We start from the raw sequence: 63,983 nt of genomic DNA, 5'->3' as shown, positions 1-63,983 counted from the left end.
TGTTTGCTTAAAAATGTATGTTAAATGGATAAACATCCGCTGAAAATAAGGGCGAACAAACAATTAGTGCTGGTTCCAGTTGCAATAATTCCTTATCTGCATGTTTAAATAAAAGGATAGTCCACCTATAACGGAGTCACCTATATGCACAACAACACATTCCACACACTAAAGCAGCGACCTTAACATAAGATGCATTTCCATCTATCCCTATATCCCTATAATCGATTATATTCCTAATCTTTTGGTTGGTCATTCTTGCACACTTCTCCCGGTGCTTTATCTTCAACGCAAAGACTGACCTTCAGGTATTCATTCCAAAACTACATCAACGCATACAACGATACACGAATGGCTAGGAGAAAATGTTACCAAACGCAACACAGTAATGTATTTCGTCATATATTATACAAAGCGCTACGAGAGGGAGGTTGGAGGTTCAAAATCATATCTAAATTATAGAATTTGTGAAAGAACCCTTGGCAGCCAGTTATTGTCGAATGGCCGAACTAAGATTAAAAGAGGAGCACAGTTCAAGAAGACTAGAGTTTAATGAAACGCATGTTCAACTCTAATGTGGAATCTATGTTGTTTTATGCCAGTGAGACTTGGTGTGTACTGTGTATCAGCTGAGATCAGAGTATTAAATAATCTAATGTCCCGGGTTTTTTTTTTGTCACCCAGCACCTATGGCTTTTGATTTTAATTTGGCCCATTTTCAAAAGGATATAAATGATTCTTCGTTAAAATGCCACTTGTTGCAAGCAAATCGGTTCAAGATAAGTTCCTAACATAAGTGAGTTATTTTGCGCACATACATATACACACGCACATACACGCACAGACAGACATCATCTCAATTCGAAGAGCTGAGTCGATTGGGACATCAAGACGTGTTCAGTAGAACAATATTGTCACAAAAAATAGACATTGCTCTAATTTCAACTACGTGAAAATATAGCTTCAAAACTTTCATTTCCTGGGTATTTGAATAAAGTCTGTCGAGGGGTCTGTCATTTCCGAATGAAACCTACATTCTAATCTAATATCAGTCACGAGTCACTCGCGAGTTGAGTTGAGTCTTTCATTAATTTTTTTAAAACATTTTTCAAGAATCAAATGCAATAAATGAATATTCTTTTTATTCCTTTATTTTGAACCTAATTTGAACCAAAGGCTAAAATGCGGAGAAGAATCACGGAGCCGAAATTATTAAATTCAACTTTTGTCTAGTAAACATTACCGCTTCGCAAAGGTTAAACCTACTAATATTTATTAACAGCAACTTCTTCCTGATTAATTTAGCTTCATTTTTTGTTACACTTTTTGGATTCAAATGAAAATTAGCAAAATTTGTAAAAATAATCCAGATATATGAGAATTTACATATTGATCGTTTGAGCTCGAAAAACGACGGGATTCCAACATTCGGAACATAACGATATCTGATAACCTAATTATATTTAACACGTACGTCCCCAACCCCCATTTTACGACAAAACTCAAAATTCAAAACCACGCAGCTCAGCCAATTTCTAACGGATTTTCAAGCAATCTTCTGGAATCGATCACAAAATTCCTATAGTTTTAGTTACGATATCTGATAACCTAATTATATTTAATTACACTTGCAAAGATATTATTATCAAACCATTTTTACCTACCTGTGAGATAAGCATGCCGAGACCATGATGAAGGTGGCTGAGATGTGTTCCTGGTTCGTACTATAGCACATTTTTAGATTTATAAAGATATTTTTGTTTTGTAAGTAAGGAACACGTTTGTTCTATTGAGTTTTGACAAATATTAGCGGAGCTTAATCATTATTAGGGTTTTTTTAAATTACGCTTCTGATAATTGTTCATCTAGATGTTTTCCCCGGGTCTGGGTCATTTGGCATAAAGTCATTTGGCATAACGCCATTTGGCATAAGATCATTTGGCATAAAGACCATTTGGCATAATGGTCATTTGGCATAACGGACATTTGGCATAATTTTGAACTGCAAGGAAAGAGTGGGTCATTTGGCATAACGGACATTTGGCATAATTTCGAACTGTGAAAGCGAAAGGGATATTTCATATATTGTTTAGCGTAGATGAAGTAGGTCGAGGCCGTTTTCTGATAAATTTAGATTGATGGTAGACATTTTCCGGAAGAACGAAATAACAAAACGGCAGAATTACTTCCGATGCAAGGATCCCATCCATTATTGACTTATTCCGGCCACATGCCTACTTTTAACGTAGGGACTACATCCACCATTGCTTCATTCCGGATTGATTAAGACCGGATCAAATCCACCGGCAAGCGCCTAACTTTAAAAATTCAAGCAACACATTTGTCGTAGACGAGTTACTAAAACCAATCAAGTCACATATGAGTTATTGCAACCAAATCAATCTGAATTGTTCTACTAGGGGAAGAGATCACATCTACCATTGATTTATTCCCGGAAAGCGCCTACTTATAACGATGGAGTCACATCCACATTGCCATAATCCAGGCAGGGCCTACTTTTAAATAAGGGATCACATCCACCATTGCCACAACTCTGGGCACACCTAATTTTAAAGAAGGGATTACACCCACCATTGCTTCAATCGGACAAGCGCCTGCTTTTGAAGAACAAATTCTCCATTGTCAGAATCCGTGCAAGCGCCTATTTTTAAAGAAGGGATCACATCCACCATGACCTCAATCCGGGCATGCGCCTACTTTTAAAGGAGGGTTCACATCCACCATTGCCTCAATCAGGGCAAGCGTCTTCTTTTAAAGAAGGAATCTCATCCAACATTGTCATAATCCGGGCAAGCGCCTACTTTTAAAAAAGGGATCGCATGCACCATGACCTTAATCCGGGCATGCGCCTACTTATAAAGAAGGGTTCACATCCTCCATTGTCTCAATCCGAGCAAGCGTCTTCTTCTAAAGAAGGAATCACATCCACCATTAGCATAATCCGGGCAAGCGCCTACTTTTAAAGAAGGGATCACTTCCTCCATTGCCATAATCCATGCAAGCGCCTACTTTTAAAGAAGGGATCACTTCCACCATGACCTTAATCCGGGCAAGCGCCTACTTTTAAAGAAGAGATCATATCCTTCATTGCCATAATCCGGGAAAGCACCTACTTTCAAAGAATGGATCACATTATTCATTGCCACAATACCATGGCCATAATCCGGGCATGCGCCTAAGTAGTACTTTTAAAGAAGGGATCACATCCACCATTGTCTCAATCTGGGCAAGCGCCTTCTTGTAAAAAAAGGAACCGCATCCACCATTGTCATAATCCGGGCAAGCGCCTACTTTTAAAGAAAGGATCACATCCTTCATTGCCATAATCTATGCAAGCGCCTACTTTTAAAGAATAGATCATATCCTTCATTGCCATAATCCGGGAAAGCACCTACTTTAAAAGAGTGGATGACATCCTTCATTGCCATAATACCAGGGCCATAATCCGGGCATGCGCCTACTTTTAAAGAATGGATCACATCCTCCATTGCCATAATCCATGCAAGCGCCGACTTTTAAAGAAGGGATAGCATCCACCATGGCCTTAATCCGGGCATGCGCCTACTTTTAAAGAAGGGATCACATCCACCATTGCCTCAATCCGGGCAAGCGCCTACTTTTAAAGAAGGGATCGCATCCACCATGACCTTAATCCGGGTAAGCGCCTACTTTTAAAGAAGAGATCATATCCTCCATTGCCATAATCTGAGAAAGCACCTACTTTTAATGAATGGATCACATCCTTCATTGCCATAATATAGCCACACGCCTACTTTTAAAGAAGGTATCATATCCTTAATTGCCATAATCCAGCCACACGCCTTCTTCTAAAGAAAGGATTACATCCACCACTGCTCTAATCCGGGCATGCGCCTACTTTTTCATTGCATTACAAATACATTCTTTCCAATGTCTTTTTAATATTGTTATCGACGGGTGTTGTGTTATATTTACTATTCCGGGGTGTTTCCCGTATCACTTAGTCCGGTTAGCGAACGGAAAGAAAAATTATGCCAAATGTCCGTTATGCCAAAAGACCCTCACAATTATGCCAAATGACCGTTATGCCAAATGGCCTTTATGCCAAATGGCCTTATGCCAAATGGCGTTATGCCAAATGACTTTATGCCAAATGGCCCGCTCTCGTTTTCCCCCTAGGTATGTGAATGAAAGTCTGGTGGTTGTAAGAAGAATCATGAAAATGATTGTCTTTTTAGAAAAAAATGTATTGAAATGCATAGGCCAGGAGTCGGAATTTTGTTGATTGGTTAACTATAATGAACTGTTGGACAATTTTGTTTTTAATATATTCATTCCCGTCAGCACCATTTTTTTGACCGATCTCTATTACAAAAAAGCAGTTTTTTTATAGGCATGTCATTGTTGAAATCAGAAAAAGAGATTTTATACCATACTTTGTATTGTATACCAAAAGCTTAGTACGTCTAATTTTTACACTCATCAGTTCACCTTATATCAATTGCCATTTGCCATATTCATTTGAATAAGGTATTATTGGTTTTTGGGATCATGTTGCATAGTTTTCAGTCAAAATTGTAGTCACACAATCATAAATACGACAAAAAAATGTAAAACAGAATTCTATGAACCTCGATTACTTCTCCTTCTTATTCTTAGCATTACATTCGCCAAATGGACATTGTTTACCTCACAGTATAATGTTCAATCAGCACTCCCCAGTTATTAACTGCAAGGTTTTTAAGCCAAGTTATCATTTTTGCATTCTTATATCATAAAGCTAATATTTCAAACCCGGAAATTGTCTAGACAAAACTACACGGAGAATAATCCCTTGAGTTTGAAACAACAAATTTTTTGGTTGTTTCACTGGTTGGTTTGAAACTAACTTGAATTTAAAGTTGAATCTACCATCGACCATTAGTTGTTTTCAACTTTAATTTTGTTTATATTGACCAAGCTTTTTAGTTTGTTTCTATCAAAACTTTGGTCAATTCTTCCATAAACTAGGTTGTCCCTTATTATTGCGAACTCAATGCAACAAACCAAAGTACTAGGTTGATTCAACTGAAAAGATATATTGAATCAAGTAACGTTTTTGTTTGGTGAAATGTCAACGCAAATTTCAAATTAACAAACATCTTTTTTGGTCGTTTTCCAACTTCAAACCCAATTTTAAGATAACTAAAAAAATGCTGTTTTGTTCAAGTAGAAAAATGTAGTGAGTATATTATTAAATTTTCAAAAATTGTGTTCATTGACTCGTTGCTTGTTAAGTATGTATTTTGTTATCTTACAAGATCATTTTATATTACAATAAGATTTTTTATCTTTTTCCAGCATTGAAAAAAAAAATGGATTGTACTCGGTTCGATGTGTTACATATATGTGTTATTAATTATGTGTGCATCTGGATGTGCACGAATCAGGTAAAAAATGGACGGAACAAAGTGTAGTTCAACGACGAATAATTATATCTCTCTTGTCAAAGGTAAACTATCTTCCGAACCTCAGGAAACAGCGGGAACAGATGATTGATTGTTGTGCACATCGGAGGAATCATTTAAATCTATATAATATATTTTGTTTCATTGTATTTACCATCAAATATTTGTTTTAAATATAAATTTCTTTCCTAATAAATAATTTGAATAAGCTTTGTAAATTGTTTTCTTTGTATCCATTACATAATGTGAAAAATAAATAAAAACAAAAAGCTCGCCTACCAACCGGTTGGTTGTTTCAACCATATGCTATTCATTAAATTAAGCTAATATATGGTTGGTTCAACTTTGATTTTCTTGTTTAAACCTACCAATATTTTGGGTTGTTTCGAAAACTGTCAAACGTAACAACCAACATATTGGTTGTTTCAAACCAATGTTTGTTTGTTTCATCCGAAAAGCTGCCAAATCAACAAAATTGAATTTTAGTTTGTTTCAACCAATCAAAGTGATTAAATCAAACTATAATTTTGCTTGTGCATTATTCAACCTAAAATTTTGGTTGAAGTAAACGTGAATATGGTTGATTTTACCAAAGTTTTTTCTCCGTGTGGGAAAGGAACCCAGCCACCTTCAGCATAGTAACCGCCAGGGTTTGCAGAAATCGCTCTCAATAGATAACGAACAACGATAGAAGAGATGCAAAAACTGTTCCGAATCATAATAAGCCATGATAACAAATTTATCAGACTTGTATACAAGTGCGAAAAAACAGAATCGGATAGGTAGCCCCCACAGAAAAACGGTGATTCTCGGTTTGTTTTCGCTCATTTCGTGTTGGTTACTGGACAGCTGTGTAGAACAAATTGAAATGCATCACCAGAGCCAGTGTTCCCCGCATTTGGAGCTTTCTAAAAGGAATTTATCATGGGGTATAACCTCCCGAATCATTTCTCTATCATGACAGCTTGTGAAAAAAAAGTTTCTCGCGGTATGCTACATATCGCATATGTATACAAAGATGATAATTGATAGACTTGTTCATTCTCTTTAGGATTCAATCCCTGGTAACCGCACATTTTACCGCACTGCCAAGAAAGGCTTTTACATGACTTTGGTAAATTATTGTTTAATATGATCAATCGTTCTGATTTATTTTGTGACACTAGTTCTTCATTCACTTAACAAGCTTCAATTTTGGCATATGTTAGGAAAAAATTGGGTGTATATGTGCATACGATGACAATTCAGAGCATAACCCAATCCAAGCCTTTCTCAGATGTTTTCAGGGGATAACATAAATTTATCGAGTTCTGCTTCGTTATGCACTTTAACGATTGAGCTCCAATGAACAAGTTATTTAGAATTAATTGCATATTTTTCGACAACTCGGTCGTACGTTTATTATCTTGTATGTGCATATGTACAGCACATGTTTCGAAATGAACAAATTGATATGAAATTTGCCAAATAAGAATCCACGTGTCCGTGTCATGCAGGGACTCGAACCCTTAACATTTTACTCTCTAGATAGGCGTGATAACCCCTACACAACAAGACCACTTAAAGTTCAAGTTTATGTAAAAGCCATCAGAATCCGAGTACCAACCTCCACCGCGGTTAGCTCTTTTTTTTTGCATTTTGAATATCTTTCGTATGCTTGATTTGCCCAATCGTCACATGTGCGTTATTGTTATATATCCACAGTCAAGCGAGCCCACATTGTTCATTATCGAGAACTTCACACACTATGCCCCAAGTCCCAGCAACGGGCTGGGCTGTTTTTATGTACAAATCCTACCAAAGGAAGTGATTACCCTCCAATACATTTTTTGTCTAAATGGGTGTCGACTCAAATTTGAGAATAAAATTCCCTGACTTTCCCTGACTTTCCAGACCATTCCTCAAAAAATCCAGATATGAAAAATGTTTTTTTTTTAATTCCTAGAAACGTATGAAAATCTCTGCATGTGTCAGGGTTTGCAGAAATCGCTCTCAAAAAATAACGAACAACGATAAAAGAGAGGCAAAAACTGTTCCGAATCATAACAAGCCATGATAACAAATTTATCAAACTTTTATACAAGTGCGAAAAAACAGAATCGGATAGGCAGCCCCCACAGAAAAATGGTGATTCTCGCTTTGTTTTCGCTCCTTTCGTGTTGGTTACTGCACAGCTGTGTAGAACAAGTTGAAATGCATCATCAGAGCCAGTGCTCCCCACATTTGGAGCTTTCTAAAAGAAATTTATCATGGGGTATAACATCCCGAATCAGTTCTCTATCATGACAGCTTGCGAAAAAAGTTTCTCGCTGTATGCTATATATCAGAGGTTCCCAAACATTTGGACATGCGACCCACCTAGCAGAATCCCATATTACTTGCGACCCACCAGTTAACAAATGCATTTATTTTGTGAAATTAGATAAAAATGAGTTCGCGTTAGATTTGACAAATCATAATAAATTGCTTTTTATCCCATCATTGTATTTGTCCAAATTTCGTCAATTGTTTCAATTGGATGTGAATTGGATTTGGATGGGATTTGAATTGAATTTGGTTGGATTGGATTTAAAATTTAATCAGATTGGATTTGAATTGGATTTCGATGTGATTAGAAATAGATTTGGATTGGAGTGGAATTAGATTTGGATTGGGTTTTGTTAATCGTATAGCTCAGGAATTTGAATTTTCTGGTGGAAGTGATTATGTAGCACAATGAAAACGCGTGTATTAGTCTTCAACAAACAAACATTTTATTAACTAACTTAACATTCGAATTTACTTCGCGAGAACCGCACTCTTCAAAGTCTTCTAGTGGACTGTTTCCTGTTGCAAAATGCGTTGCGTTCACATTGCCTATTTTCGGGTACTGTACTTCCCGTTTCCCTCCACTCTATCTAGCGAGCTTTCAACTTGGCGCGCGAATAAAAATCTACCCAAGAAAGCTCATGTCAAAAACTGACACTTGCGGTGCTCTGCAGCATGAATTTATCGCTCAAATAATTTACGGCGCTCCAATTATTAAAACTCAATAAAATTATTGTACATTGTTCATTTTTCCTCTAACATTCTCCCCCCGTTGAGGCCTCTGGCTCAACAGATGGAAGGAATGCAACCTTAGTTATTGCTCTTTTGTACTCTCCAGTCGTAGTTCGAACAGTCACCACTCGTACCGCTCCGTCGTCACCAGGATGAGCTGCAATAACCCGTCCTCGTCTCCATTGCTGTGGGGGCAGATTTTCGTCCAGTAGCAGTACTAATGCGCCAATATGGACCTGCTTCACACCGCTGTTCCACTTGTGTCGGGTTTGCAATTGATGCAGATATTCCTTGGACCATCGGGACCAAAAATGCTGTTGCATCAATTGAATATGTTGCCATCTACTCAGTCGACCCACCTTCTCGTCGTGTAATGCCGGTTCCGGAACTGTCAATCCCAAACGCCCAATCAGAAAATGGAATGGGGTTAGAACCGACATGTCGTTGGGATCATCGGATACTGGTATCAATGGTCGCGAATTCAGTATCGCCTCCGTTTGCGCCAAGAATGTTGTCAACTCTTCAAATGTCAATTTCACTTCACCGACAACTCGTTTGAGGTGGTATTTCATAGATTTAACACCAGCCTCCCAAATACCTCCGAAATGAGGACTTCTCGGTGGAATGAAGTGCCAGCAAATGCCTTTTACTGCACAAAATTCCTCGACCTTCTTCTGATGCTGCTGATCTTCAAACAATTGCCTTAGTGCCACCAGTTCGTGTTTGGTACCTACGAATGCTGTTCCGTCGTCCGAAAATATATCACTCCGCACTCCACAGACCTTGTCTGCCAACGAACAAATGCAATGCAGCGATCAAATTATCCTTAGAGGGATTCAAGACAACTTCGAAACACAAAAACTACCACATACGCCTTGTAGAGCTTTGGACTTCTTCCTCCTAGCTTCAACATAAAGGGTCCAGCGTAATCAATCCCAACCTTTGAAAACACTGGCGCTGGTTTAACACGAGATTCCGGAATATCTCCCATGAACTGACTTCCTATGGCTGGATTGCATCTTCCACAAATTTGACACATTGATATCACTTTCTTGATGATCGTTTTCACCTTCACTGGCCAGTAACGCTCTCGTACGATGGCCAGCATTCCTCCTTGACCGACGTGATGATTCTCTTCGTGTAGCTTCCTTATTAATATTACTGTCACGTGGTGCTTCTCCGGAATTAGCACCTGATGTTTACCATCATATGGTATCGCCGAATATTTCAGGCGACCTCCAACTCGTATGAGGCCATCTTCTCCGATGAACGGAGCCAGGTTGGACAGACCATGTCGCTTGACTGACTTCGATCGTAACAACTTCAACAGTTCAAAAACACTTCTTGCTGAACCAATGTTAATATAACTGTTTCCGCCATAGCCATGTTTTCTGCATTTATACTAACGTTCATCTTTTCTTTCTTTAGGTGAATGAATCGCAGCACATACACCCACGCTCTTTGTAGCTTTCTATAATCGCTTATGCGATCAAACGAAATTGACGGAACTTTGCTGATAACTGCTAAACTCTTCACTATTTTCAGTTCCGGCAACTGTTTTTCTTCAAATGCTTCCAGTTCTTGCACATCGTATGCTTGTTGCCACAGAAATTCTGGACCGTTCCACCACATTTCATTCTGCAACAAATCATTCGGCATTGCACCTCTCGAAATGACATCAGCTGGGTTCTCTTCGGATCGAACATAGTTCCAACTGCAGCCTGGCGTGAGCTCCAATATAGCTGCTACTCGATTGGCCACAAATTGGTTCAACGCCAACGGAGATTTCTTCAACCAACATAATACGATCTGCGAATCACACCACAAATTAACTTCATTGAAATGGAGCGCCATCGACGTTGTAACTTTCTGCACCAACTCTGCCAACAACTTGGCGCCGCACAACTCAAGACGTGGAATTGTTAACGGCTTCAATGGTGCTACTCTGGATTTGCTAGCAACCAGATTTACTTCCACTGTGTCATCTGCTGCTATGCTCCGAATGTAGACTACTGCTCCGTACGCCCGCTTGGAGGCATCACTAAAGCCGTGTAGTTCGATCCAAGTAGCCTTGCTTTGAACAACACAACGTCGTTTCTGCTTGATGTTAATTGCTGGTAATTCTTCACGGAAATTTTGCCAATGATGCATCAACTCATCCGGAAGTGTTTCATCCCAGTCCAGTCTGAGACGCCAAATGTCTTGCATGATCATCTTGGCCAATGCAATTATCGGTCCCAGTAATCCCAACGGATCGAAAAGCCGACCAATATCCGATAATACTGCACGTTTTGTGGACGACACACGTTCTTTGGTTACCGGTTGGACGTGGAAAGCGAAATAATCTTGATAAGGATTCCAAATCAAACCAAGAGTCTTGATTGTATTATTAATCCCAGATTCCTCAAAACAGACTTGTTGCTCTTGAAGCTCTTCTGGAATCGCTGCAAGTACTTCATGGCTGTTCGAGCAGAATTTATGAACACCAAATCCTCCTCGGCTCAATAGCATAGAAAGCTCATTGTACATGGCTTTTACTTTCATCACTGTTTCGCCACCGGTCAGAAAATCGTCAACATAGCTGTCCTTCTGGATTACCGAAGAAGCGAAAAGAAACTGCTCGCCTTCATCTGCAACCAACTGCATCAGCGCCTTCGTTGCGTGATACGGTGAACTTGCTACGCCATACGTAACTGTCTGCAGCTCAAATATCTTCATCTCGTTCTGTTCGTTGCACCACAAAATCCGATGATACTTGCAGTCTTCCGGATGCATACCGACCTGTCGGTACATTTTCGGAACATCAGCTGTCAGTACCACTTGATGACCACAGAATCGCAATATTACTTCAATCAAGTCACTTTGGACGGTGGGTCCAACCATTATAGTGTCATTCAGCGATACTCCCGAAGTCGTTTTTGCTTGAACATCGAAAACAACTCTCGTCTTCGTAGTCGAACTAGATGCCTTATACACCGCGTGGTGTGGTATATAATACCCGTCTTCGCTGGGATCATCAACTTGCTTCATATGACCAAGAGCGAGGTACTCTGCCATACACTCGGAATACTGCATTCGCCTTTCAGGATTTTTCGATAAGGAGATCATCAGCCGCTCGTAACGCTTCTTCGCCCCAACGAAAGAATCACCAAGTTGACACTTTTTGTTGTTGAAAGGAAGTCGCACCACGTAACGACCGCACTCATTCCTGGCATGAGTCTGCTTGAAATGTTCTTCGACGACTGCCTCTTCCTCTGATAAGTTAGAACCAAGACGAACATCCTCGATTTCCCAAAATCTTGACATAGTTTCACACAACGCTTGTTCTTGGTGACCAAACTGGCATATGCGTGCACGCGGTACACTCTTCCTCATTTCCACTGATCCTGCAACGATCCAACCAAACTCCGTTTCTGCTAATGTAATCGCACTGTTCTCTATTTTCAGGCGCCCTTTCTTCACCAAGTCGAAAAATATCTCGTTGTCGAAGGTGAAGTCAATTTATCCTGGCGACCTTCCTGGTCTCCAGGACTTTGTGTTGATTTCTGGAATACTCGATGTTATGCTCGGCACAATCAAGAAATCCAACTCATTTGTTGCGTACGAGCTGATTCGAGAAAGGAATTTCGTTGATATAATGTTTCATTTTCGTTTGCATGTCGTTAAGACCGCTAATTGGCACGTCGACACGACTCATCCCCAGCATCAGTTTGTTTGCCAATCTCTTCTTGAGAATGTGACTGTCAGACCCTGAATCCAACAATGCACGACACTTGACGGTAGAACCACCATTTCCAACCATCAAGACCTCTGCCGTTGAAAGCAGCACTTGCCGCTTCGCTGATCCAATCTTCGCACACATTGCAGTTGCACGCAAACCTGATTCCTGTTTGTTGCCTTTATCCGTTGTAGACTGTGGCTTCTCATTGCTCTTCGGTAGACTCGCTTCGTATTTGGGATGCAATAGACTATGATGCTTGCGACCACAGCCTTCGACCTTGCACCCTTGGTCAGACTGACATTCACTGACCCGATGTTTTTGCTTCAAACAGTTATAACACAAGCCTGACTTTGCAGCTACAGACTTGCGTTCCTGGACATCCATGTTCTGGAACCGACTGCACTTGTAGATGACGTGCTCATCCTGACAACACGGACACATGTCCTTAGCCGTTTGGATGAACGACTTAGATGGCTGTGCTGATACCTTGTTACCAGCTATCACGACTCGCTGTTTCCCTTGGACCGTTGATTGCTGTGGTACCTGTTGCTGCTGCGAGCGGTTTGTACGTTGCAGAACACGTCCTCGTTCACGCAGGAACTCCATGAACGTTTCGTAATCAGGAACCTCTCCTCGTGGTACCTTCAGCTCCCACTGCTCTTGTGTTTCCTTGTCCAGTTTTTTGTAGAGCACATTCAACAGGATCAGCTCACTTAATCCGTCACAAGATAATTGTGCCCTTCCAAAGTGTCGACATGTTTCGAACATGTTTCAACCAGTTGCGAAATCGACTTTCCTCGGTTGTCCTTGCTAACCCTTGCGCAATCAAGAATAGCATCGACGTGTGTATCCAGTATCAGCCGTTTATCTTCGTACGCATTTTCAAGAATCTTCCAAGCCTTCTCGTAGTCATTGTTGTTGACGACGTCTTGGTCGATCTTGTCTCTCGCATCTCCTTTCAGGGAATGGCGCAAGTGCAAAATCTTCATTGCAGGTGTCTCGTTTGGGTACTTCGCCATGATGCTTTTGAAGAGGCTCTTGAAACTGTACCAGTTCTCCGGTGTTCCATCAAATGTTGGAAAGGGAGCATGCAACTGTGGTGCTGCTGCTTGTACCACAATCGGCTGTTGGATACCTGGAATACTTAAACTATTTGACGTACCTTGATTTACGCGACGTGCGTCTTGCGCTTGGGCAACTCGAGTTTGCAAGTCAACGTAAAGTTCGTTGTGTATCTCCTCGAATGCCGCATACTCCTGGCGTATTCCAGTTCGTTGTTCCTTCGGCAATAGGGCGGACATGTCGGCATGAATTTTATCAAACTCGTCCGCGCAACGCCGCAATGTTTCAAGGTGAAGGTTAAGCAAATGTATGCTGACACCTTCCCCTCTCAACGTCTCCTTCATGCGTGTCAGCTTCTCCTTGATGAGATCACGCCGATCCGATAACACTTCTATTTTGAATTCCATCGCTTTCTTCTCCTCGCGCACTTGCTTTGCAATCTTCTGGTCTGCCACCGACGGAACTAGGGGCTCTTCTTCACTTTGCGTGCCCGATAACGCTTCCAAAATGTTTCTTTTAGTTATTTGTTTAAACACTCCACGGGGTGTTTCTTCTTCACTCATGCTCAATCGTGTTCACTCTTGTTCAATCACGCTCGCAACGTGTCACGGACACATGTGCCGCAGGAACACTTTTGAAAGTTCACTGTTTTTTTTGTGGCCTCGGCCACGCTACGCACCCGGTGCGCTCAATTGGTCAACACTTGATTTAATTACAGCCATGGGCTGCACCACGCGCACGACGACAACGGCTCAACTCACAGCGCTTAGTCACGGACTAAACTCGCTTCGCTTTGCACACGGTGCAATCAGCTTCGGAAAAGCGCACTTTACGATTTTGGCAATTACGCACACGGTGCGTCGGATTTTGCCACGGACACAATCCAGCCAATCATCGATCACGAACCGACACAAATTTCAATTTTTCGCTACGAGCAAAAACGAAACGCGGATCGGCTACATGCCGCACTACTGCACACGATGCAGTCAATTTTCCCGAATACTATGCCATGGGCATAATCGTCGTTGTTCTTCCGGTCACGGACCGCACTTTCACACATGCACCAGCTACAACTTCCAGAAACTTCCAGAAAATCCAATCACATCATCCGGCTCGGACGGACCAAAATGTTAATCGTATAGCTCAGGAATTTGAATTTTCTGGCGGAAGTGATTATGTAGCACAATGAAAGCGCGTGTATTAGTCTTCAACAAACAAACATTTTATTAACTAACTTAACATTCGAATTTACTTCGCGAGAACCGCACTCTTCAAAGTCTTCTAGTGGACTGTTTCCTGTTGCAATATGCTTTGCGTTCACATTGCCTATTTTCGGGTACTGTACTTCCCGTTTCCCTCCACTCTATCTAGCGAGCTTTCAACTTGGCGCGCGAATAAAAATCTACCCAAGAAAGCTCATGTCAAAAACTGACACTTGCGGTGCTCTGCAGCATGAATTTATCGCTCAAATAATTTACGGCGCTCCAATTATTAAAACTCAATAAAATTATTGTACATTGTTCATTTTTTCTCTAACAGGTTTAAATAGATTTGGATTTGATTTAGATTGGATTCGAATTGGATTAGGATTGGTTTTGGATTGGGTTCGGGGCTTAGATTTGGATTGTATAGGACTTCTTTCTACTTGCCCAAATATCGTATAACAAAAAAAAGGCCGTTGACCTCGTCAGGTTTGTTGTTCTTTAATTATCCAATCATTACTTAGATCCTAATTCAAATTATGGAAAAGATTTGTGGGACAAAGTAGTAACAAAATAATGAATTAAGATTTGTCTTTCGCGACCCACCACTGAACAGCCCACGACCCCCCTGGGGGTCGCGACCCACAGTTTGGGAAACGCTGCTATATATCGTATATGTATACAGAGATGATAAATGAGAGACTTGCTCTTTCTCTTTAGGATTCAATCCCTGGCATGTCCATATGAGTTCCTGAGCTACTGTAAGCCTTATCACTTCTAGAAACAGAACAGTAAGGATTTATCGCAGGTAATTCTGGTCGTTCACAAAGATTCAAGTAAATGCGCATAACTTCTGAAAGATTTTTATATTTCTAGACCAACATTTGCAAAGGGCGTAACAGCCAAAAATTAGATTTGACAGGTTTCTAAAATTGGATCCAAACAATGTTATAAGTTTTCTGGTGCCTTCATCCACCATTAGGAATTCTCACGGACTCCCTGGAGTCGCAATATAGACCTCCAAGACTACTGACGGACTTCTTCAAATCGTTGAAGTTTTTATTATCTTTCTGGACATTTATGTGAACTCTTGTATCTTTTGACACGACTTATGAACTCATTTCAAACAGTCGGAGAAGCTTCCAGAAATCCTTCTAATGCAATTAAAAAATCGTACGGATTAGGTATTTTCGTGAACATCGAGAAACCTCCATTGGCTCTCAAGTATGATTACGGAATAAGCATTTTTTCACTCTCTGTGGAGTTCATAGGCTTCTAAAATTAGTTATGGATCAATCCTTACAAGCTCACATAAATCTATGCAGCACTTACAGTAAGCCCAGCAAAACATTCTAACCACTGCAATACTTTAAATAATTTGGTCTGAATTATTTATTTGAACACAGTCTTCAATTTATAGATTCTTTCACGAAGACATTCAATTCAAATTTGAGCAAATTCCATACAATCTACCAAGTTTTTGGAGCAGAGCTTTTGAAAAAATCTACTGAACATCCATCGAAGAATTCCAGGATAAAAAACTATCGAGACAGCTTTTTAAATCCCTTGAGATTTTTTTATGTATCAGTGAGAATTCTGAGATAATTTCTGGAAAAAAAATCTCATAGATCAACCAGAATATTTCCTGATAAAATTGTTGTATAAACATCAGCAGCAAATGTAACACTGAAACATTACCATTGATAACAACATTATCCGCCTCTTGCGTCCAAGCATGATTATGGAGTATCGAGTAACGTTTAATTGAGACCTTCGCCACCTACGTATATGAGGTAGACCATATGATGCTTTTATCCACTGTCATTCTCTCTACATGACCATTATTTTGACCAACTAAGGACATGAGGATCGACCAATGACTGTATAAGCCCATTATCAAATGGAAGTTCCGGAAATGTTTTCGAAACATTACCTACAGAATCTTGTTTAGAGATGATGCCGATACTGTGGAGTGCCGTCACAGGTCCACAGAGATAGTATTCGTCGTTTTCTTTTAACAAGTTTCCTAGTTGATTGTATGTTGAACGATCTATGGCCTATTTCAGTCATTTGATTCAGTTTCGACTGCTTTCACGAGATAGTTTTCAAACATTTAGGCATTACATTTTCATCAGAAGGTAATGTGATATATAAGGTTTTTCATTAGATTTGGTTATCACGATAGATCGCATTATATGAAATTTACCTATATCATAAGTACATCAACATAATTTTATAAGGTATGACTCTCGCGATTGATGATTAAGTATTTGATCAAATTTTCTGAACTTATTTTGTTAAATGGGAACATGACTCAAACGCTACTAATAACGAAACTGCAAAAAATTTAAAACGACTCCGACACAAAACCACCCAAACTAAATAATCTAAAATATTGAAGGGGATCTTAAAAAAAATTGGAACAGGTCTTCTTTTTTTTTTATTTATTTTTTTTTTTTTTTTTTTTTTTTTTACAAGGGAGAATGCATTTACACACTAACCCAGTACACGTGCATTGTAGTTGCCAAACTACCACACGGAAGTGTACTGGAGTGTCGGACTCGACCATACCGGTAATACCGACTAAACTCCCTTGGGCTCCACCATCGTTTCCCCCAGGAACTACCTCTCAGTACTACTTCTGGGGGAATAGGAACAGGTCTGAACAGTGACCATTTGAGCAACGTGGCTTTGAACCTCTGTTATTGCTTAGAGATTCATAGAAACAAACTCGATTACCATGGGGAACATGAAAAGGGCTCGAAGTAGACTTTTAGTCTAGAGACTGCCAACAGCCACAAAAAAAGCTTTATAGCTTAATAGTGGAGGTGGTTGTCGAATGTAACTGCCTCGAAGTATTGTTTATCGACTATGCAGTCTGATGACCAGTTAAAGCGCAATATTAATTCTGATCCGACGTTTCAGTACCTTTATTAGTCTCTTTTCAATAGATTAAAATTGGTTCAAAGTTCCATTGTCATAAGTGTCCTTAGTGTAGTATATTAAAAATAAAATAAAAAATAACACTATATAAAAAAATAAAAAATAAAAAAAACACTATAAATTATCAATATTGGGTTTGTGATTTTTTTCCCTGACCTCAATCAAAATTCCCTGACTTTCCCTGACATTCCAGGTCCAAAATGAAATTCCCTGACTTTCCCTGACTTTCCAGGTTTTTCCAGGTAGTCGACACCCTGCTTTCACATGTTGTACATATGCATAAATCGAGTTTCAACAGATTTTTTTTCAAATAGTCACGAAATGAAATCTGGAGAGCTATATTTCCACGTAGTGTAAATTTTACCGAAACTCTTTTTTGCCATTAAGGTCCCCCATACACACGCCGTGATATAACACTACGGGTCCCCGGGCCTTTTATCACAAAATCGTCTTTGGAGTGAATATATAGCCTTTTTGTTATACCATCGGAGCACGTGTTGAAAAAATCCAATGCTATTACTAACACAAACATTTAGGCCGTTACAAATATTTAATTTAAATTATGTCCTACTGGTCTCCAAAAGGACAAGGGGGGGGGGGGCATAAAAATAAATATTAAAATGGAAAAAATCAATAAAACTCCTCGGATTTATTAAAGAATGTTTTGAAAATCCTCAAAATGGTCCGATTTTTTTTTGTTGCCCCCTCAAAATATTTTTTTGGGCGAAGAAAAACCGAGGGGGGGAGACATAATTGTTTTTAAATATTTGTATCGGCTTTATTAAGGATGCGACATCGCAATCCACTCAAAACGGAAACCTACATACACATCCGAGCAACGCAGGGTACGTTCGGTCAGCTCGTTTTGTACCATTATCCCCAAAATAAGCTAATCTGTACGGTGCTACGCGGGCCACTACGTCACTACACGCAGATATTCCACCGGCAAGCGTATAAGCAATAAACGGCTCCTTCGGATCATTCCAGCAGTCCGCATTCAGCACTCGCCGTGTTTGGTTCTGTTTTACGGCGTGTTTCGCACCGTTGATAGATCGGCTAATTGATTTTCGTTAATTCCTACATCTCATTCTCTTCCTGTGTGCTTTCGATTCGTAGCTTCCTCGGATAGATCTGTGATATAACTGATATAACGTAGCAAAGTTGTGGAAAAATAGGTTTCAGAGGTTAACAGATCATCGATCAACAAGTGAGTGATTAGAGAAAACCATGTTTAAAATCGTACAAGAGATAAAATCAAAATCCGATGAATAATCGCAAAAGTACCCAACATAATGTGGTTGGCTTCGTTCAGGGTCGCCTAGTCATAACACCTTTATTGTGATTTTTTTTTGTTTATCTATGGAATTTCGTACCGGGCATACATCACCGGCATTGCATGTGATGAGTGGCTGAATATTTTCTGTTTGTTTCGAATTCTATGCTACACATGGTTCTTCTTTATTGTGGTGACTGTTGTGTCGGTATTTTGAAGATGCATAAAACACGTCGAATAATTTCGCATACAAATTAGCCGTCTAGAGTTCAATTCGGTCAACCGTTGAAAGAATGATAACGTATCGATTGACTTTGCTGGACAAATTGTTCAGGTGCAGTGTCAGTGGTTCTTCACCCATATTAAATTAATTGACTACGCGGTCAGCTCGTTCAACAGGAATTGTATAGCTAGCCCCTTACGATGAGCGCGCGCAGTGTCGGCTAGAATGCACTCTACTATTATCTCAAAACTAGTATCAACATCTTTGTTTATTTATTCGTCAGCATTGTGAGCTGTTTACTGTCCAGGGCGGGTATTGAATCTTGTTCAAGATTATGCATGGTCACCGAAATAATGGTACTAGAGCGTGGCTATGAATGACGCAGAATCTTCGAGTATAATTTAATAATACAAAAAGTGAACCAGAGTTTCGAGTTATGTAATGAACGGCATATTGCATAGGGCTCCACGCCGTTCCTACTACATTTATATTAGAATATTGTGCATTATTGTGCAAATATTGTTATGTGTATTTTTTAAATTATTTTTTTCATGCATATATTTAAAGTATAATAATTAGCGTAAATTGGAATCAAACTTGTAGTAAATTTAAAAAGAAATGGATTTAAATGGCATTGTAATGTAAAACTCCAGTTTATTGATTTGAGTTTTGCGAAACTTAAAGTAACTAATATCAAATGTTACTCAGATTCAATTCAATCATCTTTCTAACAGATCTTTTACACAATATCGGTTGTATGACAGTGTTATTAGTTTTCGAGATATCAGGGGGGAGGGGGATCATGTGTCCCCGAGGATCACGTGTTTCCAGTTTCCCCTATAATTTCCTGAAATGTAAAATGAAAAAAATCTAATTACTTTTGTAAAATATTATCTACTTCGCACAGCTTTACTTACAGGTTAGTCTTGGTAAACAAATTCATTATCAATTCCCGTCGAATCTGTACTTTCAGGTGCTTCGATTGAGACAAAAGACCGCCCGATGGAGTAACGAGCCGAGTGTGATTGATAACAAGCTGCCCATGTATGCATAGCCATTGTGCGAGGTGACTATATTAGTCCCAGTTTAGGCGTGAAGGGTTTCGGGTCACTCGCCAACGGAGAGCAATTCTTCCGAAAGTATTATTACACATAATTCGAATAAGCAATCATCGAGATGCAGCGGATACGAAATCAGATCTTCGCTGGACTAATGCTGATAGCATTCCTATTAGGTGAGTATAGTCATAATAACAATTATTGTTTATATATTTTTGTGCATTCCATACCATTCTAAGTTTGGGCTATCTGCATGTAAGAAAAGTATATGTGTACCGAGATGATTGACCTCCTATAGTTGATAATGTCACTTTATCACAGTTAAAATTTACGAAGTTAATGACATTTGCTGACGATTAACGTTGGCCTAAGAAATTTCATCCAGAACATCAACCTCCGAGTCGATTTGATTTCTACCAGTTCCCAGTTGATTCTTAGCAATTGCTGTTATCAAGTTTGATTCCTGTCGCAAGATAAGGCATAAACGAAACAAAAGGAGCAAAGTGCAAAACGACTGCTACGTCACGTCAACGCTGGACAAATTTAATCCACAAAATTCGATTCACGTGGGAGTACCGGAGGCATTGGTACAGCACTACGGTAGCAAATCGAATCGGCTTTATCGAGTAATTCGGAAGGTCATTCGTTACGCAAATCCCCACCTGTCCCCATAACAGCGTTGAAGGCAAGTAAACGTTCGGATGATGCGAATTTGTAATTCAGAGTGAGCATTGTTTTCGTCATCGAATGGAAGTTCTCATCGAAATGTGATAAAGGTATCCTAACAACCGCGAATGGGTGCATTAGGTGTTATTATTCACTTTGTATCTGATGTTGTAATCAATTAACAAGAGTGCTATTTCATTATGATTAAACATTTAGTTGCTCTATAGAACTTTGCGAACATTTTACCTTCTCGTACACGTACAATGTACATTAGACTGATTCAAATTTTGACTTTTTCGCGCCTCTGCGCTTAAACGATTACATTTGCTATTTTAGCAATCATCCTAAATTTTTAGCTAATTTGGTTGTAATTTGAGTAAGCACGCGTAATATGAAGTTTGTATAAAAATCGATATGAAAACATTAACTTTTGGGAAAATCGTTCCACAACGCTTCCTATTAAGCTTCAAAAACGTATGAAAGCATTAGCTACATAGCAAATTTAGCAAGGAAGCAGCTCATCTTTGTTGCGAAACGATTCGATGCTTACAAGAAAAGTTATTAAAGAAACACTGAATCGTGGGAAATTCAATTTAACACGTAAAAGAATAACATCAATATCAATAATGAGCATTTTTGTTTTCTATACAACTTTGCTTACAAAATTCAAATCGCTTCACAACAACGACTAGTGGTGTTGAACTTAATCTGTAGATTAAAAAAACACAGAAATAAAGATTAAAAAAAAAAAAAAAAAAATCACAACAACGACTGTCTTTCAGCTTAGGAAGTGTTCTATGAAGTCGACGCGTTAGTTGTATTCAAATAGTTCATGGGCCACCTCACGGAACGATCTTTTACATCAATGGCGATTTCCATAGTAATTTTCATACAAACTTTAAATGACGTGTGCACAATCAAATTACATCCAAAATAGCTAAAAATTTAGGAGGTTTGTTTAAATGGCAAATGCAATCGTTTAAGCATCGGGGTACAAAAAAGTCAAAATTTGAATCACTCTAATGTACATACTAGATGGCATGACTCCGAAAATGCGCTTTTGATTAAAAGCGCGGTAGTTATCGAGTTAGATGGGGAATATTAGTTAATATCCATACCTGGGTGTATTAACTAATCTAAACTAATGACATTTGACAATTTGCAATCAATTTCTAATTTCTATGATAATAAGATCAATCATTGCGGTATGGGAGAACTGGGGAGAAGACGCCCATTAGGGTGGCTCAAAAAACACTTTTTCAAATTTTTTGATGGGCCGCCTTCTTATTCGGTTCTATTTGATGCCCTGATGCTCTGGACAAATCGGTTAAAGTTTGGGCGGTGCTAAACTCGTTGGAAGTTTTTTGGAAAAATGTATGCAGAAACATCCAAAAACAGTGATTTGCAGTTTGGCGGCATTATTTACAATCAAGAACCATGATACTCATTCTGTTCTTGTAGAATTAAATACAGAATGTTATGCTGAAAACCGCGAGAAGATTGGAGTTTATTACGCAAAGATATTAACCATATTAGCATTTTACTGGAGTGTTGGAGGGTGAATTTATTTCTTTTCAAAGGTAAAAGAAACGAAATTTGCTCAAACCCCACTTCAGAGAAATGCTAATAACTTAGCCGGGCAAACTATAATCTTCTCGCGGTTTTCTGCATAACATTCTGTATTAAATTCTTCAAGATCTGAATGAGTATCATAGTTCTTCATCGTAAGTTGTGCCGTCCAACTGCATTTCACTGTTTTTGGATGTTTCTGCATACATTTTTCCATATAAACTTCCAACGAGTTTAGCACCGCCCAAACGTTGACCGATTTGGCTGAAATTTTGTCCAGAGCATCAGGGCATCAAATAAAACCGAATAAGAGGGCGGCCCATCAAAAAAAATTGAAAAAAGTTTTTCCCATACTAATTTGAGCCACCCTAACGCCCATGTTAGGGAAAATGCCGTTTTTATCAACGAAAATCACCATTTCAGCAAGTTTTCACCAGCGCAATCTAAAAAACAGCATGTCTGCTACTGACTCCCAATAACAGTCATCAAACTGAACAAATTTGATTTCTAAAAATCACCCAAAAAAAGAAGATTTTGAAAACATGCCGGGAGAGATGCGCCAGTAGCAGGGTTTGCAGAAATCGCTCTCAATAGATAACGAACAACGATAAAAGAGAGACAAAACTGTTCCGAATCATAATAAGCCATGATAACAAATTTATCAAACTTGTATACAAATGCGAAAAAACAGTAGAAGCATAAGTACTAGAACGCTAGTGGCGCTGTAGTCAATCAAATTATTTTGCCAAATTATGCTTCAACAAGCTTCAATTGACCATAATGTTGTATGTAATAAATGCATCATGTTGTAGTGCATGTTTTGTTTCATCACCAACATCGGTTTGACACTTATAGTCCCGGTACTTTAGCTGCCAGGTGGAAGTAACCTACATGTTAGTCACGCAAACAGTAACGACATTAGCAATCTTATACTTTTGAATCAACTGAAAAAACAGAATCGGATAGGCAGCCCCCACAGAAAAATGGTGATTCTCGCTTCGTTTTCGGTCATTTCGTGTTGGTTACTGCACAGCTGTGTAGAACAAGTTGAAATACATCATCAGAGCTAGTGCTCCCCGCATTTGGAGCTTTCTAAAAGAAATTTATCATGGGGTATAAACTCCCGAATTAGTTCTCTATCATGACAGCTGGCGAAAAAAGTCTCTCGCGGTATGCTAAATATAGTATATGTATACAGAGATGATAAGTGAGGGACATGTTCATTCTCTTTAGGGTTCAATCCCTGGTCAGTAATTGATTTTAAAACGCGCATATGGTCGCAGCACTTGTTTTCTGCGTTTTCTGTTAAATTGCCTGTGCTTAGACGATTAACAGTATTTCAGTTGTTTCGGCGCACTGCCCCCACACGTACCTCGAAAGTTTGAGGCCCTATGAAATCATTTAACCTTTCTACAATGCTAAAAAACCTCACACTTACGGTGTTCTGGTCATATTTACCCGGATTTGACTTAGCAGGCATTTCTCAGCCAAATTCACATGTTTATATAGAGTAGAGTGGGGCAAGAGTACGCACTTAGTTTTCAATCGATCATGTGGCTCTTATGAAGCAAGCTTCTGCATATCAAATCAGTGTCGATGATTCATATACTCTTCCTTTATGTTAGCCAGTGGAAAAAATATTGAAATTATTGAGATTCGTTTTAGTAGAACCCTTATAGCAAGACAAGTTAAAAACGCACTCTTACCCCACCGGTGGGGTAAAAGTGCGCATCGGGTGGGGTAAGAGTACGCATTTATCCAATCATGTGCTTTAAGTATATATTAACACAAATAAGAGTTAATAACATTTAATTGATGTTTAATGAGCATATATTAGGGAATGTTTAAAGATTACGTAACTCTTAAAGGGGGAGGGGGTCCTAAAAATGTGCACTTTCATACGAAAAACCATTGTTCTTTATAAATACAAAAAACTACAGAGGTAAAAATATATATCACGTTTCGCGTGGCGTATACAAAGGCATTTTCCTTAAAGAAAGTCCACAAATCACGTAACGTAAAATTTGACTATTTCATCACCCCTTCCCCCCTATCTTACACTATTTGTATGAATCCTCTAAAAATTATATGGATCGTCACACATCTCACAACCCCTCCCTGCTAAACGTTGCGTAATTTATGAATGTTTCTTATGATTAAATGACATTATCATTTAGATGAAATTGTGTTTTCGTACTATGTTTAGGTGTACAACAAGGTCTAATACAATTTCATTATTTCGCTTCAGTGCTTTGTTCGCTAATACCTTTCTAACACCGAATTACTTCAACTTATCCTAAAAACTTGTGATAATTTCAAATTCTGTCCCTTTTTTCTTAGTTGTGGATCTTTACGCTTTGGAAGGAGTCTTATTTCGGCCGGAGATACGGATTTGACATCATAACTTGAAGATTCATATGCGTACTCTTGCCCCACTGGTTCCTGCGTACTTTTACCCCACAGTCCCAAAAATGATTCAAGTAATGGTTTTGACTTCTTGGAAAACCAACCGGATTGGTGTTCTGTACCATAAAGTACTATATACAATAGGTTATCGAAATGGTATAATGTTCACCTGATTGAACGTATATGTGGTAATGAAATACTAGTTGCGGAAATCCAAATATTTTTAGCAAAATGACCAAAAAGTTAACTAACTCCATATCTCCCTTGTTGTTTATTCAAATCGTTTACAATTACACATGATAATAGTTGGCCAGAATACCTGTCAAACTGATGCAGTGCTGCTAGTTTATCTTTTTTTATTACTTCAAAAAATCGAAAACGTACTCTTACCCCACGCGCACTCTTGCCCCACTCTACTCTACCCAAAATAATCGCCAGCTCATAAATTTTCCGAAACTGACCTCTGATTGTTGATAGGCTACTCCTACATTTTGTAATCGTCGGAGGAAGGATTGTTAGTTGGCCACTTTTATATTGACGAGAATTCTCGCTTAACTTTTCAATAGGACCTAAGTAACACTTTTTTCATGAATTAATTTGAATACAGCCATCAATAGCTTTCATGTTGTTCTATTGATTGCGCTATTCAAATTAATTCATGAAAAAAATGTTACTTAGGTCCTTTTGAAAAGTTAAGCGAGAATTGCACATGATTGACGATTGGCATGAACGATTTTATTGCTGTTTTTTCTCAGAAACGTAACTAATACTATTTCAGAGATGACGAATCATGAATGCAGACAATATTTCTACAGATGTTCTAGTTTCTCCAAACCATTCTGGATTTCAGAGCCTTGGTCTACCATGTCAATTGCGCTTGGTATGAAACCAATCCAGTTTTCCGCGAGCGGTAGTGGTCGCCGGCTTGCCAGCGGGTTAGTCTCTGATTTGACGTTTGTGAAGGTCAACTGCACCCACCGTTGCGAGCTTTTTGATCAATGTGGTATATAAGAAGACCAGAATTCACTTCATAAGCACCTTCTTAAGTATATGCCACATTGGTCAGAAAGCTCGGAACGGTGGGTGCAGCTGACCAACACAAACATCAAATCAGAGACTAACCCGCATGCAAGCTGGCGGCCATTACCGCTCCCGGAAAACTGGATAGCAACCCATGGTGCCGATACAGGCCCTTAGAGGCCATGTGCATCATTTACGATCTTCTTCTTCTTCTTCATTGGCATTACAACCCCCACTGGGACATTGCCGCCTCGCAGCTTCATTAAGCACTTCCACAGTTATTAACTGCGAGGTTTCTAAGCCATTTTTGCATTCGTATATCATGGGCCCTCCTTAGTCGTGCAGTAAGACGCGCGGCTACAAAGCAAGACCATGCTGAGGGTGGCTGGGTTCGATTCCCGGTGCCAGTCTAGCCAATTTTCGGATTGGAAATTGTCTCGACTTTCCTGGGCATAAAAGTATAATCGTGCTAGCCTCAGCCAATTGTAACCCATGACGTTCATACATGCCCTTAGAGCCCATGTGCATGATTTACGATGTAGATATGTTCAAACTAGATGTTCTGAGTTCTTCAAATTATTCTGGAGTTCAGACTAATTGGTGTAACAAGACAACTGGGCTCGATATCAAGCCAATAACAACACATACAGGCCTTCAAAATCCATATGCATGATTCACGATCTAGATATATCCAATCCCTCCTTAGCCGTGCAGTAAGATGCGCGGCTACGAAACAAGACCATGCTGAGGGTGGCAGGGTTCCATTCCCGGTGCCAGTCTAGGCAACTTTCGGTTTACAAATCGTCTCGACTTCCCTGGACATAAAAGTATCATAGTGTTAGCCTCATGATCTACTAATGCAGAAATGGTAACTTGGCTTAGAAACCTCGCAGTTAATAACTGTGGAAGTGCTTAATTAACACTAAGCAGCGATGCGGCAATGTCCCAGTGGGGGATGAAATGCCAATGAAGAAGAAGATATGTCCAAACCGGATGTTCTAAGTTCTCCAAATTATTCAAACCTATAATGCCACTTGGATGAAGTCTGATATTCACAGGCACTCATGGGTGCTCACTACAACTCATTATCACACTAGCGAGAACTCAGAATTTACAATTCTTCAGGCTTTAGTGACTAATAAGAGTTCTTCCTTGCAGTATCATCCACTAGCAGCAACGAGCTTCCCAAAGAAGTGAAAGATCTAGACATCGACAAACTTCGGGAACAGCTCCCCGAAGGACTGATCCCACCGGAACTGGCGAACATAACCCTGCCCAACATGGAAGACATCCAAAAGATCATTAAGGATAAATGCTCGCGTGTCGCCGGCAGCGACGCCGCCTACCAACAAGCGGAGCAGTCCGGTCAAAAGCTGAACGACTGTCTCCAAGGGCTGTTCGATTTCAGTGATCTGCAGAATGAAATCAAAAAGGCTAAGCCTACCGGCGATTTGGATACCGTGTTCAACAAGTAAGCACTAAACTTTATACTGAAATGTCATACTCATAACCAATCCGTTACCTGTAGGTACTGTCGGAGGCGTTCCACCGCCATTGAATGTATCAACACGTTCTCGAATGATGTCGACGTGTGTCTAGAAGAGGAAGAACGGGAAAGCAAGAAGGTAGTGGTCAACATTGTGCAAGGTCTGCTGAATTTCGTCTGCCACAAAGATGGCGATCAGATTGCTCGTGAGATAGAATAAACTGAACGCGTTGCACATTATGCTTTAGGAAACTCTTTTTGAATTTTAGTGTTTATCGCCGAAGAAGGTCCCGAATGTTTTGAAGAACAGAAACAGCCGTTAATCGATTGCTTCAACACCACTATGAAGGGATATCTCGACGAACCAACTCCGAAAGCTTCGGAAGGACTTCCAAAGCTCGTCATGGGGAAGAGGCAGTGCGAGTGAGTTTTGTTCCATTGTTGTATTATCGTTATTTCTAAAACCTTTTTTTTTCCTGCAGTGACATGGATAAACTGAAGGACTGCTTCGTTCGAGTGCTGGAAGATTGCCGGCAATCCACTCCTGCTAACCTGGTAGAATCACTGTTCAAATTCGTCCGGAGGGAAACCCCATGTGCGAACTTCACAACGGTAAGTGATGATTGACCGAACTCTCTCGAATCATATTTAAATTTGTGAATTTGTACATTTTGCAGCCACAATCCTCTCGCCATAGTACCGGTGATGTCACTAGAGCATCGTTCCATGTGATCCTGACGACGTGGTTGTTGGCGTTATTTGCCAAATTTATCATCCCGTGATTCCAGTTCAAACTCAAATTCCTATTTTCATTGTGAGACAGCGAACGAGCTATGCGTACCTATTTCTGTGTAAATTTTTTTTTAATTATGGTATTGATTTAGGTAAATCGCGTAATTACATTTTGAACGCTGGTGTTTGCAAAAAAAATAATAAATTTGCTCTCCTGATAGCCAAATTTGTGGAAGGTGGGTGAAATTACACCTAATTAAAATTAGTTTGGGAACAAGTCAACCATACGAATATTTTTAAAAGAGAAATAAACATAATTCTATGGTATTTGTATTTTTTATTTACTTTTTGTCTGTTAACCGAAAAAAATGCCAACATAGTTTTTTTATAATCCGTATCGCCATTCCCGGTCTAAGATGCGTACGACTGCATTATTTATTTGATATTTATGACAGGAAGCAACTTTTCCTGAATTTTGTGGGCCGTGTAATGCTGCAATAGGGTTCATTTCTGCTTTAAAAAATGCTATTCTTGCTAAACATCGTTTTAGAAGCTTTTACTTGATTTAAATTAACAAGGTATGGCACGTATTTCAGTCACAACGATTGCTTTTCCGGCATACTTTAATTCAATTCCCAGCATAAGCGATTTTCACTCAATCTCTCATTCTCTTTCGGGACGGTAGAAAATTTGACGTATCCAAAAATATGCACGTTCGATGCCAGATGGTATTATTCATAATAATTTTTATTTTGTGCATATATGCATTCATCCAAATTCCTTTTTAACACTTCTAAACATTTTTTTTTACTTTTTTTAAATCGAAAGAATTATAAATATCATGATATCGTCAACGTATTACACAGTTTTCCTATTAACAATGAAGGAATATTTTCATACTAAAAAAAGGCTCCTCGTCTTTAGGAGTTCTTGGGCCGGGGTGATTTTTTGTTCGGTTTGAGGATACATTTTACTTACTTGATACTTGATGGGCTACAGCTCTTCGATGAACCTACGCCGAATGGAGTACCTTTCTCCACTGGACTCGATCCTGGGCCAATCGCTTCCAGTCGCCCTGAACATTGAGCGCCCTCAGGTCCTCTTCAACTGCAAAAAGCCATCGTGTACGCGGCCTTCCACGAAGCCTGCAGCCTCTTCCGGGTTCTCTACTAAATATTATCTGTGCTTGACGTTCTTCCGGCATACTTGATTTCGATCCGTCCAACGTTATACGAATCAGCCGTATCAGTTTCGCCGGAAAACCATGTTCAAGCATAATTTGGCATAATTCATTCCGTTTCACTTAATCGTACGCCACCTTGAGATCAATAAACAGACTATGTGTCTGCAAGTTGTACTCCCGGAATTTATCAAGGATTTGTCTCAGGGTAAACATTTGATCCGTCGTTGATCGGCCCTCACGAAAACCTGCTTGATATTCGTCGACGAAGGACTCTTCAAGCGGTCTCAATCTGTTGAACAGAATACGGGACATAATTTTGTACGCCGAATTAAGGAGGGTTATTCCTCGGTAATTGGCGCACTCCAGTCTGTGCTCTTTCTTAAAGAGAGGGCAAATGAGGCCGTCCAACCAGCTAGCAGGCATGTCCTCGTCTTCCCATATTTTCGGCATAATTTGGTGCAGAACGCCATGTTTGAGAAGTTCAGCCGGGAGCTGGTCCTTACCCGCCGCCTTATTGTTTTTCAGCTCTTTAACAAATTTTTTAGCCTCATCTAGTGTAGGCGACTCCACAGCTTGTCCATCGTCGCTAATATTTATTTTGTTCACCGATGCACCGTCGATTCCACTATCCAACAAAGTCTCGAAGTGTTGCTTCCACCTGACAGTAACTTCGGTTATATCTGTCAACAAATTCCCTTGTAGATCGTTGCACATGACAGGAGATGTCGCTGTCTTTCTCCGCACGCCATTAAAGGACTCATAAAACATTCGCATATCGTTCTGCTCCATTTTTTCCTGCGCCTCGCTAATCACTTGTTCTTCATATTATTTCTTCTTCCTGCGATGGATTCGTTTTTCGGCTGCTCTTGTACCGATCTCTATACGATCGGGTACCCGAAACCAACATCCGGCTTCTGGTAACGTTCTTCTTGTCTGTCACTCTCTGACACTCCACATCGAACCAACCCGTCCTGGGTCACCTCTGTGCAGTGCCTACCACTTCTCGTTCTGTTGTGCTCATCGCATGGATCGACTCCCATAGATCGTTGCTGTTGTCGCTAACGTTTGTCGAGCTTCTGGCGGTACTCAGGTAATACTCCTTCCGCCGACAATCGCTGGATATTGTAATGCATCGTTCGTTGTGATCTTTCGTTCGATACAGTTGACAACCGTGATCGAATTTTACTGACAACGAGGTAGTGATCAGAGTCAATGTTCGAACCTCTGAATGTCCGCACATCGATAACATCCGAAAAATGGCGCCCATCCACCAGAACACATGGTCTATCTGGTTGCAAGTTTCACCATTTGGGTGTCTCCAGGTGTGCTTTCGGATGTTCTTTCGTGCAAAGTAGGTGCTACTGATGGCCATCCATCTGGCAGCAGTCGTATCCGTAGGCCGTTGTCATTGGTAGCGGAGTGAAGGCTCTCCCTACCGATTATGGGACGGAAAAAGTCCTCTCTACCGACCTGAGCGTTAGCGTCTCCGTTAACAATTTTCATGTCATGCTTTGGGTGTCCTTCACGTCGTCGGATTTATCGTTTGTCGGTGCGTAAACGTTAATAAGGCTGTAATTGAAGAATTTACCACGTATCCTCAACACACACATTCGTTCGCTAATGGATTTCCACCGCATCACTCGCTTCATCTGCTTGCCCATCACTACGAAACCAACTCCATGCTCTGCTTTTCCGCCGCCGCTGTGATAGATGTTATATTTGAATGCAGTGTTGGTCGTGGGGTCTACGGCTCGGAATTCACGTTCTCCGGATCTGGGCCATCGGACTTCTTGAATAGCGGCCACGTTCACTCCAACCTTCTGCAGTTCGTGAGCCAGAAGGCTCACTCTTCCAGGTTCATTTAGGGTCCTGACATTCCAGGTACCGAGTTTCCAATCATAGTCCTTATTTCGTTGACGGGCCGGTTGCCAAAAATGTCGTTCTCTTTTTCTTCTATCTCAATTGTTCGTGGTATTTGAGAGGCTTCAGTAAGCTACCTTACCGGGATCGCGTTACCTGCAGCGCGCTGATGGGGCTGCCACCTTAGGCACCTTAGGCTGGGTACCAGGCAGACGCTGTTTGAGCCGCACCTCCTGGTGAACAGACGCTCGAGGCGTACCTTCTCACTCTAGCTGATGTCAGAACGCTAAGCACTACCAGCTAAGTACAACCCTTAGCTGGCGGTCTTTTGTCATCGGACGACCCGTGGAAGCGTGAGGAACTTGTGGGGACCTGTTGGGCGCTCCTTCCTTGATGTCAACCCACCATTTTGCAGCCCCCTGTCAGAACGCTAAGCACTACCAGCTAAGTACAACCCTTAGCTGGCGGTCTTTTGTCATCGGACGACCCGTGGAAGCATGAGGAACTTGTGGGGACCTGTTGGGCGCTCCTTCCTTGATGTCAACCCACCATTTTGAAATTAGTTCAATGCAGATGATCGAGGCGCTCCAAATTGTTCTGGAGTATAGATCAATTGATTTACCAGATCAATTGGTCTGCCAGATCAACCGCAGTTGATATCAAACCAAAATCAACCCAGCATGCCCATAGAAGTCCCCAGAGCCCTTGTGTATTATATGCAGTTCAAATTAGTTCAATGCAGATTTTCTAGTTTCTCCAAATTGTTCTGGAGTACAAATCAATTGGTCAAACCGAAATCAACCAAGCATGCCCAGACAAGTCCTCAGAGCTGCTTGGCTATCTGAACAGAAGTATATTACTTTGCTCACAATGCGTTACTGCAGTGCAGATTGCACTCCACACATGATGGCAAATATTCCCGATTGAAAGACAGTTCAGTGTTTACCCAGTGAGAGTGACTGTTTCAATCTCAGCTCACGCGAATAGACGTCTGCACCTACTCTACCTTTTGTGTTGAACTTAATTAATAATTAAAAAAACACATTAATAAAGATCAAAAAAAAAAAAAAAAAAATACTCTACCTTCGAGAAAGGAGCCGTCAGTGTGACAAACAATGCTGTCCGACATACTTCTCTCCAAATAGTCCGATGTCCACTCATCCCACGAGGAGAATCGTATTGAAAATGTCCTATAAGGAAAACTACTAACGTATGTGGGAACACTTGGAGCAAGGAAAATTTTACCCCAATTAACCATAAGCGGTAACAACGAAGGGTGTGTAGAACTGCGGTTTACAGGATTCTCTTCCATAAAACCGAGTACCCATAGTCGATAAGTACAAGGTAATGCTTCATGTTTGAGATGTATGTGTTGGGGGGGCACATCGAAGAGAACTTCGAGAGTAGCCGTAAGAGTTGAAGAGAACGCAGTCAGTGCCATTACACACATCCTTTGAAGATGGCCTAATTTAGACTGAAATGTCCTCACTTCATCCTTTTGTCACCACACAAGACATCCATAGGCCAAAATTTGTCGTACAACTGTTGTGTAAATCCATTTAATATATTTGGGTTTAAGACCCCGGCATTGGCCTTTTTGAATCTGAACTCAATATTAGGGGTCCAGGGAAGCTTTGAATCAAGAATTAGACCCATATACTTTACCTGATCAGTTAGCATTGATTTCAGAACCAAAAAGATGTAATGGACGAATACCGTTACGGTTACGTTTTTCCGTGAAAAGAACAATAGATGTTTTATTCGGATTAACCGAAGTCGACGGAACGATTGGTTCGACGAAGAGTGCAGACAGATTCTGGAGGAGAAGGACGCAGCGCGGGCGGTCGCGCTGCAGCAAGGTACCCGGCAGAACGTGGAACGTTATAGACGGAAGCGGAGACAGCAGACCCGCCTTTTTCAGGAGAAGAAACGCCGCCTGGAAGAAGCGGAGTGCGAGGAGATGGAACAGCTGTGCCGTTCTCAAGAAACACGCAAGTTCTACCAGAAGCTCAACGCATCCCGCAAAGGCTTCGTGCCGCGAGCCGAAATGTGCCGGGATAAGGATGGGAGCATCTTGACGGACGAACGTGTGGTGATCGAAAGGTGGAAGCAGCACTACGAGGAACATCTGAATGGCGCTGAGAGTACAGGCAGTGAAAGTCAAGGCAGCGGAGGAGATGACTACGTCAGTTCAGCGGACAATGGAAGCCAACCAGCCCCCACCAACAAAGCCGCTGGTAAGGATGGTATCGGAGCTGAGCTCATCAAGATGGGCCCGGAAAAGCTGGCCACTTGCCTGCACAAACTGATAGTCAGAGCTACAGGAGGAGTGGAAGGAAGGGGTTATATGCACCATCTACAAGAAAGGCGACAAGCTGGAGTGTGAGAACTTTCGAGCGATCACCATCCTTAATGCCGCCTACAAAGTGATATCCCAGATCATCTTCCGTCGTCTGTCACCATTAGTGAATGAGTTCGTGGGAAGTTATCAAGCCGGCTTCGTTGACGGCCGCTCGACAACGGACCAGATCTTTACTGTACGGCAAATCCTTCAAAATGCCGTGAATACCAGGTCCCAACGCACCATCTGTTCGTTGATTTCAAGGCGGCATACGACAGTATAGACCGCGTAGAGCTATGGAAAATTATGGACGAGAACAGCTTCCCTGGGAAGCTTACCAGACTGATCAAAGCAACGGTGGATGGTGTGCAAAACTGTGTGAAGATTTCGGGCGAACACTCCAGTTCGTTCGAATCGCGCCGGGGACTAAGACAAGGTGATGGACTTTCGTGCCTGTTGTTCAACATTGCGCTAGAAGGTGTTATGCGGAGAGCCGGGTGCAACAGCCGGGGTACGATTTTCAACAGATCCAGTCAACTTATTTGCTTCGCGGATGACATGGACATTGTCGGCCGAACATTTGCAAAGGTGGCAGAACTGTACACCCGCCTGAAACGTGAAGCAACAAAAGTTGGACTGGTGGTGAATGCGTCAAAGACAAAGTACATGCTTGTGGGCGGAACCGAGCGCGACAGGGCCCGCCTGGGAAGCAGTGTTACGATAGACGGGGATACCTTCGAGGTGGTCGAGGAATTCGTTTACCTCGGATCCTTGCTAACGGCTGACAACAACGTTAGTCGTGAAATACGAAGGCGCATCATCTGTGGAAGTCGGGCCTACTACGGGCTCCAGAAGAAACTGCGGTCGAAAAGATTCGCCACCGCACCAAATGTGTCATGTACAAGACGCTAATAAGACCGGTTGTCCTCTACGGACATGAAACATGGACAATGCTCGAGGAGGACTTGCAAGCACTCGGAGTATTCGAGAGACGGGTGCTTAGGACCATCTTTGGCGGTGTGCAAGAAGACGGTGTGTGGCGGCGAAGAATGAACCATGAGCTCGCCCAACTCTACGGCGAACCCAGTATCCAGAAGGTAGCTAAAGCCGGAAGGGTACGATGGGCAGGACATGTTGCAAGAATGCCGGACAGCAACCCTGCGAAGATGGTGTTCGCTTCCGATCCGGCAGGTACGAGACGGCGTGGAGCGCAGCGAGCGAGATGGGCAGACCAGGTGCAGAACGACTTGGCGAGCGTGGGGCGTATCCGAGGATGGACAGATGCGGCCTCGAACCGTGCATTGTGGCGTCAAATTGTTGATTCAGTGTTATCTGTTTAGATGTTAACTAAATAAATGAAATGAACCGAAAGGCTATATTGGCGGCACCAATTTTCATCCTCCTGTAGATTGTTTTGCATCAGGTCGAATAAGGTAGTAAAGCACAAACCCACTATCAATCACCCTTATTCTTGTTTACGTACGAACGCGCTTTCGAACGAAAGCTGATGCGCATTCTCGTTTACGCCAGCAAAATCAAATGGGGAAACGGTTCGAACGAACTGCATTCGTTCGAAAGTTTCGTTCGTCCGTAAACAAGAATAGGGGTGAATGTTAGATAGTCGTCGTCAAACCCATATGTAGGAAAACCGCGATTATTGAGTAATCTCAATAGCGTATCTGCAGCGAGATTCCACAAAAGTGGAGATAATACTCCCCCGTGAGGGCGTCCACAGACACTTAATTTGCTTGACGTAATGTCGAGTAGAGATGTCGGTTTTTATGCACCTGGTGAATCCATTTAGTTATTATACATGGGCTACCCATGACAACGTGCGGCTTCCAATATTGCATCGAAAGACACGTTGTCAAAAGCACCCTCAATATCTAAGAAAGCACCCAAGCATGATTGCTTTTGGGCAAATGTTTTCTCGATGTCGTAAACAACTTTGTGCAGACGAAGTGAACTTTACAAATTGCCAAACAGTCATCACGAATGTGCCAATCGATGAAACGTTTTAAGTATTTCAGAAGAAATGAGGTTTAGACTGATGGGTTATACGAAGCACGTCCTCCTCTTGGCATAAACTTCACAGTGACATCCCGCCAGGCATTTCCAGGTCGACAACTGCAACCAATACTCCATAATTGTTCTTGAAAGTGCGTGTACATATGTAGTTTCTCAAACAAGCGAAACAATTTTCATACATTTACGAACAAAATTTTTTTTAGGTATTTTTAGACGAGTATTCAGAATATATAAAAATCTCATTCTAGAAAAAAAAATGTCACATATGCAAATTCTCAAACAAACGGTTCAAATAAATATGGAGCTGAAATCTTTCTGATATTTAACTTCTGTATACCGTCTGTTAATCTGTTGCACTAAACCTGTCTGCAAATCGTCCACACAAACTCAATTAAATTAGTTAACCACAAATAAGTAAGATAGTAATGCCGATTCTATTGCTCTGGGGCTAGTTGAAATAAATTAAGCTTTCTGGACGATTAACAGCCTTTTTACAAAACCAACAAAAATGCGAGTGTTACAATTAACAACATATAATTCATCTGGCCGAGCAAAGCAGGAACTTTCAGCTAGTAGCTGCTAGTAGGTATGAAATACATCTAAATACGATAGTTCTGCGCATACCAATTCTGGATCCTATTTTAGCCACATTCGTGAATATATCGTCTAATGGAAGTTTATCGACCGTAATTTAATTCCACACGTTTCTCCGAGATCGCCAAATTAAGCGCTGAATCGTCCAAAGTCAATACATTCACCCTGTGTAATCAACCGACTGACTGCGCCTCACACTGATGTAGGCAGGTTCTTCCGCAGTCTTCCTAGACCTGTAAGCATTGTCCCCAGTGCAAGTGAACTTTTACAAAGCAATCATAAATTGAAAGCGATCAGTTCTATTTTTTACTCAATTCAGGTCCTTTCTATGGATACCGTGAGGTGACGACGCGCGCTCGCCATACGACACACAGCATGGCAATAAAAACTCAACAACGGGACAGCACCCGTTGTGGTAATGCCTGGCCTCTCTGGTATATGATTCAATGCTTCCGCTTGGTATGCGCGCTCGAATTACGCGTTCAATAGCTGAGCATCATATCTTGTGTGTGATAATGGAGCGGGTAGTCACCTAGCAGAACAGAGTTGCTTGTGTTAGAATGCCAAATGGATTTATTCTTGCTCTTGCATGAAATGAAGACCAACTCAAATAAGATAGGTGTGGGTTATGAATTATGGTCTGTCACGTATTATAGGGGAACTGTACCGGTTTTGGCCATGTTCCTAATTTGGCCAATTTTGCGAATAACTCCAAAACTAAAGCAATTCGCAAGGGTTTTATTAGTTCCAACAAGAGATATATCCCTCACGCTTCAACGCTGCTTTCAACTGATCGATTATTTTGGAAAAATATGTATTTTTCAGGGTTGGCCAAATTAGGCACTAAGCCAAAACCGGTGCACTTCCCCTATCGATATTCAGATAAGGCGGGCATAGGAAGCTTTCAATTAATAACCGTGGAAATGCCAATAGGATAAAAAGTTGAAAAGCAGGTCAAGTTTCAGTTGGATTGTAGTGCCATAGGAGGAGAACCCAACTAACAATTTTGGTGCTAAAAGCTTCAACATCTAGCCTTTGGCTGTATAATATTTGAATAAATGCAGCCAATGCTGAATAAAATAAAAGCCTCCGCAAATAATCCCTTAAACTTCAACTCGACTATTACCCAAATATCTATCAGCTAGTTAGTTTGTGCCGAATATATTTCATCTTTTATCGTTTATGCAGCTTTCATATAGTCATATAACAGCTCTGTCTGAATTAGCAACAAAGCTTATCGGTTAAGAGCTCATGTATGTAATTAAGTTTCTTGTTAGCAACTTCCTATATTACGGTGAGTAGCATTCACAATGAAAATGTTTTCGCTGTTGTTATAGCACTAACAATATAGCGTAATGGCGCTATAAATGAACTAACGAAGCTTTTAGGCAACTTCTGTATCTTTGAAGATTACACAACGTTTAAGTAAACCTTATACTGCTCCTTTTAATAGCTTATCAGTATGGAACGTCAAAACCGCAATATTTACATTTGATTTTTGTTGACGGAGCTGTGTATGAGCTATTGATTTCTGTAACGCAGCTACAAAGGTATTCACCTGCTTTTATAGCAACTGACAAAGCGTTGTCATTAATGCTAGCAGATAGTGTAAGAAAACAAGCCATTTAGAAGCGATATTGCTGTTGACGGCTACTGTTAAACGATTAGCAGCAGAGTAACATCTATACAGATCGAGAAAATGTTGCCTAAAAACAATTTCAGCGATTGATGATGCATAAAAGTTAGCCCACAGAACATGCTGACAGATGTTTGAATAATGGTTGAAATAATGCTGAAAGCATACTTTTTAAGCTTATGTGCTGAAAGCAGCATGTATGCCTCTTTCTAACGTTTATACAGCATGAATCTGAAAATTGCGTTAGTAAAACAACCTATAGGGTATGCGAAGAAGCACATCCATAATTTTCTTTGTTATTTACATATGTCAAAGTGACGGTGATGACAGAGCAGCGGCCATTGAATCCGGAGATTAGGAGTTCGAATCTAGGTAGCAACAAAATTGATATTTGAGTTTTCACAAAAAAAAATTGAATAAACTCCGAAATTTACTCTCCTCTCAAATAATATTTAATCAAAATGAATTCAGCGGCTGTATAAAACTTATTTAACAGATTTAAAAAATCTGAATAAGCGACATTGAAGCGAATTATATTACTAAATGGTTTAATAAAGTTTGAGAAAAAATGGTGTAACATGCTGTAAAGTAGTTGTCCAGGCACGCCAAAAACAGCTGAATAGATTCGCCAGATTTGCTGGTAAAAGCATTGAATAGAAGTTCTTGATCATATGTATAGCACACATATTCAGCTTGAAGCCGTATAGACGAGTTGAAATAACATTTACATTGACATTAAATGTTAGTTGGGAAAATAAGCGACTAGAAAGCAAAACCATGCTGCTCGGGCTCTACATTTTCTTGAATTCCTTGGGTATAAAATATCATCATTTTCGCCTCATGATATACGAATGTAAAAATGTTTACAGGCGCCGATTTCTTCACCCTCTCTTAGTCGGTTAATCTTAATGTTTAAACGTATAGGTAAGCACCGCTTAAGAGTTAAGCGGAGGTGAAGAAATTGGCCCTTAGAAATCTTGTAGACTCAGAATGAAAAACCGCGTAGATCCCAAAAGCCTGTCCCTGGGACGGTCCTTACATTACTATAGTAAATTATTGTTTAATATGATCAATCGTGCTGATTATTTTGTTTATTCCTTTCTTTATTTGATAGGCACTCTGTGTTACTTAACCACTACTGTGCCGAGATCTACTGTGGTATTCTGCTGTACAGAATCCAAACAGAATCTATTTTTAGATTTCCTTTACCATTATTGTTGTCGTTGCCAGTCTACCTTATCGTTAGTCCATTGTGTCCGTTTGTTTGATCATATATGATTCTTTCATGCCCAGGGAAGTGGTGACAATTTCCAAACCGAAAATTGTCTTGACCGGCACCGGGAATCAAACCCAGCCACCATCAGCATGATCTTGCTTTGTAGCCGCGCATCTTACCGCTAGGCTTAGAAAGCTTAGTATAGGTAAATTTGGGAATTGGAAAAGAGTTTGATGACATGAAACTCGTTAGGATGAAAGCCGAGGAATCCTTTGCACTTTCACGAGTATTTATTGGGAGTTTGAATTAAGGCAGAATTGTGTAGGGAACGTCCTGGTGAACGATTTGCAAAACTACATGTATGGTTGAATTAAACGTATATTATTATTCAGAACTTTACCATAACGCTATGATCTATGTAGCTGCATACTACATACATTCATATTCATATTACAGAAAAATTTCACCATAGTTGTTTTTACCACCCAACATCTATTTTGGTCTCTTGACTCCAACATTCTGGGTTTTTAGATTACAGAATTGAAATAAAGCTAAAAAGTCATTCTCAAACTTTATATATCTATATCTATAGAGTAGAAAATTGTTCAAAAATACCTAGGATCAGTGCCTAGAATAGTTTTGAATGTATTGGATAAATCATAAATTTGCTACACTCATAAGCTCGACTTGGATTGAACATAAAAAAAATTGTTATGATAAGCCTCTTGAAAGGACGCTTCTGAGCCTCTTGAAAGGAGGCTTCTGAGCCTCTTGAAAGGAGGCTTCTGAGCCTCTTGAAAGGAGGCTTCCGAGCCTCTTGAAAGGAGGCTTCCAGGCCTCTTGAAAGGAGGCTTCCGAGGCCTCTTGAAAGGAGGCTTCCGAGCCTCTTGAAAGGAGGCTTCTGAGCCTCTTGAAAGGAGGCTGGAGCCTCTTGAAGGAGGCTTGAGGCCTCTTGAAAGGGAGGCTTCCAGGCCTCTTGAAAGGAGGCTTGAGCCCTCTTGAAGGAGGCTTGAGCCTCTTGAAGGAGGCTTCTGAGGCCTCTTGAAAGGAGACTTCCGAGGCCTCTTGAAAGGAGACTTCTGAGCCTCTTGAAAGGAGACTTCCAGGCCTCTTGAAAGGAGGCTTGGGCCTCTTGAAAGGAGGCTTGAGCCTCTTGAAAGGAGGCTTCGAGGCCTCTTGAAGGAGGCTTCCGGGCCTCTTGAAAGGAGGCTTCCTGAGGCCTCTTGAAGGAGGCCTGAGGCCTCTTGAAGGAGGCTTCTGAGCCTCTTGAAAGGAGGCCTGAGGCCTCTTGAAGGAGGCTCTGAGCCTCTTGAAGGAGGCTTCTGAGCCTCTTGAAAGGAGGCTTCCAGAGCCTCTTGAAGGAGCTTCCTGAGGCCTCTTGAAAGGAGGCCTGAGCCTCTTGAAAGGAGGCTCTGAGCCTCTTGAAGGAGGCTTCCAGGCCTGAGCTCTTGAAAGGAGGCTTCCTGAGGCCTCTTGAAAGGAGGCTTCCTGAGCCTCTTGAAAGGAGACTTCTGAGCCTCTTGAAGGAGACTTCCAGGCCTCTTGAAGGAGACTTTGAGCCTCTTGAAAGGAGACTGGAGCCTCTTGAAAGGGAGACTTTGAGCCTCTTGAAGGGAGGACTTCCGAGGCCTCTTGAAGGAGACTGAGGCCTCTTGAAGGAGACTTCGAGCCTCTTGAAAGGAGAGACTTGGGAGCCTCTTGAAGGAGGCTGACTCTGAGCCTCTTGAAGGGCTTGAGCCTCTTGAGAGGAGGCTTCCGAGCCTCTTGAAAGGGAGGCTTGAGCCTCTTGAAAGGAGGCTTCTGAGCCTCTTGAAGGGAGGCTGGAGCCTCTTGGAAGGAGGCTTGAGCCTCTTGAAGGAGGCTCTGAGCCTCTTGAAGGGAGGCTTCTGGGCCTCATGAAGGGAGGCCTGAGAGCCTCTTGAAAGGAGGCTTCCTGAGGCCTCTTGAAAGGAGGCTTCTGAGGCCTCTTGAAGGAGGGCTGAGCCTCTTGAAAGGAGGCTTGGGCCTCTTGAAGGAGGCTGGGCCCTCTTGAAGGGAGGCTTCCAGGCCTCTTGAAGGAGGCTTCCAGGCCTCTTGAAAGGGAGGCCGGGCCTCTTGAAGGAGGCTTCCGGAGCCTCTTGAAAGGAGGCTTTGAGGCCTCTTGAAAGGAGGCCTGAGCCTCTTGAAAGGAGGCTTCTGAGCCTCTTGAAAGGAGGCTTCTGGGCCTCTTGAAGGAGGCTGAGGCCTCTTGAAAGGAGGCTTCCGGAGCCTCTTGAAGGAGGCTTCCGGAGCCTCTTGAAGGGAGGCTTCCGAGCCTCTTGAAAGGAGGCTTCCGAGCCTCTTGAAAGGGAGGCTTCCAGAGCCTCTTGAAGGAGGCCTGAGCCTCTTGAAGGAGGCCTGAGCCTCTTGAAGGAGGCTGAGGCCTCTTGAAAGGAGGCTTTGAGCCCTCTTGAAAGGAGGCTGAGCCTCTTGAAGGAGGCTTCCGAGGCCTCTTGAGCTGGGTTTGAAAGGAGGCTTCTGAGCCTCTTGAAAGGAGGCTGAGCCTCTTGAAAGGAGGCTTCCAGGCCTCTTGAAAGGAGGCTTCCAGGCCTCTTGAAGAGGCTTCCAGGCCTCTTGAAAGGAGGCTGGGCCTCTTGAAAGGGGAGGCTTCTGAGCCTCTTGAAAGGGCTGGGGCCTCTTGAAGGGCTTCCAGGCCTCTTGAAAGGAGGCTTGAGGCCTCTTGAAGGAGGCTCTGAGCCTCTTGAAAGGAGGCTCTGAGCCTCTTGAAGGAGGCTTCCGGGCCTCTTGAAGGAGGCTCTGAGGCCTCTTGAAAGGAGGGGCTTCCGGGCCTCTTGAAGGAGGCTCTGAGGCCTCTTGAAAGGAGGCTTCCAGGCCTCTTGAAAGGAGGCTCTGAGCCTCTTGAAAGGAGGCTTCCAGGCCTCTTGAAAGGAGGCCTGAGGCCTCTTGAAGGAGGCTGAGGCCTCTTGAAAGGAGGCTCTGAGCCTCTTGAAGGAGGCTTCTGAGCCTCTTGAAAGGAGGCCTGAGCCTCTTGAAAGGAGGCTGGAGCCTCTTGAAAGGAGGCTTCGAGGCCTCTTGAAAGGAGGCTTCTGAGCCTCTTGAAGGAGGCCTGAGCCTCTTGAAAGGAGGCTTCCGGGCCTCTTGAAAGGAGGCTTGAGCCTCTTGAAAGGAGGCTTCTGAGCCTCTTGAAAGGAGGCTTCGAGGCCTCTTGAAAGGGAGGGCTGAGCTCTTGAAAGGAGGCCTGAGCCTCTTGAAAGGAGGCTTCTGAGCCTCTTGAAAGGAGGCTCTGAGCCTCTTGAAAGGAGGCCTGGAGCCTCTTGAAGGAGGCTTCCAGCCTCTTGAAGGAGGCTTCTGAGCCTCTTGAAAGGAGGCTTCTGAGCCTCTTGAAGGAGGCTTCCTGAGCCTCTTGAAGGAGGCTGTGAGCCTCTTGAAAGGAGGCTTCCTGAGCCTCTTGAAAGGAGGCCTGGCCTCTTGAAGGAGGCCTGAGCCTCTTGAAAGGAGGCTTCTGAGCCTCTTGAAAGGAGGCCTGAGCCTCTTGAAAGGAGGCTGAGGCCTCTTGAAGGAGGCTTCTGGGCCTCTTGAAAGGAGGCTTCTGAGCCTCTTGAAAGGAGGCTTGAGCCTCTTGAAGGAGGCTGAGCCTCTTGAAAGGAGGCCTGAGCCTCTTGAAAGGAGGCTGAGGCCTCTGAAAGGAGGCTTCCAGGCCTCTTGAAAGGAGCTGAGCCTCTTGAAAGGAGGCTGGAGCCTCTTGAAGGAGGCTTCAGAGCCACCAGAAAGGAGGCTTCTGAGCCACCAGAAAGGAGGCTTCCGAGCCACCAGAAAGGAGGCCTGAGGCCACCAGAAAGGAGGCTTCCGAGGCCTCTTGAAAGGAGGCTTCAGAGCCTCTTGAAAGGAGGCTTGAGCCTCTTGAAAGGAGGCTTTGAGGCCTCTTGAAGGAGGCTTTGAGCCTCTTGAAGGAGGCTTGAGCCTCTTGAAGGAGGCTTCTGAGCCTCTTGAAAGGAGGCTTGGGCCTCTTGAAAGGAGGCTTCAGGCCTCTTGAAAGGAGGCTTGGAGCCTCTTGAAGGAGGCCTGAGCCTCTTGAAGGAGGCTTCTGGGCCTCTTGAAGGAGGCTTGAGCCTCTTGAAAGGAGGCTTCTGAGCCTCTTGAAAGGAGGCTGGAGCCTCTTGAAAGGAGGCTGAGCCTCTTGGGGGTGAAGGAGGCCTGAGGCCTCTTGAAAGGAGGCTTCTGAGCCTCTTGAAAGGAGGCTTGAGCCACCAGAAAGGAGGCTTCTGAGCCTCTTGAAAGGAGGCTTCGGAGCCTCTTGGAAGAAGGCTTTCGAGCCTCTTGGAAGGAGGCTTCCGAGCCTCTTGAAAGGAGGCTTCCTAACCGCTTGAAAGGAGACTTCCGAGCCTCTTGAAAGGAGGCTTCCGAGCCTCTTGAAAGGAGGCCTCCGAGCCTCTTGAAAGAAGGCTTCCGAGCCTTTCGAATGGCGGCTTACGAGTCTCTTGAAAGGAGGTTTCGAGTCTCTTGAAAGAAGGTTTCCGAACTTCTTGAAAGGAGGCTCCCGAGCCTATTGAAAGAAGGCTTTCGAGCCTCTTGTAAGGAGGCTTTCGAAGCTCTTGCAACGAAGCTACTGAGCTTTTCGTTACTTTTATGTCTCCAAAATATAGGCTTCCGAACCTTAAAACAAGGATGTTAACGATCATTCAGTAATTTGCATTCAATCATTTAGCAGTTTGTCAATAACACATTCCAGAAGCTGAATTTCAAAATATGTTGTATGGTGGACTTCTAGTGCGAAGGTTTTTCTTCAACTTTGTCTAATGGTTCGTTATTAGAATTTAACTAATAACGGAGTTATAGCGCTAGTTACAGTAACTTAAACTAAATGATTAGAATTTTGTTATCACTTAGTCTAAGTTACTGAAACTATAGCTATAACTCCGTTACTAATGGAATTCAAACAACGAACCATTAGGCAGAGTTGTAGAAAAACCTTCGCACTAGAAGTCCACCATACAACATATTTTGAAATTCCGCTTCTGGAATGTGTTATTGACAAACTACTAAGGCTTTGGTCCGATTCGTGAATTAAAATCGAATTAAACTTAAAAGTGACAGTTCGGAAATTATGAAATCCCCCGCTCATAAGAATGGCTGGTGCTACCCAGCAATACCAACAAAACATCTATCAAAAATGATTCAATATCTGTCAAAAGTAATCTTGCTCTGCGAGCAGGGTTATTTGGAAATTTTTGAACTGTCACTTTTAAGTTTAATTCGATTTTAATTCACGAATCGGACCAAAGCCTAAATGATCGAACGCAAATTACTGAATGATCGTTAGCATCCTTGCCTTAAAATCCTAAATTTCAGAACAGAAGCATATTCTTACCGTATTATTCACCGTACACAATAGTTCATAGTTCCTTTTTGCATTAAAAAAACTAAAATACTCGTAGCTTATTTTTTCACGAAATGATAATCAATCTTAATTAATCATATCAATATTAGACGATAAATCAATTTTAAGAAGACCTCTTTTTGACAAGATCACATTACTCCTCATGATACGTCTATATATTTTTCCCTTTTTTATGGCCAACAAGTTAGATCGAATATGCGCTTTCATGCATCATTACGCCGGGACAGTTGACGTTCATTATCAATCGAAACGAATATAATTGCCAAGAAAGTTCATTTACACAAACAAAGAACAATGTTATCAATTAACTATACTCACATGTTCAGGAATTAGTAAATTCTGTACCCAATCGGCTGTTGTAAGATGAAAACGATGTTGTCTATATAAACCGATTAACAGACCGTCAGCCGTTGCAATTTCTCCTCCACAGGCATCGCACGATCAACGCGACTACGAGCTAACAACGACGAGTGCGATTACCAGTGTGGAAAGAAACTCCCAACGGAACGGAACTGGGTCAGTTCCAGAAGGATTATAACGTGCTTAGAAGTGATTTGACGAGAATTTGGTAGGAAGTGAGAGATTTGTTTATCGAGCTATTGAATAATTTCACTTATAAAGAAGAAAACGTGAATTAATAAGTTATAATCATTCGTAATGAAGTTATGTAATTTGAATCCCCATGAATACATTTTAATGCGAATAGAAATTGGAAGTGCGTGAAACACAAGACCTTCTGGAAAACTGGACCATTTTTTAATGTTGTGCGTTTTAAGGAACGTTACTAACATATTGGATAATTGTATCTCTGTTTAAATGCTTCGGAACATATGTATGTTGATTATATTTGTGGTGTGGTTCGATTAACTTGTGAAACTATAGAAAAATATATATCACTATCCAAAATTATTTAGATACTAAAAAGAGAATAATAGAGATTTTACTGTGTGTATAAAAAAAGTGTGTTCGATCTCAAAAAATAGAACAGTAGTGGTTTGGGTTACAAATGGTGTATTGAAAAGAAAACTGTGTAAAACCCTTTTTTTGAACGCAATCAGATTATATTTCAAAAATTCGGCAGTGATAAAACATATTTTCTATGCAATATGTTATGCTCGATTAAAAACCCGACTACAGATGCATAATTTATTAAATTTCTATATCGAATATTCGTAAACCTAGAAAACCACGAGATTAGAATAAACGAATAAGGTCTATGAATTTAGAAGCTTTTTGCCTTTATATGTAGTGTATGCTAATTTTCGTAAAGGATAAAGGATCACACCAAAGACGTTGAAATGGTTTACTTGTTTAATCGTTTAACGCAATGATTTAAACGGCCATGTAGTTACGTTTGGAAAGAGGCCTATGGGGGCTTTCCTCAGCCGTGTTTTAAGATGCGCGGCTACGAAGTAAGACCATGCTGAAGTTGGCTGGGTTCGACGATGCCGGCCGCTGCGAGGTGGCAATGCCCCAGTGTGGATGTAATGCCAATAAGAAGAAGACGTTTGTAAAACAAAATAATCAAACCTGCGCTCTATGATGAACTATGAAATTGTATAAATTTTGTATTGTATTCTAAATTTTTGAATTTTATTCACTAACCTTATTTACCCACTCACCCGACATGAATCTCATTCGAGAAATTTTCATAGTGACTCTGTTATTCTATCAACGTATTTTTTTCCTATTTTATAGTTCAAATTCAAACATGGCTATCAAAAGCGTATCGATGTTGTTCCTGGCTTTCTTGAGTGAGTTCTAATTAACGATCTCGCTTATAAAATATTATTTTTTAACATAATATGTTTTATATTTTTGTGATCCAACTAATCAGCAATCGTCTTAGCCGACGATACCAACAAGATCGATGTCGACAGTCTCCGGCAGCATCTGCCCGCCAATCTACAGAACCTCACCGTGCCAACCTTGGATGAAATCGAAAGTGCTGTCAAGGACAAATGCATCAAGGCCGGCGGATCGGAGGAATCGTACGAGCAGGCCAAACAGGGCGCCCAGGATCTGTTCAACTGTGTTCAAGGGCTGGTCGATATCGACCAGTTCAAGAAAGAGGTGGAGGAAGCCAAACCCACCGGAGACTTGGACACGGTGTTCAACAAGTACTGCCGAAAGCGCAACACGCTGCTCGAGTGTATCAACACATTCTCGAACTCCATTGACGCTTGTTTGGACGATGATGAGAAGCGTCACAAAGGGCACGGATTGGATGTCTTCAAAAATTTGTTGAACTTCGTGTGCCACAAGGATGGAGATCAGATTGCATGTGAGTAATTCATCAATCATCAGGTATTCAGCGGGAGAACGACGTTATGATACTTCATTTTATTAACAGTATTCATTGCCGAGAAGGGACCAGAATGCTTCCTGGAACAGAAGGACGATTTGATTCGATGCGTCAATAATACGTTTTCTGGATATTTGAAGGATGTCGATACTTCCAGCCGCACCATACCCAAATTTGTCATTGGACCGAAACAGTGCGAGTGATTATCAAAACCGGGAACCCTTGTTTGTCCACATCAGTTCCAATAATGCAATATTATTTTCAGAGATTTCACCCGGCTTCAAAACTGCTTGGTGCAAGAACTGGAACAATGTGAAGAATCTACCCCGGCCAACCTGGTTGAATCGCTGTTCAGATTTGTCCGAAAAGGTTCACCATGTGACCCAAAGGTAAATAATATCATCATAATACCACAGAGAGAGAGTGCAAACGTCAAACACAAGAAAATCCGATTGAAGTGCCATCGGTGGCCTACATCACCTACTAAAAATTGAATCCATCGTTGGAAAGGTGATGGAATGTGTTGAGTGAGACGTCTGTTTCTCTGTGATAATATTATGCTAATAATTATTTGCTCTATTCCATTGAATTCCACTACAACTTTATAATTACGTATGTCTCAGCTGTTAAGTATTTAAACTTATACTAGGAACATAATAGAGAGATTCGTACCATGAAGAATACCACCAATCTGTTCCAAGAAATAAACTAAGTATACTGTCCACAATCGCATATTTGTCCCATGTAAACAGACTACAAAAATTTCCTGTATAGAATGCGTTTAAATTTTTCAAGTTGAGTCAAGTACGGAACTCTATTATGCGCGTCTGCTATTTATTGTGTATAGGTATTAATAAGAAGTATTAATAAAGTAGAGGAATTAATTGGAATATTGTATGTACAAACAGATAGGCATCTCCGAATAAATTGCAATTTCAAAAGCAACTCACTAAGTATCAACAGTATAACCAATTGACGAACCAAGACGAGAGAAAACAACAGAAAAGCATGTCCTGCAGTTCTGTCTCATGTTCGTTGTTCAATAAAAACATGCCCTCTACTAGTAGGTTCGCTAGTGTATCAAAATTTAGGATTGATCACATTTTGCCGCAATGATGCCTATCTGTTTTCTGGTATAAGTCTCAACGAATATTAATATTCTTCGATGAATTTTTAGAACAAACAAGGATGATAGACTGATATGGGTGACGCAAATTGACAACAATAGCAGCCAAAACTATTACAGGGATCTGTTTCGTTAGCTGTAATTCCAGAATTTGGTAATCATTGTACAATACATGTCAACTTTCTCATCCGATGATTTTTTTTCTTGAAAGATAGCCTCAAAATATCACCTACCCGCCTTCTCCCAACAACTGTACAATTGCTCCCTTCCATCTGCACAACCGCCATCAGCATTATCGGCACAGACTAAAAAACCAAAAATAGAATCCTCTCCGGAGGTGCAAATCTTACTGAGCGTCTGTTCTCCATATCAGGATCGGCTCACAACAGCGTCTGTTCTCCATGTTGGGGGCGGCTGATCATCGTCCGAGTGCCAGCGAAGGACTCTTAGTGAAACTGTGCACCATGGTCCACAGGGAATAAAGAGGAATGGTCCTCCGGAAATTTAGGGGGTTTGGTGTCAGGCAAGCCAGCCTTTAAAAAACATACGCAACGAGCAATCAACAAGAGAGTACGGACCGGAACCATCAGCGAAGACCACTGCGACGAAAAGGGACTAGCGATTGTAAACTCGGTTCGTGGAACTGCAAATCTCTCAACTTCATCGGGAACACACGTATACTCGCCGATGTGCTCAAGGACCGTGGGTTCGGCATCGTAGCGCTGTAGGAGGTTTGTTGGAAGGAATCAATGGTGCGAACGTTTAGAGATAATCATACCATTTACCAGAACTGCGGCAACACACACGAGCTGGGAACAGCTTTCATAGTTATGGGCTATATGCAAAGGCGTGTGATCGGGTGGTGGCCGATCAATGAAAGAATGTGAAGGTTGAGGATCAAAGGCCGGTTCTTCAACTTCAGCATAATCAACGTCCACAGCCCACACTAGCCCAGTTTAGACCGACTATTGGGATGTTCAGCGCTCACCGGCTGACGAACGAAAACGCCCTACGACTAATTGATTTCGCCACCTCCAAGAATATGGCCATTCGCAGCACCTACTTCCAACACAGCCTTCCGTATTGGTACACCTGGAGATCACCACTGCAGACATTATCGACGTCAGGACATATCGTGGCGATAACATCGACTCTGACCACTATCTGATGATGGCTAAACTGCGCCCAAAAATATTCGTCATCAACGGCGTTCGGTACCGACGACCGGCGCGGTACGACCTAGAGCGACTGGAGCAACCTGATGTCGCCACTACATACGCGCAGATTCTCGAGGCAGCGTTGCCGGAAGAGGGTGAGCTCGATGGAGCCCCTTTTGAGGACTGCTGGAATACAGTTAAAGCAGCCATTAACGACGCAGCGGTGAACAACGTCGGGTATGTGGGACGAAGGCGACGGAACGATTAGTTCGACGGAGATTGCAGACAGATTCTGGAGAAGGACGCAGCACGGGCGGTCGCGCTGCAGCAAGGTACCCGGCAGAACGTGGAACGTTATAGACTGAAGCGGAGATAACAGACCCGCCTTTTTCAGGAGAAGAAACGCCGCCTGGAAGAAGCGGAATGCGAGGAAATGGAACAGCTGTGCTGATAGTCAGAATCTGGGAAACTGAACAGCTAACGGAGGAGTGGAAGGAAGGAGTTATAAAGACAGGAACACCGTCTTCGACCAGAGGTCGTACAGACTGAACATTTAACACCTAGCATGAGACAACGGACAGGACACATAACACCCAGTGGACCAGTGGAGAATTTTTCGATAACGAAAAGTTTCCTCCTTACCGGGGCGGGAATCGAACCCACACTCCATAGCACATGCGTCTAGACAATTGACGTCGCTAACCGCACGGCCATGAAGCCCACATTTACTGCCCCATCTACAAGAAAGGCGACAAGCTGGAGTGTGAGAACTTTCGAGCGATCACCATCCTTAATGCCGCCTACAAAGTCATATCCCAGATCATGTTCCGTCGTCCATTAGTGAAAGAGTTCGTGGGAAGTTATCAAGCCGGCTTCGTTGAGCTCGACAACGCACCAGATCTTTATTATTTATTTATTCAGACTAAGGCCGAAGTGGCCATGGCTCGGTCCATGGCTACACGTCGCCTACCAAGCAGTCGTCGGAGGGTCCGCAAATCGTCATCCACTGAAACGATCCACCTTGCTCACTGTGCACCTCGTCTTCTTATTACCGACGGATCGTTGTCGAGAACCATTTTCATCGGTAAGAAAATTATTTTGAGCTTTTTAGTGGAATGTTTTCACCTGTCATAAGACGAGTTTATACAATCCCATTGAATTCCACCACTTAATTGTATCTTGACAGATACGTATTTCGACCTCAAAAGTAAGGCCGTCTTCAGTGTCTCGTACTTGGCTCGACTCGAGTCAAGTACGCGAAGACGGCCTTACTATTTGAGGTCGAAATACGTATCTGTCAAGATATAATTATGGTGGAATTCAATGGGATTGTATAAACTCGTCTTATGACAGGCATTTTCATCGGGTTACTGTCCGACATTCTGGCTACGTGCCCGGCCCATCGCAGTCATCCGATTTTCGCGGTGTGAACGATGGATGGTTCTCCCAACAGCTGATGCAACTCGTGGTTCATTCGCCTCCTGCACGTACCGTCCGCCATCTGCGCCCACCATAGATGGTACGCAGCACTTTCCTTTCGACAACTACCAGTGCGCGTCTCATGTCCGTAGAGTACTACCAGTCTAATAAGCGTTTTGTAGATAGTCAGTTTTGTACGGCGGCGAACTCTATTCGATTGGAGCGTTTTGCGGAGTCCAAAGTACGTACGATTTCCTGCCGGGTGGTTAGTTTTTTTTTCTTCCTAAGCAATAGAGGGGGAATCTGCTCAACAGACATCCTGGGTTGTGCGGGGTTAGGGACCACCTCCAACAGCAAACGAGGAGGCAGGACTGCATCCCCGACCCGCTAAACCGTTTCCATTGCCGCCAAACCCATCGTCCCTTCGGTACAACCAGAAAGTAATGCTTCAAAGGGGGGCCAGTGCATAACGCACCCTCGAGGTTAGCTGCGTGTCCTTGCAGTTTCGAACATCGTGACTCGCTTTTTTAGAAGAACACCATGGTATCGTGCCAGCGCATTGCCGGCTTTCCAGGTGGCCTTACCACGCCCTATGTCCTCGGAAGGTGAGAAGGGTCGACTTCGCGCCTGCTTCCCTCTGCACGACTGGTATCAAGAATGATGATGCCGCGTGCACCCCAAATTGACCTCTCTGCGATAGGGCCTATTCGCCAGCACACAGAGGGACTTGCCGACGCGGTGCCTACGCCTGCCCCAGCCGTGACGAGGACCCCTTTCCCCCTTTCCGGAACCCGCCCGGTTGACCGACGCCGCGAAAGCGACGATACCATGTTGTTCTTCACGCGGCCACTTGTTCGATAAAAGGATCCTACTCCGAACCCTTGGACCACCTCTTATTTGCGCATGAACTAGCCATTCCTCGAGTCCACGCGCCCCCTTCTGTGTAACTCCGAGACGATTTGGACGATAGCCGATAAAACGGCGTTCCAGCCAACTTCATCTTTACACATCCTCCGGACTAGGTTGTCCGGGGTAGTGTCCAGACCACATGTGGCAAGCATGTGGTCACGCATTGCGCGAAAACGTGAGCACACGGACAACACGTGTTCCGCCGTTTCCTCTAAACCTGCGCACACCGGACACTCGGGCGAAGCCGAGTGTCCGAACCGGTGTAGGTACTGTCTGAAGCAACCATGGCCTGTAAGGACCTAGGTCAGGTGGAAAGTGATTTCCCCATGGCGCCTCTTGACCCACGTACCTATCTCCGGTATCAACCTATGTGTTCATCTACCCTTAGTGGAACTGTCCCACGCAAGCTGCCATTTGACCATTGAGGCCAACCTGACAGTCCTACGGATGCCTCTCGTGCCGCGCATTTCGAAGCACTCTATGTCTTCACCGATCACGATGTCAATAGGCATCATACCGGTGATGACGCAAAATGCATCGTGCGACACGGTACGGTACGCGCTCGCAACTCTTAGGCACATGAGCCTATACGTACTTACGCCTGCCCTTATCACCGCTTGTTGCTCCAACTTTCGGTTGTTAACAACAACCACCTCAGTCTTGTGGTGCGCCAGTTCTAACTTTCTGGAACTCATCCACTCCTCCACAATTGCGATTGAGTGGGCTGCAGTCAACTCCACCTCTTCGATCGATTCGCCGTAGACCTCCAGCGTAATGTCGTCAGCGAAGCCGACGATTACCTCGCCCACCAGGAACTTCAACCTCAAGATACCGTCGTACATGACGTTCCATAACACCGGACCCAGTATGGAACCTTGCGGAACCCCTGAGGTTATGTCAACGCACTTCCAACCCGCCTCCGTGTCGTATACCAGTACTCGATTCTGGAAGTCGCTTCCGAGAATCTTGTACAGGTACTCGGGAATTCCAAGACGCAGGAGCGCATCTGCAATAGCTACCCAACTGGCACTATTGAAAGCATTCCTCACGTCGAGAGTCACTACTGCACAATAGCGAACTCCCCTCCTCTTACGCTGGATAGCTGCCGCGTGGTTCGTGGTGGGTGGCTAACGTAGACCTCTCTTGTGCCTCTTCCTATCATGTACTTCGTCTTCGACATGTTGATGACTAGTCCAATCCATTTAGCTTAGGGATGAATCGATACTAGTAAATACTCGATACTTTTGATTCGATACCAAGTACTTTTGGAATCGATACTTTGATTGAAGTACTTGAATCAATCGAGTACCCGATTTAAAGTCTTTTAAATTTAATAAACCTTAATAGAAACATTCGTATTTTCTTCGTAATAATCTTCTAAGTATTTAAATCGAATAAAAATACCAATTTTTAAATTAAACCAATAAGAAATACCATTTTCTGCCGCTCAACACTTATTTGTGCTAATTACAGTATATTAATAGTGAAATTCCCAAAAGTGAAGTAAGCTTTATTTAATAGATTTCTTATGATTAATTTAAAACTGAGGATCATAAATGTGGCCTATCCTTAATCCTAATGTGACTCGTATAATGCCGGATAGTCCCAGACAGTGAATTCGAGAGACTATGGAATCCGTAGAAAATCCCAAAATCCTAAAAGCATTTAAAACCTTAAGGGTCTGGAAAATGTGGGAAAATTGAAAATTAGTTTGATATACGGAATTAAGGATATGTCAAAATATTCTGAAGAGCTTAGGTCATGACTATTGCAGGATCTGAACATTAGTAAGGGGAATGACGGCTTTGGCAGGTTTTGTTCTATTATTGTCAGGGGGTTTTGTATAACTAATTATGCTCAAATTTGGCCTAAACATTCTTTGCATATCAAAGAATATTGTGGCCAAATTTCATTAAATTTGGTCAACAAAAACCCCCCTGGCAATAATAAACTAAAACCTGCCAAAGCCGTCATTTCCCCTATATCAGAAAATGTGTAAAATATTAAGTTTAGATCCGTAAAATCAATCAGAAAAACGCCTGAAGCGCTTAAGAATTTTAAAAAAACAGCTTCACCTGCTTTATTCAATGGTTTTCCAGACTGAACACTTACGAAAGATGAAGGACAACGGACAATACCTAATAGGTCTGTGAAAAATGTTTTACTTATCGAAAAATGTCTACGACTGAAGCGAGAATCGAACCCTCAGCTCATAATACATAATATACTTATGTGTATGTACCATACGCTCAGACGACCGGCGCCGCAAACCGCATATAACTCAATAAATAAAGCTTTCATAATAAATAATGCATAAAAAGTCCCGGATTGATCCGAGAAAAAACCGGTCACTCTACTCAATCCCATATTGGTTTTCAACTTTCCTTAAACTCGATAGTAAATGGCTCATAGTGAGTTGCAAAAGTCCCATTCCATTGGAGAAGCATCAAAGAGAATCGCATCATTAGGTTAAGAATGCATGATGAAAAGATGCAATAATTATTGGTTTACATATTGAATGTTTCACGTGGAATAAAGTTTAACAGCTTTACTCTAAAAATAAAGGAATTAAAGTATCGAAAAACTAATAGTAATGAAATGTGCTTAATTTTTTAGTATTCCATTCAACATAAATAATGAATAACTACTTGACAGTGACAACATAATCGTTTTTGAATTTTACTTCAAATATATGAGTACTCATATGATACGAGTAGGTATCGATACTTTTAATTCGATATTTTGTGGTATCGATACTTTTATACGATACTACTTTAAAGTAAAAGTATCGATACCTCAGTGGTATCGTTTCATCCCTAATTTTTTAGCTTCGCTTTTCAGTCTAATGTAGGCTTCCTCCATCCTCTCAAAGTTATGTGCCATATTACAATGTCGTCGGCGAAACCAAATAACTGGACGGACTTCGTGAAAATCGTACCACTCGTGTCGATCTCTGACCTTCGCATTACCCCTTCCAAAGCGATGTTGAAAAGCAGACAAGAAAGGCCATCACGTGTGGGCACGTTGTATTCGCGGCATTTCTGCAATACCTGGCGTACGGCGAATTGCGCGGTAGTTGCTATTGCTATAATCCAGCTTGTCGCTCTTTTGTAGATCGGACACACGATAACTTTCATCCACTCCTGCGGCAGAACCTCATCCTTCCAAACCTTGGTAATTGGTCAACTCCAAGAGCTTTGATGTTTTTCAGCCGGCCGATGTTCTCCTGGATTTTTCTTGAAATCCGGGGCCGAAGGACGTATATCTTGCGTGCGTGCTCCCAGGTTCACTACCATACTGCCACCTTTGGCTGCCATATTGCCATTCAGGTGCTCTTCGTAGTGCTGCCGACACCTTTGGATTATAGATAGTGGAATATATAGATGAGCGAAGATAAATCCTCTGTCTCCAAACGAACTGTCAAACGTGTCTCCAAACGAGCATGACGTCACGATTTCAATGGAAACGTTAAGGGCTGTGACGTCATATGCGCGTGTGCACGGGCAAAAAAATCGACTTAGCCATGCTTTCGCTCATCTATAGATTCTACTATCTATACCAGGGCTGCCCAACGTACGGCCCGCGGGCCGGATGCGGCCCTCGGCTCCATTTTTTGTGGCCCGCGGCGTGTAAGAAAAATCACTTCATAACCGGCCCGAAAGCTTTTCTATCTGGCTCGAGAAGCTCCTTCTTATTATTTATTAATAAATTCTGTAGGTTATTACTTGGGTTATTACTAATTAAAATAATTAAATCTGGGCAAGCACAGAGTCGAATAATGCAGCACGGACCACTTTTGCTGTTAATGAAATTTTGGCAATGCGGGTGAAATATTTCCAGGATGGAGTACTTGTTAAGGAATGCATATCGGCTGTGGTTGATACTGTGTGCTCTAAAGAAAAAGCCTCCTTCAGTAGTATTAGTTTGTCACACGGTGAAGAGTTAGAGTTCGCACAGAAGATTTGAAACTACGTTACGTAAAAAATCCAACTGCTTCTGAATCTACCTGCTCACAATAGATAACAATACTGAATGTAAAAAACAAGCACAGATAGCTGTTATCGTAAGGGGAATTGATGATTATCTTCAAATTACAGAGGAAATAGCAGCTTTGATCTCAATAAAGGAAACGACTACCTCAGGTATAGACCTGAAGAAAGCTGTTAAGACCTGTATGAAGGAGCTTCAAATCTTTTTTGAAAATTTAAGAACTGATGAAGCTCGCAACCAATAAAGGAAAAGAACACGGGCATTGTAACACTTGAAAATTAAAGCAAGCAAGCAAGTATTTTTACCAAAAAGATCTGTATGCAAAAACGATTGATATTCGTTACCCACGTTATAAAGAAAATCAACTTTAACTACGTGTGGAAACTTGACCAGACCATCATTAATTCCAAATTCTGTTGGCGGAAATATAATCAGAATCCATCATTTCGCGCACTGTAAGGGCTGCCGTTTTTTGACACTTGGCTGCCTAGAAAAATGTCTAAAAACGGCAGCCATTACCGCGCGCGAAATGCTGGATACGGAGATTTGCTGTGCTGCGAAGTTCTCAATCCTACACCACGTTTGAGAGATTTTATTCTCTTCGAAAGGAAATCATACTATTTTTACAAGATAAAGCAAAACCAATGCCCAAGCCGCATGATCCTGAATGGGTGAGTGGCTTGACCTTAATAGTAAATGTCACCAAATATCTCAATGACTCGAACATGAAGATATGAAATTTCAAATCAGGTATCATCACATCGAACTTTTATTATCCAACATGCAAATTATTGAAACAATTTGGCCCTATTGATTGTTGAAAACCGATGCATTTCTCAAATTCCGGTAGAACACAGTCGAAGCCTTTCAACAGAACACAGTTCCTTGTACTTGAAATGTGCTCAAATATAAATTTCAGAAAGACTCATGTATTGTAAGATATTTTCTCTCTCCAGAAGAATATATCAGGAATGAAAGCAGTAAAAAGTAGGTAAGTTGATATTTATTATCTTGCTTGTGAATTTCGATCAACGATTGTGAAATCAATATGCGTCGAGTATTGGAAAGAAGCCAACAATTCCATGTTCTGTTACGTAAAAAAGAAAATAGGCACAAAAAAAGATTGTTTAATCGTATTTTTTTTAGCCAATTTTAGCCATTTAGTAGAACTAAATGCAATTAAAAAAAAACGTGTTTTGCTTTAATTTTTTTGGAAATGTATTAAAAATATGTACCGAATATTTCCTGGCCCGCCTGCAAGTGACCATTCTGAAAATCGGCCCGTGGCTTGAAAAGGTTGGGCATGCCTGATCTATACTTTGGATCACCTCACGCTCGTTTGTAAGAAGGTTCCCGTTTATGTCCTGACACATATCGGGCTGTGGCATGTGGGCCTTACGTGAACGTGAACGTGAACTTCTCATAGAACTTTCGTGCGTAATTAGCGCGATCCAGTTGCTTCGTCTATATCCTGCCTCGTTCGCTCTCGTGTGGTGTTACAGCAATCTCGCCCATGCTGCTTTCTTCTCTTCTACTAACTGCTCACATTCGCCGTCATACCATTCGTTTCTTTGATCCTTGCCTAGTGCAACGGTTGCGGTGTTGCGATGCTCGAACATCTCTCCAGCCTTGCTGACAAAACTGTTCGCAAATGTTTATTTCTTCGGTGTTCGAATACAAGTGATGATTTTGTGGTTAGGTATTTTTTCGCTACTCCTTCGCGCCAGCCAAGGCGACTATAATAATTAGGGTACGTTGATTAATCGAGAAAGGAAGGAAAGCATATCTCCGAATATCTACCGTCCTGTAGCCGCCCAATGTTTAGCCGCGGCGGGCAACTCCGACGCGTGTTGTACACCTTAACTGTGGCACATCTATACTTGCTGCGCACTTAAATGGGGAATGTGTTAAGTGTGCAACACTGCTACCTACTGCTCAATTTACTAAAACGCAGTAAGCTGGTGCCCCTAAGCTGTCAACTATTTTCTCATTCAAACTTTGTAACCTGAAGTAATAAAACCAGTTTTTCTTTCTATTAACATTAAACAGTTTTCCTCAAGTTATTAGTCCATGTCCTCAAGTTATTGAGGCCATTGAAATACCGGAGCGGCAAGACCAGCCGACACGCACGTCACGAAAGCAGAGAAGAAGAAACTACGGGAAAAACGAGCTAGGCAGGAGCGAGAATGCCGGTCGCTACTTATATCAAGAATAAGCGATTTCCAACTGGAATACGTTCAAGCCCGAAGGAAATCTGACAAGCACTCAAGCGGGTGTTCGAACAGCGGAGCATCGCCAGTCGAATGCATCTGAAGCGTCGGATGCTAATTCTGCGTTTCGAGGGCGGATCGCTTCACGAACATTTCTCGCTTAACTTTTCAAAAGGACCTAAGTAACATTTTTTTCATGATTTAATTTGAATAGCGCAATCAACAGAACAACATGAAATCTATTGATTGCAGTGTTCAAATTAATTCATGAAAAAAATGTTACTTAGGTCCTTTTGAAAAGTTAAGCGAGATTTCTTGTGCTACTGGAGCGGATATGGAGGAGCTTGACATCATCTGTCACTTGCTTCTCACTTTGGGGCCATTGGCCCGTATGAATAAAAAGTAGTAATCCACACTTTACTACAAATTATGTAGTATTTACTACTTTTGTAGCAAAACGGTATGAATAAAAAAAAAGATATTTTAGTTACTAGATAAAGATTGTCGCTACTGTTCCCTTTGTTCTGCTGTCCGAAACATGTGTGGTACATACCTGTCAAATCGTATGGATTTTCCTTCTTTGACATTTAGCCTATCCTCGCCAGCAAAAGATGTTCCGGACAGCGACGACAGCGACAGTCTTTATCTAGTAACTAAAATATCTTTTGAATAAAGGCACGTTTACTTTACTACAATTTTCGAACATACTACACTACTTTTGTGGAACTTGTTTGACAGTTGGTATGAATAAAAGCAGTAAATACTACAAATTGTTTGTAGTCTGCTCAGGAGCTTGCTACAAAATTATTCCATCGCCAGGATTTAAATTTGCCTAAATGGTAAAAGGTGTTTACGAATTGAAATAACCCCCACAAATTAAATTTACGATACGATTAGTGTTATTTATCAAAGTTTCTACGGTATGGTCGGTTTTTACTAGTTTTTTTTACGCCGGTCGTTTTTATGCGACGAATTATTTTCGAAATTTTGGGACATACGCTGGTTTTTATACGTATTTTCTTGAAGTTTTTTTTACGCGGTTGTTTAAAATGATCGGGAGAAACCGGAGAAACGGTACGTCCCCCACGTAAATACAGACATAAGTGTATCGATTTTTGGAAGTGGACGTAAAATGTTCGACGAAACATTTGTTAACTGAATCGAATCACGAGGAGAAGCGGCGAACGGCAAATGCGATCTATACATCCGTGTAACAAAACAGCAGATTCCAAAAACCACGGTCAAAATGACTTCAACTATAATCGATTATTTGCGATTTTTACGTACCCTGACTATAATAAAAAAAAACCGCGTAAAATAACTTCAAAAAAATCCGCGTGAAAACCCACAAAGATCCCAAATTTAAAATAGTTGCGTAAAATGAATTACGCTAAAAAAAACGCGTGATTTTAATACATATACCAGAGCAAGCGTCAGCGTGTCGGAAAATTGCCGAAAAAAACGTTGGATTCAATTCCCGAACTCAAGCTATGCGATGAAAAATATCAAGATTCTTGGACCCAGAATCATAATTTCTCTCACGCTAGGTTTTTATACTTATTTGAATTTTCAATATATTATAATACTAGCGAAAGAGACCCAGCTTTGCCCGGGTGTTGCAAATGTCACAATAAACTATTTGCAGCGCCGCACAATCAATTTCCGCGCGTTTGTTCTGTTTTCCTCAACAGCTGACTCAAAATTGTATTCAGACGATTTTTTACATTTTCCGGCCATATTCACCAACTTTTTGTATATACAAACCTTGCGGATCTCAAAACGAATCGATTAGAGAAAAAATCTTGCAAATCGGTCAACCCGTTCGCGAGTTAAATCGTCAGGAAGGAAATCTCAACTCATTTTTATTATATAGAAGAAGATATATATGGTAGGGAACAACTGCAACATGAAAAACAAAACATAAACAAAGCAAATTTTGACAGATATAATTTGTAGCAAATAGGGGGAAAGACGGCTTTGGCAGGTTTTGTTCTATTATTGGCAGGGGGGTTTTTGTCGACCGAATTTTATGAAATTTGGCCACAATATTCTTTGATATGCAATGAATTTTTAGGCCAAATTTGAGCATAGTCAGTCATAAAAAAACCCCCCTGCCAATAATAGAACAAAACCTGCCAAAGCCGTCATTCCCCCTACTACTCTTTTGTTTTCGAAATTAGTATTTACTATTATGTTCGAAAAAGTTTATTATTCATACCAAATCAACTTTACTACATGTGGACCTTACTACAAAGTAGTAACTACATATTGTAGATTTTACTACTTTTTATTCATACGAGCCATTGTTCTCGACCGTAGTTACGGCTACTTCTCAAATTTTGTACTCAAACGGACTCAAAGGAAAAGAGTTCAAAATGTAACGGTAAATGCCTCAAATCAAGATACGATTTTCAAACGATTCTTAATCGCTGGCGTGTTTTTATCACTTGATAATTAAAAAGTAAGATCGCGGGTGAGTGTTGATCATCCTCGATTTGTTGAAAATTTGATTTTTCCCATCCCTGTTTCGGACGAGCGAGAACTTTTCACCGCCGGATCGCAAAATAAAAATACGGACAAAAATGTCCACAGGTGTTTATTTCTTCGCTGTTCGAATATAAGTGATGATTTGTGTGTGGTTAGGTATTTTATCTCTACTCCTGGCGCTGGCGTGGTCTCGCGCCAGCCAAGGCGACTATAATAATTAGGGTGCGTTGATTAATCGAGGGGAAGGAAAGTTGACGCATATCTCCGAACATCTACCGTCCTGTAGCCGCCCAATGTTTAGCCGCGGCGGGCTGCTGTGACGCGTGTTGTACACCTTACCTGTGGCACATCTATACTTGCTGCGCACTCAAATGAGGAATGGTCATCACGTTCAGTATAATGAAAAAAACAACCTAATTTTTCAAATACTTTGTATTATGATTCATACATTACGCTAGTATTGTTTTCAGTATTTTCATAGTCAATATCAGTTAATTTATACCGCATTGATTAAAATTATCATACACAGTCCTGCATAAATCCCACGTAATACGCATGACGGGACTTATCCTTCTTACATGCTTCATTCTTCTCGCAGAACAATCCATTACACGATTTATACGCTTGCTAAACATTGAATACATATCTATTGTACTAAAAATTATAAAATTACTCGAATCCAGATCGATAACGCAATAGTAGTGGAAGAAAATTTCAACTCATTTTTTAACAAAACCTATACAGAATATGTTCCCAGAACAAATTACCTTCAAACGAAGAAGCGGTTGCGAGTTATTGATACCTAAATCTAATCGATTTGTACTGGTAGTCTCAGATTCCAGATCCTCGCCTGTTTTGTACAAAAACCTATTTTTTTACAATTTGGAAGTGTAATACTGTTCTCCAGCACGTTGATCGCATGATCAATTGATTATGATTCATGAACAAAAGAGCTATTTATCATTCAAACAAATCATTCTATAAAAGCAAATTAACAGTTATCGATATGAAGAAGAAGTCATAAGCTTACAAGGAATTAACAATAGCGCAAACAAATGTTTTACAAATCATTAATCTCCTTAGAAAGCTTATAGTAATAATGCAGAAAATGTGAACTGTCCTGATTTTACGTGTACTAATTTTGTTGCAAATCTGTTTTGACTGGTATAAAAAATGACAAAAGTTTGATCTGTAACGCGAACATTCAGCAATTCCTACTATAACTAGGTGGTTTAGATTCTACAAACGACTTGAATAGCTGTTAAATGCATTGCTGATAATGCCGTTTCAGGGCAGCGTGCAAATTGGGTTTGTTGGAGGATTGATCATAAATAATAATGTATTGCAAGTTTCTTAACATCGGCTGTTTTTTGTCAATATGTTACGTTACGATCGTAGATAAAATGATGCTACTTGATAAAACACTCATTGCTGTTTGGCTATTATCGGTATTATTATAATTCGATTAGGAATAGTTTTTAGTTCGTTTGTTTGAAACACTACTTTGAAGCATTACCGATTTGTTTGTTCTTGAATGATTTTTTTTTTGTTTCTATAGGTTGACAAATAGCGTATTCATCTTCATCTATTATTTTATCAATTTGTTTATTTATTGTGCCAGTATCTAGCACAACATCTATGTTGGCTTCTTTACATATAAATATCTATCGAAAAAATAAACAGCTTTACATAAAATTTACATACAGAAAATCAACAAAAATAGATTGCACTGTTTTATGCAGGAAAATTTCCATGCATTATCTTTTTATATTTTTCAAAATATCACTGAAATATGAGAATCGTAGGATAACGAATAATGCAAGACAAAAACTGATTAATTCATGTTCCAATTTTAGTTGATCGAATTTTCCAACCAAACTACGATAGATTTTTCGTTGCAGAGACAATCTCGCGGAGATAGAAGAAATTGTTTATAATATGGAGCGGGCTGTTGCTTTAATCGACACCTATCTAATTGAGCAAAAAATAGATTTTTGAATGCTTCCAACACAGATATTGTTTTAGAAAAAGTTTCGTTTCAAGATGTCGACCATTTTATTCAAAGCACGTGGAAGATTTTTTCTGATATAAGCGTAGCTCAACAACGAATCACAATGAAAGGTGGATCAGAAATTCAAACCTGATCAATGTTGCATTTGCGATCGCAATCTACACGAAATATGAAATATTTGTCTAAATTTAACACAAAAATAACCAACATAGCAAATTTTGCAAATGGACTTGCGATCATTATTTAAAAGATTGAGTACATGATTCTGATAGGAAAAATACGGCTTGAGAAGGGCCTTTCCTATTATTGTCATGTTTCAAACTCGATTATTGATATAAAAACTATTTTCTGGACAAAATTGAGCACAATAGAAAACCATAAATAAAAATCATGCGAAAGACGCAACTTCCACTAATTTTTATTCTTCAAATCCATCAATTCAAGTTAGCAAATTAGAAGGCCAATATCAACGAACCGAAAATCATAAATATTTTCTTTTGTTTTGCGAAATACGGAAAACTAGTTCGTAAAATATTTTTACACTATAAGGTTCAATTTAGAAAGTTGTCTAAATGTATTCATTGACAAATATTGTTTTATCAACCGCTAATTTATAGCTACTGCCATCATTAAGCCTTCGACGATAATAATTTTATAGTTGATTTTTCTCTCTATCATAGCAATTTTCAATGCTTGTTTTCAGTATAGGAACGTATGGTTTATTTATAAAGAAAGCATAAAAATAAGTCTCTATAAAAATAATAAAAAAAATAATTCACTTGAAAACTTGTATACAAAAATAGAGAGCATCATACACATTCAGCTGCATATCTACAATTTTTACCTATCATACTTTACTTCTTGATGTTTTACTTAGTAAACATTTTATATTATATTGGCATTCATAATAACTTAAAGGAACAGGAAGCATCCAGACGATATTGCAGAGAGCATTATCAACAGATATTAATACCTACAAGAATATACTTCTACAGTAGATTCTACTTAAACCATCGTCTTAATTTACCAGCACGCAATTACTGCCACTGACCGACGCCAGGTTGACTAGGATACGGAGGATAGTTGTAGTTCGAGGGAGGTGGCGGCGGTGGATATGAATGGTACTGGGGATCTCCGGCAGAGTACGGAGCCCCCGCCGCCGGATAGTAAGGATACGCAGGAGGAGGGTAATAGCCTTGGGTTTGGTAGCCCTGCGCCTGGTAGGGATACTGATAGGGATTGGCGCCGTTGTCGGGGATGTACGTCGGAGGACTTTCGAAACTACCGGCAGCGGAACCGGCCGCATTGCCTACAGGAGCAGCACTCTCCGGACGATGGAAAGCGGAACCATTAGAGCTAACTGCTTGTGTGGTGGCTGGTGCACTGCTCGGAGCAGTGCTGTTATACGAAGAATAAGGAGTAAAAGTGGAGGGGCTGGCAGATGATTGTAGATGTTGGTAGCTCGAAGTCGCATCAGCGGGATTGGCTGTGGCCACGGGAGGTGTCTGATAGTTTTGCTGCTGCTGATTCGGTTGATGTGCCGAAGGAACCGGTGGAGGCGCGTAACCGTGGGATGAGGAACCACGGGAATGACTTCTTACCTGGCTGGGCTGAGGTTGTTGTGCTGTTGTTGATTGCTGCTGCTGGTGGTAATAACTAGATGAATCAGTTGGAACCGTCGATGAGGACATAACGGTATTAGCGGTTGACACGGATGTCGGCGGCGATTGGTAGTAGTTTGAACGATTCACAGATGAGTTTGTGCTGTTGCTAGATGTGTACGATGAACCTGGACATACAATATACGGTACTGAGTTTCCTTACACCATTGTTAACGGATGTTATAAAAGCATTTAATGCTAAATAGTGATAGCAATTGATAAAAATTTTACTACAAAATGCAGAAAATAATTTAGCGGATGCTTTTATTTCATAATATTTTCTTGGTATTTTTACCCTAAATAAACAAAATTCCGCGAAATTATTTTCTGCATTTTTTCATTCATAATTCATAATCGTCAATTATCTACGATAAACCATGATCGTTGCAAACAGTAGCAATTTTTCTGCATTCCGGGAGGCTTGTCCCTCATTTCAGCACTGTACGAACATTATTATGTTAAATTTGGGCTTTGGGAAATGAGAGTAGAAAAGCATATGATATACAACATATAAATATGAATTTAAAAATCACCACCAGATTTAATGTATAATTTCGCCTTAATTTAATTTCGATGCCAATTTCAAATAGCGCCACTTTTTAAGACACCGCATGAAATTTCGCATA

The 63,983-nt window shown here is 41.3% G+C and overlaps 4 protein-coding genes across 6 annotated transcripts; 2 read left to right on the top strand and 2 right to left on the bottom strand.

Moving 5' to 3' along the window:
- Positions 1 to 8,620: 8,620 nt before the first annotated feature.
- On the bottom strand, positions 8,621 to 11,792 carry LOC134202990 (uncharacterized; the record flags this gene model as incomplete). Its single annotated transcript, XM_062677989.1, has 3 exons — positions 9,894 to 11,792; positions 9,486 to 9,792; positions 8,621 to 9,273 (listed from the first exon to the last, which is right to left on the bottom strand). Coding segments are annotated over exons 1-3 (2,859 nt in total), but the record flags the coding sequence as incomplete, so codon positions are not given.
- Positions 11,793 to 18,401: 6,609 nt separating this feature from the next.
- Positions 18,402 to 28,180, top strand: LOC134202992 (27 kDa hemolymph protein-like). Its single transcript, XM_062677991.1, has 7 exons — positions 18,402 to 18,621; positions 19,884 to 20,144; positions 26,788 to 27,100; positions 27,158 to 27,321; positions 27,385 to 27,538; positions 27,598 to 27,727; positions 27,793 to 28,180. The coding sequence occupies exons 2-7, from the start codon at positions 20,087 to 20,089 to the stop codon at positions 27,895 to 27,897; spliced, it is 924 nt and encodes a 307-aa protein (XP_062533975.1). The 5' UTR covers positions 18,402 to 18,621; positions 19,884 to 20,086; the 3' UTR covers positions 27,898 to 28,180.
- Positions 28,181 to 44,486: 16,306 nt separating this feature from the next.
- On the top strand, positions 44,487 to 47,700 carry LOC134202993 (27 kDa hemolymph protein-like). Of its 3 annotated transcripts, none has more exons than XM_062677993.1 (6): positions 44,487 to 44,657; positions 45,781 to 45,836; positions 45,920 to 46,366; positions 46,436 to 46,586; positions 46,653 to 46,776; positions 47,565 to 47,700. In XM_062677993.1, exons 2-6 carry the CDS (start codon positions 45,794 to 45,796, stop codon positions 47,577 to 47,579), a joined length of 780 nt encoding a protein of 259 aa, XP_062533977.1. In that variant the 5' UTR covers positions 44,487 to 44,657; positions 45,781 to 45,793; the 3' UTR covers positions 47,580 to 47,700. The 3 variants fall into 3 exon arrangements, with proteins under 3 accessions (XP_062533977.1, XP_062533976.1, XP_062533978.1); XM_062677992.1 differs by having other exon boundaries at positions 44,488 to 44,650; XM_062677994.1 differs by having other exon boundaries at positions 44,511 to 44,598.
- Positions 47,701 to 62,733: 15,033 nt separating this feature from the next.
- LOC134202991 (uncharacterized) lies at positions 62,734 to 63,485 on the bottom strand (the record flags this gene model as incomplete). The annotated part of the gene is made up of 1 exon (XM_062677990.1): positions 62,734 to 63,485. A coding segment is annotated over one exon (752 nt), but the record flags the coding sequence as incomplete, so codon positions are not given.
- Positions 63,486 to 63,983: the final 498 nt, after the last annotated feature.

Source organism: Armigeres subalbatus, unplaced genomic scaffold (genome assembly GCF_024139115.2).
Source record: "Armigeres subalbatus isolate Guangzhou_Male unplaced genomic scaffold, GZ_Asu_2 Contig1549, whole genome shotgun sequence".
Taxonomy (NCBI): Eukaryota; Metazoa; Arthropoda; class Insecta; order Diptera; family Culicidae; genus Armigeres; species Armigeres subalbatus.
Note: the sequence above shows the minus strand (reverse complement) of the source record. Positions and strands in the feature narration are given on the sequence as shown.

Coding starts and splice junctions, on each gene's coding strand:
- LOC134202992 (XM_062677991.1), top strand. CDS start 20,087: ATGCAGCGGATACGAAATCAGATCTTCGCTGGACTAATGCTGATAGCA. Junction 27,101..27,157: donor TTGGATACCGTGTTCAACAA/GTAAGCACTAAA, acceptor CGTTACCTGTAG/GTACTGTCGGAGGCGTTCCA. Junction 27,322..27,384: donor AGATGGCGATCAGATTGCTC/GTGAGATAGAAT, acceptor TTTGAATTTTAG/TGTTTATCGCCGAAGAAGGT.
- LOC134202993 (XM_062677993.1), top strand. CDS start 45,794: ATGGCTATCAAAAGCGTATCGATGTTGTTCCTGGCTTTCTTGA. Junction 45,837..45,919: donor GTTGTTCCTGGCTTTCTTGA/GTGAGTTCTAAT, acceptor CCAACTAATCAG/CAATCGTCTTAGCCGACGAT. Junction 46,587..46,652: donor ATTGGACCGAAACAGTGCGA/GTGATTATCAAA, acceptor TATTATTTTCAG/AGATTTCACCCGGCTTCAAA.